The sequence below is a fragment of the Coffea eugenioides genome, chromosome 7 (genome assembly GCF_003713205.1).
Source record: "Coffea eugenioides isolate CCC68of chromosome 7, Ceug_1.0, whole genome shotgun sequence".
Lineage (NCBI taxonomy): Eukaryota > Viridiplantae > Streptophyta > Magnoliopsida > Gentianales > Rubiaceae > Coffea > Coffea eugenioides.
The window spans coordinates 35,008,296-35,079,582 of record NC_040041.1 but is presented as its reverse complement, the minus strand read 5'-3'; the positions used below and the strand labels follow the sequence as shown (position 1 = coordinate 35,079,582).

The 71,287-nt window shown below is 37.3% G+C and overlaps 5 protein-coding genes, 2 non-coding genes and 1 pseudogene across 9 annotated transcripts; 5 read left to right on the top strand and 3 right to left on the bottom strand.

Annotated features, from left to right (window-relative positions):
- The first annotated feature begins 16,644 nt into the window (after positions 1-16,644).
- On the top strand, positions 16,645-16,751 carry LOC113778943. The gene has a single exon (XR_003469406.1). It is a non-coding gene; the product is annotated as a small nucleolar RNA R71 (small nucleolar RNA).
- A 3,130-nt stretch (positions 16,752-19,881) lies between these two features.
- LOC113778682 (probable glutathione S-transferase parC) lies at positions 19,882-21,263 on the top strand. Its single transcript, XM_027324159.1, has 2 exons — positions 19,882-20,317; positions 20,570-21,263. The coding sequence occupies exons 1-2, from the start codon at positions 20,000-20,002 to the stop codon at positions 20,912-20,914; spliced, it is 663 nt and encodes a 220-aa protein (XP_027179960.1). The 5' UTR covers positions 19,882-19,999; the 3' UTR covers positions 20,915-21,263.
- A 303-nt stretch (positions 21,264-21,566) lies between these two features.
- Positions 21,567-22,480, top strand: LOC113778683 (probable glutathione S-transferase). Its single transcript, XM_027324161.1, has 2 exons — positions 21,567-21,957; positions 22,154-22,480. Exons 1-2 carry the CDS (start codon positions 21,640-21,642, stop codon positions 22,478-22,480), a joined length of 645 nt encoding a protein of 214 aa, XP_027179962.1. The 5' UTR covers positions 21,567-21,639.
- A 2,162-nt stretch (positions 22,481-24,642) lies between these two features.
- LOC113778684 lies at positions 24,643-25,600 on the top strand (annotated as a pseudogene).
- A 1,703-nt stretch (positions 25,601-27,303) lies between these two features.
- Positions 27,304-29,764, bottom strand: LOC113777292 (probable glutathione S-transferase). Its single transcript, XM_027322328.1, has 4 exons — positions 29,760-29,764; positions 28,046-28,239; positions 27,912-27,964; positions 27,304-27,830 (listed from the first exon to the last, which is right to left on the bottom strand). The coding sequence occupies exons 1-4, from the start codon at positions 29,762-29,764 to the stop codon at positions 27,483-27,485; spliced, it is 600 nt and encodes a 199-aa protein (XP_027178129.1). The 3' UTR covers positions 27,304-27,482.
- A 1,678-nt stretch (positions 29,765-31,442) lies between these two features.
- On the bottom strand, positions 31,443-33,195 carry LOC113777291 (2-methylene-furan-3-one reductase-like). The gene is made up of 5 exons (XM_027322327.1): positions 32,992-33,195; positions 32,565-32,885; positions 32,035-32,194; positions 31,597-31,937; positions 31,443-31,496 (listed from the first exon to the last, which is right to left on the bottom strand). The coding sequence occupies exons 1-5, from the start codon at positions 33,172-33,174 to the stop codon at positions 31,443-31,445; spliced, it is 1,059 nt and encodes a 352-aa protein (XP_027178128.1). The 5' UTR covers positions 33,175-33,195.
- An 873-nt stretch (positions 33,196-34,068) lies between these two features.
- On the top strand, positions 34,069-36,873 carry LOC113777409. 3 transcript variants are annotated; one of them, XM_027322465.1, is made up of 4 exons: positions 34,069-34,226; positions 34,359-34,552; positions 35,495-35,705; positions 35,867-36,873. In XM_027322465.1, the coding sequence occupies exons 2-4, from the start codon at positions 34,541-34,543 to the stop codon at positions 36,205-36,207; spliced, it is 564 nt and encodes a 187-aa protein (XP_027178266.1). In that variant the 5' UTR covers positions 34,069-34,226; positions 34,359-34,540; the 3' UTR covers positions 36,208-36,873. The 3 variants fall into 3 exon arrangements, 2 of the variants coding, with proteins under 2 accessions (XP_027178266.1, XP_027178265.1); XM_027322464.1 differs by having other exon boundaries at positions 34,341-34,552; XR_003469159.1 differs by lacking the exon at positions 35,495-35,705 and having other exon boundaries at positions 34,341-34,552.
- Positions 36,874-46,675: 9,802 nt separating this feature from the next.
- Positions 46,676-46,782, bottom strand: LOC113778928. Its single transcript, XR_003469393.1, has one exon. It is a non-coding gene; the product is annotated as a small nucleolar RNA R71 (small nucleolar RNA).
- Positions 46,783-71,287: the final 24,505 nt, after the last annotated feature.

The window sequence follows — 71,287 nt, the reverse complement described above, 5'->3', positions numbered from 1 at the left end:
GGTAGATTCTACTGATGGAGTTTTAACTACATTGGTGTTAGCACCAACTTTGATTGATAGAATTAAAAACACAGAAAGGGTAGATCATGAACTTGCGAAGGTAAATGAGAAGATTAATGTTGAACCATCCGAGATTCAAGTGAAAATCGATGGTAGCCTATGGATGAAGGGAAGGTTATGTGTATCTAAGAATGAAGAAATAAAGAAGGAAATTTTAAAGAAGACCTACAGTACAAAATTTTCTATACATCCAGGAGGAACTAAAATATATCAAGATCTAAAACAGATGTACTGGTGGAATGGGATGAAAAGAAAAATTGCTGAATATGTTGTGAGATGCTTGGTATGCCAATAGGTTAAGGCTAAACATCAAAGACCTGCTGGATTACTGCAGCCATTGGAGATCCCACAATAGAAGTGGGAGCATATTACATTGGATTTTGTGGTGGTACTACCACTGACCAAAGAAGGCCATGATACCATTTGGGTTATTGTGGACCATTTGATCAAAAGTGCACATTTCATACCCATTGCAAATGGAATTTCCATGGAAAAGTTGGTGAAGATGTACATTTCAGACATAATTTGTTTACATGAAGTATCGATAAGTATTGTGTCTGATAGAAACCCTAGGTTTACATCAAGATTTCGGTCTACATACCAAAGAATGATGGGAACAGATCTTAGATTGAGTACTGCTTTTCATCCACAAACGAATGGGCAATTTGAACAAACAATTCAAACTTTGAAGGATATGCTACGAGCATGTGCATTCGAATTTAAAGGATGTTGGAATGGAATGGTCAAATTAATGGAATTCTTCTACAACAATAGCTACCATAGTGAAATTGGAATAGCCCTATTTGAAGCATTATATGGAAGGAAGTGTAAATCCCCATTATATTAGGATGAAGTTGGAGGGAGAAATTAATTTCTGGACCAGATTTGGTTGAGAAGACTTTAGAGAAAGTTAGAATCATCAAAGACAAATTAAAGATGGCTCAGGATCATAATAAAAGTTGGGTAGACACTAAAAGGAGACCGCTAGAATTTAACCAAGGGGATAAGGTATAATTGAAAATTTTCCCTTCAAAAGGTATTATAAGGTTTGGAAAGAGTGGAAAGTTAAGTCCCAAATGCATAGGCCCTTTTGAAATACTTGAAAGAGTAGGAAATTTGGCGTATCATTTGGCACTGTCACCTGCTCAATCTAAAGTCCATAATGTCTTTCATGTGTCCCAATTGAGGAAGTATGTCTTTCATCCAAGTAATGTGTTGGAGGCTCAACCACTTGCGGTGAGAGAAAACACATCCTACGAAGAGCATCCAGTGAAGATTGTTGATCAAAAGGATCACGTGTGGCGAAGGACAATTCCGTATGACAAAGTCCATCAGAGAGAAAAGCAACATAGGAGTTGGAACAAAGTATCCGCAATTGTTTACGTTAGGTATGTCAGTTTCGAGGACGAAATTTATTTTAAGGGGAATAGAATGTAATATCCTAAAATCACGCTTTTACCATATTACTTAGGCAAAGAAATCTAGTCATACTACTTAACAGTAGTAATAAGATTCAATGAATATAGTCAGTTTTTTTCTTTAATTTTCATGGTAAGGTTTCTAATTACACTTAGTATCATTAATTACCAGTTAATCATTAATCAAGCCTATTTCCATTACTAATTAGGATACTTCTTATGGTAAGATTTAAAATACAATTAATAACATTTATGCTTGATTACTAATCAAATCTCAATCAATCCATTTAAAAAAATTTATCAACTGATAATTAGGACGTTAACTTTTTAATTGAGTCTTGACACAACACTAGTAATCTGAGGTTTATATATACCCTATACACAAGACTAAATCATCTTTTCCTTTCTCTGGCAAACTGACAAACACAAACGTGAGTTTAAGGGAGAGGGTAAGAAAGCTTTTAGAAGAGGAAAAGAGTAAGGAGAAGGAACTTCGAAATCAGATAACAACTCATGACTACAATGCAAGTAAGACTCTAAGATTTTATTTTTGTCAATTCGGATTTTAGGATTTATCATACCTATGAATTTTAGTAGAACTAATTGGATCTCAAAACTTATGGAATTTCCAGACTTCGAATATAAACCATGACTAACAAGTGTATATGATGAAACAGGTTTGCCTTTTCAAATTCATCTCAAAGTACAGATAATATCAGTTAACATCCTCACAAATAAAAGTTAACAAGATATCGAAATAGACTTGAACCACCACTGATCAGTTAACATCCCAAATTAGTGTCAAAAGTTTCGAGCATTACAAAATACAAAAGTAACAAGTCAGCTTGAACTACCACTGATCAGTCCATCAAGATATCAAAAAATGAACAACACCGCAAGACAAGCACACAAGATTCCAGTATGCATCAAGATTCAAAAGGACAAGTGCAACCACAACTTGTTTAACAAAAGAAAGGTGCTAGTCTGCTTGGCATCCCAGTACGCATCAGAGGCCAATCCAAGATTCAAAAATTGCACTCCTATCAAAAATGCAGTTGTATCAATTTAAAGGACAAAAGCAAGAAAAAAACAATTAAGAACTACAAGATTCCATAAGGACCATACTACTAAACCTGGCTATTTGAGAGACATCTTCATACTTTCGGCAACTCAACTTCTTTAATTATCTTAACTTGCTGCATATTAGAAGAAAGAGAAAGAAAACAAAACATTAAAAGTTAGAAATAATTTAGAAAATAATAAATTGAGTAAATTATGCACAAATAGTGGTCTCGAATACTAAAATATTGAATATTACCTTTATTTTCTTTTTGATTTCATGGAGATTTCTACACCAGTCTCCGGCACACAGCAATACTTGAACAGTTTCCGGGTGAAATGAAGCTCGATAGGAGTCTATTACTCGAGTCCCGGCACTAAACGTTGCCTCAGATGCCACTGTACTTACTGGAATGGCCAAGATATCACAAACCATTTGAGACAACACTGGATTGGAAATTCGGTTTATTTTCCACCATTACAAGCAATCAAATGAGTAAATTATGCACAAATAGTGGTCTCGAATACTAAAATATTGAATATTACCTTTATTTTCTTTTTGATTTCATGGAGATTTCTACACCAGTCTCCGGCACACAGCAATACTTGAACAGTTTCCGGGTGAAATGAAGCTCGATAGGAGTCTATTACTCGAGTCCCGGCACTAAACGTTGCCTCAGATGCCACTGTACTTACTGGAATGGCCAAGATATCACAAACCATTTGAGACAACACTGGATAGGAAATTCGGTTTATTTTCCACCATTACAAGCAATCAAATGCTTTCAGGTCTGCTCCAGTCTTTTGGCGAGGCTTATCTAAATAATCAACCAGTTCCGACTTAAGGGGTTCGTTTGTCTCAACTTCATCACAATAGACATCGAAATCATCCCAAGAAGAAGAAGCTGGTGCATTTTTTCGCCGCCCTTCTAAAGAACAATCTTCCATTGCTCTTCCTTCTATACTTGCCATTAAAGCAACATATTCCTCATAAAGATCAAATAGGACTTTTCGAACATTTGAAATATGCTCTTGAGCTTGGAAAGGAGGATACATTTGAGGGTATGCGAACTCTACAACTTGCATTTTCTGTCTCGGATCTAAAATGGTAGCAATTGCCATTAGCAAATTACAGTCACCCCAATATTTATCAAACTTGGATTTCATCTTTGTTACCATGGCCCGGATGAAGTCGTCTTCATTGTTGACTTGAGCATCTAAAACTTTCTTAATTTTTGCCACCTCTTGAAGGAACAAGTTGCTTGTAGGATAATCAGTCCCAGACATAATATGTGTGGCTGTCCAAAATTTCTCCAAGATAGAGCAAACCTTTTCTACTTTATCCCAATCATCAGGAGATGGGCAAAAATCATAAAGTGGCTCTCTATCTTGAAAGCGGGGAAAAACATCTCTAAATTTGATGGCACAATTCAGCATCTCGAAAGTGGCATTCCATCTAGTCCGACAATCATAAAGCAATTTTTTCCAGGTATTCGGAGCTGTTGGGCAATTTCAGCAAACAGCAAAGCACAGCAAAGCTCTTCCCTCGAAGCGATTGACAAATTCCACATTTTCCCTAATATTGTTGGTGATGTCCACTATCTTGGAAAGGCCATCTTGAACCACAAGGTTCCAGATGTGTGCACAACATCGAACATGAAAAAGTTTGCCTCCACATAGCAGCTTTTTTGATCTAGAGAAGTCATCCTTCAAAAGTCGGATAGCAACATCGTTATTGGAGGCATTATCGACTGATATAGTATGTATCTTGTGATCAATTTCCCATTCCTTCACGCACTTAAAAATTGCAGCAGCAATCTCCACCCCACGTCGAGGTAGTGGTATGTGAACAAAATTGAGAATTCTCTTCTGAAACTTCCAATTGAGTCAATCCAATGTCCAGTGATGACCATATACTCTATTTTCTGATTTTAAGATTTCTAAAGGTCGGTTGTGATGCTCACTTGTTGCACATGCTTCAACTTGTTCTTCAACTTCTTCTTTTCAACTTCATAGACTGTCACACAATCATTTTTTGCTATTCCCCGAGAGATCTTTTGCCACTCTGGCATTCCCCATCTCATCATGATGTTAAAACCTTCTTCCTCCAAGATAGTGAATGGATGCTCATGCATTAACACCCAATGTGCAGCAGCCTCTCTCATTGCCTCCATATCAAACTTACCAGTATGTAATGCCGGTAAAGTCGAAAATATCTCATCAGCTGGCTGGAAATTTAGTTTTGTTTGCTGTGCTACCATTATAAGATGCACTTTTCTAGCTGAACACGAAATCCTATGCCTTAACATGCTTGAAGTTTGCTTAGATTTGCCCCTTGAAAGTTTTTTCCTACAATGGACGCACGTGGCATAGAAAGTGCCATTTTCTTCAATTTCTTCAAAGTCATCCCAAACTTGTGATGTTTTACTTCTTTTTGGAATATGAAATTCATCATCACCTTTATCTTGCTCTCCTTCTGTTACATTTTTCTCCATAGCATTCACTTGTGTTCCTTCATTCTCAATTGGAGTTTTTTCAGTTCCTTGATCAGTCACATGTATTTCTAGATTTGCAGTTGTGTTGTGGCTAACAAAAACAGGACTATCGAACAATATTGGAAAGGATGAACCAACATTTGATAGCTGAGGGATAGAAGAAATCTCAGGTGGACTACATCCACCTTCAATTTGCCAAAAAAAAAAACCATAAACTTGATTAAGTCTTAAACTATTAGTACATTAATCTCACAGTAATCATTAAGTCTTAAACTACAAGGATTACATGTTGGTTTTTCATCAACCAAGAACATGCCAAATTACATTGCATGTCAGTTTAGCCAATTGCATAGGGGCAAGGTCCATTCAAAACCAAACAATGAGCCAAAATCTAAGCAGTCAACTTAGTCTTTTGCACAAATCTTTTGTTGGGGGCCACTAATTCAATGCCAAGAACAGCAAAATGCTTTCAGTAATTCATACGGGATATAGCAAAATGCTTTTAGGTGAAGTGTGGTCCCTCTGCTAGTAGTGCACAATCCACTATCACTAGTAAAGTAAAGCAAAATGCCAAGGACAGCAAAATGCTTTCAGGAATTCATATGGGATATAGCAAAATGCTTTTAGGTGAAATGTGGTCCCTCTGCTAGTAGTGCACAATCCACTATCACTAGTAAAGTAAAGCACACTATATAATGCTTGACAATGAAAAACAAAGATTATATCCACGGGGGAAATGAAATCAGTTTCAAGATAGCTTCTTTCCTATCTCTTCTTTTTACTCTTAGTCCCTGAGACTCGTGGAGAAAGAACAGAGACAAAGTGCAGAATGAATCAGTAGGTTACCTAGTCCCTGAGGTACAACAGCTAATCTTGAACCACCAGTAGAAGGGCCAGTGTCACTTTGCATTTTTTCTCCAAAAATTTACAATAGCTTTTACTCCCTTTTGATTCCACCTTAAATTTAAGCCGCAAATTGCTTATTTAATAGCTTCTATTCACTGTCAACAAAACCCACAATTTTTACCAAAGACCCAAAATTAGGTTTTCATATTCTGAAGCAGAATGGGAACTTAGACTCAAAAATTCACACCCAAATACCAAGGTCAGTCGTTTATTACCTCAAATGAGCTGCATTAACTGCCGACTGCAAGGTGCTTTACAATCGAGTGACATTTCGCCTCTAGTCTTGCTACAAGTGCAGAGAAGAAAATCAGTGGCTCAGCGGGACCATGTTGTGATTTGTGAAGTTGAAACCAAAAGGAGAAACAAAGCACGACGGCGATGTTGGTTTTTGCTCACCTGCGAGCTGCGATGAAGTACTAAAGCTTTGAACTTTGAAAGTGAGATTGTGAGAGTGCATTCTTGTTTAGGGTTCAGACAATAAGGTAAACGATAGTGATTTTTTTTCTTGTTTTTAGTTTTTTACATTTTAGATTTATCACATTACCATTTTGCCATCCATCACTTTTTTAACTAAACATTATTTCATGTAAATTTATTAAAACACAAACCCATAATAGTCATTCCATACTTAAAATATATATAATATATTATACGAAAACTCGATTAGGCTCGTCGAGCACTCGAGTAGTTATTTTAGGAGCTCGAACTCGACTCGTTAAATGTAACGAGTAGCTCGAGCTCGATTTTACCGAGCTCGAGTCAAGCTTTTTACCAAGCCGCTCGCGAGCTACTCGCGAGCGGCTTGACTTGACAGAACCCCTAGGTCTAGGGGTTCGAGATTTAGAAGTGGATTTTTGTTTGACCATAGTGTCTACCATGCACAATCACCAAGAGAAACAGAATTTCCACCAAATATATGAAGCAAGTAATCCAGATTTGGTAACTACATCCAATGTAACAATCAACTCAATAAGCATAGATTATTGCACAATTTATCCAACCAAAATCGCAACGAATGTCCCAAACAAATCAACACGCAGTCAATAGGTAGATTACTCCTAACAATGCAATTTAATTCAACCGATTTCAACCAGCAAATCAAGGGTCACTGGTGTCTCCCAATTCAACAGTCAAATGCAGAATTTATCCAACCACAATATTAGAAAATTCCCAAACAACGTAGCAATTCAAATGAAGAACCAGATGACTCCCAGAATCGGTATAATTCAGCAAAGCATTTCCCATTTGAGTCAAATAATTACTTCCAGAAATAATACTTCAAAATTTGATACTCCACAGAGTTAGTTGAGAGGGGAAAGAAGTGGATTACCTCTACCACGTGCTCGGTTGACGCCGACGCGTCATAAGGGTGGAAATCCTTCTTATGAAAATTTTGAGGATTGCATATTACCACGTGTCCAGGTGACGCGGGCACGTCATGAAGGCAAGAACTCTTCTAATGAAGAGTCGTTGAATTAAAACTTACTGCACGCCTTTTTGACGTAGGCGCGTCATGTCGGTCAGTCCGCTCCAAGATCGAAGGAAGAGCTCTTTAGGTGACTTGACGTAGGCATGTCATGAGGGTTGAAACCTTTCTGATGAAGCACTTGGGAGTTGCACATTACCACGCGCCCTGTTGACGTTGGCGTGTCATATCAGGGGAACACCTACTAATCATCAGAAACAAAAAATTAAACCAAAAATTTTGGAAAACTTTAAGAAAACATATTGAAGCTATCAACTAGAGTTGAACAACAACTAAAAGAAATTGGGTTGCTTCCCAATAAGTGCCTTTCTTTAACGTCTTTGGCTAGACATGGCTAGGTGTTAGCAATTAGAGCAATTTGGTGTGTCCAAATGTTTCACCTTCACTTCTCCACTTGGAAAGCTCTCGTAATAGTGTTTGAGACAATGTCCATTCACCACAAACTTTTTGGCCGTCTTAGTACTCTGGATTTCTACTACACCATAGTGAAAGGCATGAGTAACAATAAAAGGGTCAATCTATCGGGAACGCAGAGAAAAGAAACTGAGATTTGCTAGTTAAAACCACATATGATGGTTTTGAACCAAAACAAAAGAGTTTTCAAAGGAATAAAATGCATTTTTTACTTATTTACCTCCTGAAAAAGTTTCCGCTTTGAAAAAAAAACTTATCCAAGATTTGAATATGAAATTCTTGATTTTCAAGGAGAGAGCCTATCTTGAGGTGTAAGAACTGAGGGAGCTTTGAAGATGTAGAGTGATCGCATCCGAGAGCCTGAAGTTAGTGTGATCGAGGGGCAAGTGTATTAATAATTTCGTGGATAGCTTTAGGAGTTCCATAACTGCATTGACTATAGGGAAAGACAGCTAAAAGATAAAATGGAGAGGCTAAAGTTTGATAAAGTGTAATGGTGAAGGTTAGGACATGAAGGATCTCAGTGCTAGATCTAAGGCTGAACAAATTGAAGAGATTGAAATTATGAAAGTTGCCGTGGCCTTAGTGAGTAAATCCTTGGTTAGGGTTTCTATTGATGGTGATCCGATTTGAAATTTGATGCATGTCTTGAATGTGTATTGTGCTAGCACTGCAGACTTGCTTAATTTCTGATATATTTGGACTTGTTATATGTTTACTTGTACCTGTTGTGATCATATGCATCAATCTTGTGAAATCTGATAATTGCACTTTGGATTATGATTGACTAGTATTGCATCTATGATTATGTGATCCTTGCCCTTTTATACCTGTACTGCCTTAAGCTTGTGTGAGAAATAGAAACCGGAGAATGGCGTTGAGGATATAGATAGTATAGGAGTATGGTTTAAAGATATATGTTGAATACATTGGTGTCTGATCATGATATGAGTTAATCATTGTTTGGGGTGTGAAGTAACTTGATGATTCATTTTAGTCCATGGGACGAATGAATGTTAGCAATGATGACTTAGTACCTATATACATTTGAACATAATGGTATGTGTATGAAGATAATACGGGTTTAAGAGTTGTAAACTTTCACTTATGTGTTGGTGAAAGACATTTGTCCTATGATTAGTAGTTAAGGTTCAATGATCCATAAGTAAAGGGAATGTAAATTGGTTTTCGAGTTTTAGATATAAGCTAGATAGTTTATGGGAAGAAATTTAATCTATCTTTTGACAGTGGAACCTGTAATACCTGACTTTAGAAAAAAAAATCCAGTACTTCATGTTTAAAATCTCTTATTCTAGTTTTACCTGCTACGTGTGAAGTTTGACAAAAAAAAATTGATGATGAATTAAAAAATTTTCCATTTGATAATATAGCTCTTTGCCTTTCTACGCCTTTTAGATACTGATATTTAAATTTGCTATAAATGTGCTTGTAAAAGTAATTTAGAATCTTCAATCCTGTTTTTCTTGTTTAAATTATTTGGGTAATTCTCTTGTACGATATTTTCATGAAATTTGAGTTATTAAAATCGTATCGTTTATAAAAGAAAAGGTTTTAACCAAGTATTTTATGTTGTCCCCTTCTTGTCTTTCCACTTTAGAGTTAACTAAGGGAGTCTTTGCAAACAATCAAGAATTTAAGAATTTATTCTTACGAGTGTTATTTTGAAAATTTTATAGCCTTCTCCTAAAAACTTCAAATATTTTGATTTTGTTATAAAGCTATATTTTCTCTTTGTAGAGAGGAATGAACCCAAGAGCCTTATTATATTTGATGTAAGGTTTGAATTTATCGGAGTAAGTGACTAGGGGATTATGATAAGATATTATTGAATTTAAGGTTTATTCTTTAGTGTTTTGATAATTGTATACATTTGTATGGAACTAGATGTGTTTTGTTTGAAGTTATTGATTACGTGAGGTTTCTTTCTAATCATTTTGAAAGATTATTAGGGTTAAGGCCCAGTAGGATGAAATTACTGCATTGTTAAGATCTTATAGAATTTGATATACGAAGCATTAAAGTTCATTGAGAGTACTTAAGGACCACTGGGATATTGAGGTAAGGATTTCATGATTTGTTCTTGGATTGGAATCCGTAGATTGACAAATTTCTTGAGGTGCTCTTTATTACTTATGATTGGCTTATTAATGAGGTAATTGAATTTGCGGAAACGCGTGAAAAGATTAGGGATACACGACTTATGGGATATCTAGCGCGGAATAGGTTTTACAATTCTTAGGAGCGGGATGCAGAAGAGATATCTAAAATTTTCGAACTAAGGTATGAATTTTGAGAACAAAATTCTTTTAAGGGGAGAAGGATGTGAGGATCCGGATTTTTATTTTGTTTAGATTTATTCATTTATTTTACTGGTTTATCTAATTATTTATGCATTTATGCATTTATTCCAAATTAATTAATTTCATCCATTTTAATTGCATTTGCATGGAACACTATCTCATTTTATATTTTTAAAACGTTTGCTAGTAAATTTAAAATTTCTGCGGCTCGTTTAGTGAGAAATAGTGAAAACACGTTTTTCGAGATAATATTCGGTCCGAGAGTGCAGTGGTCTTGGAGAATTAAAGATGACCAATTGTAGACTAAGAAAAGCTAATTGAGAGATTAGAAGTGAGTGAGATAAATTAAGCTCGATTAAGAGCACTAATTGTCCACTATTCAATTGTTGACTTTTCGTACACAAGATAACTTTATGTCATATCACCTTTCCATCAAGTCATTTCACTCCAAAAGCTACCAAAACCCTTTCTTTCTCTCCTCTCCTTGGCCGGCCACCCTTCACCCTTCCTTGCCAAAAATTTCAGCTAGCTTTCTTCCACTTTTGCTCCAAGAACACACTCCAAACTTGCTCCTTTTCTTGGATTATCACTCAAACTTGATGGGAGACTTGAAGGAGGAAGGAACCTTGGTGGGTTAGAGCTTAAACTCTAGTGGTTTGGTCTTCATCTCTTGGAAGTAAGGTAATACTCCAAAGCTCTCATCTTTTCCTTCAACTTATGGTTAGTTTAGTTAGTTATAACTAGGTTAAACTTGGGTTGTTGATGGGTTCAAAGAACCTTGACACTAGATAGATGTCTTGAGGTGGCTTCTTAGGTAGTGGCCTTGAGGAATTGCTTGTTTAGTTGCTGTTTTGATGAGTTATGGTAACTTGGTTTTGGTTGAGAGTTGAAAAGAAAACTTGAAGAGAGAAAGAAGCATGTTGTCCGAAATTTCTGCTGGTTATTTTCTTCATTTTAATTTCAAATTTTGTTGTTATTTTGGTGCTATAATGCTTGTTATATATTGGTGCTTATGTGTGTTAAATATCTCCCAAAAAAGCATTGCATTTAGTTGAGTTAAAGTAGGGGAAAGTGAGGATTCAAATCTGTAAAATTTTCTGATCAGGAGACCAGATGAGTGTGCACGTCTTGGCCCATAACTTTTCGTCTGGAAGTTGAAATCAAGTACCATTTATGGCATCTAAAACTAGACTCCGAAGGCTTTCTAACAGTATAAAATGCACCTCCTAATTCGTTTTCTATGAGCCGTAGTGAACCGGCAAAGAGGACTGAGTTTCCTCACTATTTTCATCCGAGAAACAAGCATAGCTGCAGTTTGTAGCTCATTTTCACCTATCTTACAAAACGAATTTTAAAACAGTTCCTTCTAGTGATTTTTAGCATTTTGAATCTAGTTTTCAACGCTGCAAACCATGCTAAATTTTGCGTTGTGTAGCTTTAGTTATGACCAGATTTTAAAAATCTATCAAGTGCTTCAAAACTGGAAATTTCGTGAAACAGGTTCCAAAAATCAGCTTTCTTAAAACTATTGTATCTTGGTGTAGAAAGGTCCGAATTGAATCTGTTTGTTGAATTTGAAACTATATTTGGGGTTCTATTAGTGGTATAAATTTCAAGGGCTGATTCTATTTTTATGAATTTTTCCGAATTTCTAAAGTTTACTGAAATTGCAAGCCTGTTTTGCTCAGTTCTGTCTGGAACAGTGACTTTGAGCTAGGATTTGAATGATTTTGGATTCGAGTCTGGGAAAAGTGTCTTTTAGAGAGTTTTAGTGCATTGAGCCTAGTATCCAACGGTATAAAATTTCTAATTTTTGGACTTACAGAACTTGAGATATGATTTTTCCAAGTGGTGTCACACAAAACTGAAATTTTTTGGTTTCAAATAAAATACTCTTTTAAGAACTTTCAACTTTCCTTTGAGATTTTTGGTCCGTTTTAAGTTTAATTGACTTGACTTGTGACCTTGAGAGTGAGTAGCAAGAAGATATTTTTTTTATTAGTCTTAGTTGAATACCTAGGTAATCGTGATTGTGCATATCTCAGGTAATCACGAGAACATCGAGGAGCTTGTCTGACCTCTCGTTTTGCTCTTGTTTTACCTTGACCCTTGGTGAGTGTCAAGTGCATGTTCAATGTTACTATAATTGAAATGATAATTGTACAATTGCTATATGATATGTGAACTTGCCGAGACGAGGGAGTACTTTATCGCCCTCATCCTCTCTCTCTCTTGATCAAATGATACTTGTTACATGAATGTGTATGGCTTGCACTTGTACTCGAACGTGTTTAACTCGTGAGTACTGAGCGGCAGCATGTACCACACCTTATTTAGGTGGGAGGTGCCTCTCATCCCTACTTAGTGCTATGATCGATTCTCTGAGCGACAGCATGTATCATACCCTATTCGAGTGGGAGGTGCCTCTCATCCCGACTCAGAACCATGAACAATCTAAGTCAATTGGAGCGTTGTCTCATCGACCAATCATACTTGTAGGGACGCCCCAATCCATTGGCTAACCTCGTAATTTGAGCCGGTAAGGGTTTGATCGAGAAGTTTGGTGAACCATGAGAAATTTTATAGTTTGATCTTTTGAGATCTTACTTGGCATACTTGATTAGTATCGCCACCTCATGCTTGTTTGGTTTCGGATTCGAGTGAGTGTTATATTGGATGGAGGAAGTAAGTGGAGCACTATGGTCTTGTTGTTATTTGATTTGACGGAGAGTCAACCCTGAATGGTTTGAATCGATCGGAACGTGAAAATAGCTCCTGTATCCTTTCATGTGTGTTTATTTCTTAATTGTGCACTTAAATAAAAGTTCATGTTAAAGGTGCTTTCAAGTATGCTAATTAACTTATTGGTGCTGCTGGTTTGCTTACTTGATTTTCTTGACCTCACTGAGTATTAGCTCATCCTTTTAAGTTTGTTTTCCTTAACAAGTTTTGGGGGTGGAAGTTGGCTAGTATACTTTTGTATGATATTGGAGACTTTTAAAGTGTAAATTTTGTTACACTTTGGTATTTTGGATTGTAGTTGTAAGGGTATATTTGGGAGTTTTGGACTTGTATATTTGAAGTATTTCTTAATTAAGTTGATGGTTGACTTGTGGTTCTTTATTAAACTTGAATGAGTGCGTGAGTTCTGACGAAAGTTGGGCAGGCGTTCCGCTAATACCTTAGGGTTCGCCCTAGGTAGAGGTGGGGGCGTCACAAATTCTTGCAGGAGCAATATCCACCTTATCAGCCTTGGTTTCGCATCTTCCTTGGTCATTATGTACGTCAACGCTGCATGATCAGAAAATATGACTTGAATTTTTCTAAAGAAAAAACAACTGCTAAAACCTCCTTCTCAGTAGTAGAGTAATTCAATTGAACTCCACTCAAGGTTTGGGATGTGTAGTAGATGACGTGAGCTGCTTTTCCTATTCCCTGCCCCAACACTGCTCCCACTGCATGATCACTAGCATCACACATGATCTCAAATGGGAGATTCCAGTCAGAAGGTTGGATGATCGGTGGCAATGTCAACAGCTCTTTTAACTTGTTGAGTGCTTTCTCACACTCGACATCGAACTCAAAGGCCGCATCTTTTTGTAAGAGTTTGAACAGAGGAGCTCCAATTTTTGAAAAATTCTTGATCAACCTTCGATAAACCTACATGTCCAAGAAAAGAACGCACTTCCCGCACACTCGCGGAGTAGGGTAAGGCAGATATAATGTCTATTTTAGCTTAATCAATTTCAATACCCTTAGAGGACACTATGTGACCTAGAACTATTCCATGCTCAACCATAAAATGACATTTTTTCCAATTAAGCACGAGATTAGTTTCTATACATCTCAAGAAGATCAATTTCAAGTTATCTAGACAATTATTGAAACTATCACCATATACACTAAAGTCGTCCATGAAAATCTCAATAATTTTCTCAACATATTCTGAAAAAATGCTCACCATACATCTCTGAAATGTTGCAGGGGCATTACACAATCCAAAAGGCATTTGCCTGTATGCGAAAGTTCCAAACGGGCACGTAAAGGTGGTCTTCTCTTGATCCTCCGGTGCGATTGCAATTTAAAAATACCCTGAAAATTCATCTAAAAAATAATAGTAAGCTCAACAAACTAATCGTTCAATCATTTGGTCAATAAAAGGAAATGAAAAATGGTCTTTTTTCATGACAGCATTTAATTTCCGGTAGTCGATACAATGCCGCCATCTAGTGGATTTGTGTACTGGCATGAACTCACCCTTCTGGTTGGCCTCCACTGTTACTCCTGCCTTCTTTGGAACTACCTGTATCGGACTCACCCATGGGCTGTCTGATATTGCGTATACGATCCCCACATCCAGCAACTTTAGTATTTCGTTCTTCACCACTTCCATCATAAGGGGATTGAGCCTCCTTTGAACTTGCCGTACAGGTTTGGCATCTTTTTCGAACCTTATTCGGTGTATACACCCAGAGAGGCTGATTCCCTTAATGTCGGCGATAGTGCATCCTATTGCTTGCTTGTGATTTCTAAGAATTCGGATTAGTTTTTCTTCTTAGATTTCCGACAGTCGTGCCGAAATAATCACCAGAAACGTTTCCTTCTTGCGCAAATAAGCATATTTTAAGTGCTTTGGTAGAAGTTTTAATTCAAGTACAGGTGCCTGCACCACAAACGGTAATACCCTTTGGTGAGATTTGTGCACGAAAATAGGTGCGAGCTCATACCTTGTCGTCTTGACTGGTAACGATTGCAACGCCCCAATCATATTCTTCAGATCTTCACTCAATTCTACCTCATGAGTTGTGTCTAACTCGAGGTGCTTAGTTAAATCAACTTCTAACTCATCCTTGCTAATAATTTCAAACACTTCCTGCACCGCTGGGTCAATAGTACTTATAGAAAAAATAGAGGTAAAATTAGAGTTTGAGGGTTATTTCATGGTCTCAAAGATATTGAAATGAACAATTTCTTTATCAAATTTCATGGATAAGGCACCCTTATTAACATCAATTTTAGATTGGGTTGTGAACGAAAAGGATCTACCTAATAGCAAAGGCAAGGGGTCGAGAGAATTATCATTATCCATGTCAAGTACATAAAAATCAGTTAGAAATTTTAACCAACACATCATCGACCAACCCATCAGGATAAGCATTTGTTCGACCAACTAATTGGATTATTATCATAATTTTTTTTAACAGACCTAGGTTCAAAGAAACATAGATAGATTTAGACATTACATTGATTGATGCTCCTAGGTCTAACATGACATTTCTAATCAAAGTATTACCTATCCTACAGGGGATAATGAATATACCGGGATCCCCACACTTCGATGGGAGTTTCCTCTGTAGAACCACTGACACGTCTCCTCCATAATAACTTTTTCGTCTCCTCTCAGCCTTCTTCGGTTGACGCACAAATCCTTCAAAAACTTTACATACTTCGGCACTTGTTTGATTGCATTTAGTAGAGGGATGTTGATCTCTACCTTACGGAATACCTCCAAGATCTCTTTCTCCTTGTCCTGCTTCTTCAGTTTCTCCAACCTGCTAGGAAAGGGAGGCAGATTAGCTTTAACTTCAATGATTGGGTCAAGAAGTACCACTGGATTTATGTTGTTTATGTCCTCTACCTCAAGCTCTTTCTCGATCTTTTCTTCATCCTTGTCCTTTGGAGTCACGAGTTCGGATCCCTGAATTTCCTTTCCACTCTTTAAGGTCATTGTACTTACGTTCTTCGGGTTCAATTCAGGTAAAGACGGAAATTTTCCGTGAACCTGAGACTCTAGACGGTTGATTGATATTACCATCTGACTTATCTAACTTTGTATCGCTTGCATCTGACCCATTTGATTCCTTATATTTTATAGGTCAGATTTCATCTTTTGTTGACTAACAATTAATTGTTTCATCATTTCTTCCAAAGACGGGTCTGAGTTTGGAGGAGGTGGTGGCTGCCGAGATTAGTATTACTGTTGATACCCTTACTGTCTATTCGGTGCAAAATTTGATTGTCTATTTTCCCCATAACTGAGGTTAGGGTGATCTCTCCAACCCGAATTGTACATGTTAGGGTACGGATCATATGACTTTCTTGGCGCGGACGCGTGACCAGCCATGTTTACTTTCTCCACACTCTCTTCTTGAATCATTGGGCACATCTCTGTAGAATGACCCATGATAGTGCAAATCCCACACACCTTGGCTTGTGGTGCATTTCCTACAGCCAATTGTCTAACAAAAGATGTTAACTCGGATAACTGTTGTTGGATAGAGGATGTTTCTGTCTCATTCACTTTGCGTATCGAGACATCCTCCCTTGTACCGAGCTGTTGCGAGTTCTTGGCCATTCCTTCAATCAACTCCCACGCTTCTCGAGGAGTCTTGTTCACCAACGTCCCTCCACTTGCAGCATCAATAATACTCCTGTCTTTGAAAAGTAGCCCCTCGTAAAAGTATTGGATGAGCAACTGCACACTTATTTGATGTTGAGGACATTTGATACATAACTTCTTGAATCTCTCCCAGTAATCATTGAGCGACTCTCCTGGATGTTGCTTGATACCGCATATTTTCTTCCTCAGACTTGCAGCTCGAGTTGCAGGAAAATACTTTTCCAGAAATTTTTTCTTCAGCTGCTCCCAAGTGGTAATACCACCTGGAGGTAGTAGTACAACCAGCCTTTTGCCGTGTCTTTAAGAGAGAAGGGAAATGCCCTCATTTTTATCTGTTCTTCCATGTTTTCCGAGGGTTTCATACTGTTGCAAACAACATCGAACTCTAGCAAGTGCTTATGAGACTTCTCACCTGGTAAACCATGAAAAGATGACAAAAGATGGATTAGACCAGATTTTAACTCAAACGGGGTGTTATCATTTAAATTCGGAAAAGTAATGCATAAGGGCTGTTGATTTAAATTAGGAGCAACCAACTCCCTTAGTGTTCATGCATTAGCCATAGTAATTTCTTTCGATCCGAATCACTCGAAGTATCACCAACCGAACTTGTTGCTTCAACTTTCGGATCAAGTCTCTGAGATGCAACACTAGATTGCTCTTCTCTGAGCTGTCTGGTCTCTTTTCGCGTTCGACGTGCAGTTTTCTCTACTTTATGATCGAAAATTAATTCATCTGTACGAAAAGAACGAGATATAAACTAGAAAAGTATCAGAAAATTAAAACGAAAATGAACTTAAAAAGAAATAAATTTAACTAACGCCAGTCCCCGGCAACGACATAAAAAATTGACAGGTTGTCGAGCCCGTGCAATAACAAATGTTTGCTCAAACAAAATATAATTTTTATAGATAGTAATAAGTAGGGTCGAATCCGCAGGGACTAGGGATATTTGTCTCTTTTGAAGTTCAAACTAACAATGGGGGGTGTTTTTTTTATAGAAATTAACAATAAGCTATGCTAATCGAATATTGCAATTAAATAAAAATTAGATGGAAAATTGAAAAAACTCAAATAGTATTGGACGAGTTCTAGTCAAGAAGCAACTTCGAAAATAGTTCTCCTAATTGATTATCAATGCAAGAATAATTCTACATATAAACTGATAAACAAGTTATAATTGTCAAACAAGTGATGACAATCAATTTCTCCTTAATTATCGATAGCTAAAGTATGACTGTTAGCTATTCTCCTAATTGTAAAATAACCCTAGATACGACTGTAGAATTCAATTTCGCAATTGCTTTAAGATTTAGAGAAACCTTGTTCTAACTAAACAACACGCTACGAGGGTTGTTTACAAATTAGCCTGTATATTTCCCTGACATAACTCCGATTATATCAGTTGCTACTAATTTTGAACAATTAAACAATTACGGATTTAATTACTCTAATTGGTTTTAGGTTATTGAATTAATCTAACATCCGAGCCCATGATACTTGAATAATACAATAACCATAAAAAAATAAAGCAGAAAATATACGAATACCAGAAAATAATAGGAAAAAGTAAAATTAGTTAGATCTCACAATGTTGAACCAAATCCTCCGTTGTTCCTTGACTAGAAATAAAAGTTTAGTTCATCTCTGTCGAGGGGATCCTACGCAAAATTGCCGAAGTAAATGGTGAAGGCATTCTTCCTCCAATTGAATATAATGAAAAAATGATGGAATAGTCCCCCAAAAACAATGAATAGTCAACCCCCAGGAGAACTAGCCGACAAAGTATGAAAACAAAAGAAAGAAAAATCAAAGTTGTCTGACCACCTCTTCCTACCTAATTTTCCTTCCTATCCGGCTACTAAGAGGAATAAAAGGGAAGACTCCTAGTCTCTGTTAACCTCCCTCTTCTTTTGAAAACTATCAAAAGAAGAAAAATGAGAGTCCCCCAAAATTGCTCCTCGTCTGTCGCAGTTGATCACGGGATAAGGAATACCATCTCCGTTTAGACTCTTGTTTTCTTTTACTACTCCAACTCTTCTGCTGACTATCGTCAAAATTAATTTGACTAACCCGAAGGTGTACAACTTGACAAATTTGCACTTTTTTATGATATTTTGTTCCAACTCCTTGCAATAAGTACAAATACCAAAAATGAATAAAATCTGCTAATTAATGCACATTCGGTAAGGTAATAGGAGGAAATTAATTATAAAATAAATAACAAAATTGCGACCAATCATACCCCTATTTAGAAACTAAAGTGGTTGATATGACTAAAATATATATACATAATATGCATGACACTTTAATCCCGTATGGTTTATGTTTTACCATACATCTCTCTTATAGTTTAGTATTTTACCATATAATCCCCTTATGATTTTTAAAATATATACATAACTCAACCTTTTGATACATTAACATAATTTTGACCTTTACGATCAAGTTACTTTTGTCCCTATAGAAGGGATAGAGCTACGGCTTTTGAGCATATATAGAATTAATTTTTTACGTGCTAACAGTGTAAATTTAAATTTAAATTTATATAATGTGATATGATGTAAATTTGTTGATGTAAAAACAATTATATACTGGCGGTATATAAAAAAATTAATTCTAGAACCCATTGTCCGGACCAATTTAGACATAAGATGTGGTGGGGTACTCTTTTCTTGTTTTTGTGGTTTAGTTGAATTGTCTATGTTCATAGTTTTTCTTATTGAACTTAAATAATGTGCAAACCAGGAACAGAAAAAGGAGCGAGAGAGAGGGAAAGACAAAAGCTTGAATGTGATTACTTAAGGAGTGACGTCAAATTCCTTAAGACTCTGCGTAAGCACTTAGCTAAAAGCTTGGGAACCTAATAATTAGGGACCAGCCGCAGCAGCCACTAAGTATACAATCAAGGAAAAGAGACCATAACCTTTTCCCTGGACGCAAGTTTCTGTTCCTTAATTTCTTAGTTAGTGTTTTAATATTTAGCAGTTTAATTTCCACCAGGCCGCTGATTTGGTTTGAAATAACTTGTAATGGGAATTGTGACTACAAAAATTGTCGCGTAATTTTGTGTGATTAGGAACAAGAAAGCAAGACAAGCATCCTAGAACAAGTTCTAGACAACGAATATTCTAGCACAAATAAATAATATTTATCTGTTGAGTTCTACAATCCTCTACCACCTGCATTTTGACTTGTGGCCTAAATTGCTGAAGGGCAGAGGACCCAAGTGTCCTGGTAAAATCTACCACTTACCAACCATTCCATCATGCTGCCATCACCAGCCTCTCATTCACTATAAAATGCAAGACCCCGGTTCTCATACCTGCTAGTTGCTAACAAATTGCTACTATTGCCCATAATTCTTCTTTCTTTTCATCGCCTCTAGCGAAAAAATCCTTTCTTTTTTTTTTTGTTTTGCTCGAATATCATCTGAAAATATGGCCGGTGACAAGGTCGTTGTGTTGGGTACATATGTGAGCATGTTTAGCATGAGAGTCCAAGTTGCTCTGGCCGAAAAAGGCATCGAGTATGAAAACAAAGAAGAAGACTTGGCTAACAAGAGCCCACTTCTTCTTGAGATGAACCCTGTTCACAAGAAAATCCCAGTTCTGATTCATAATGGAAAGCCTGTTTGCGACTCCCTTATCATTGTTCAGTACATAGATGAAGTGTGGCATGACAAGAATCCCTTGCTGCGATCTGATCCTTACCAGAGAGCTCAAGCAAGGTTCTGGGCTGACTTCGTTGACAAAAAGGTAACATTTTTTTCTTATGGAAACTCTAATTTTGTCAACTGCTGTTCAATCAGTTATTCGGGCAAGTATTTCTACTGTCTTTACCCAGATCGTCTAGTCGTGGAACTAAGCATTTCTTAACCTATTTTCACTAGATTATTTTAGGCAAACAACATAAGCAAGCAGGACAAGTTAGATATGGGATAAAAATATTATGTTAAGGAGCGATTTTTCTGTTCAATTTTTTTCTGAGAAAATTAAGGTGAAATGCAGGTTTATGATTGTGGAAGGAGGATCTGGGCCACAAAGGGAGAAGAAAAGGAGGCAGCCAAGAAGGAATTCATAGGGATTATGAAAACATTGGAAGGAGAACTTGGAAATAAGCCTTACTTTGGAGGGGAAGACTTTGGATATGTGGATGTGGCTTTGATTCCTTTCTACTGTTGGTTCCATGCCTATGAGAACTTTGGGAATTTCAAGACAGAAACGGAGTGTCCAAAGCTGGTGGAATGGGCCAAAAGATGCATGCAGAGGGAGAGCGTTTCCAAGTCCCTTGCTGATCCTCACAAGATTTACGAATTTGTTGTGTCCTTGAAGAAGAAGCTTGGGATCGAATAAAGTCTCTTTCAACTTTTTGCCTAAATGGAGGATCGAATAAAGTCTACGCATGAATATGTATTTGGGATTGCTTTGCTTTTTTTGGGCTTCGTAGATCTGTCTTAGAATCCTTTAGTTTTGTTTGCTTGGCTTGGGAGAATAAAAGAGATTTAGCGTCGTCTTCCTGATATCCTGGACTGGTAGTAAATGATGTTTACTACCACTACTACTAGGATTTCATGGATAGGCTGTTTATATGTATAATTTCTTCCACAAATTTATAGGACAATTGTCTCTGTCTTTAGTTAAGCAGAGTGTTCGTACAATGTCCAAATTATGTTATTGTGATACTACTTTCTTTTCCAGGATTGTCCCATATATTGCATATCATCTCCTTAGATAAATTTTTTTTTCAACTCTCTCCCTTCCTTTTATTCCTTAGTTATTGACTTGTGAAATATGTGCACTTCATTTACAAAAAAAATGTTCTGTAAATCTCTAGACCAACTCATAAAAATAGCTCACTGACTTGGGGCGTGGAGCTCGAAGGTTCCAGGAATGATCCGGTACCATTTCATGGTACTAGTTCAACTTAAATAATAAAATCCATGACGACTAAATGTACTACTATTAAAAAAAACAGGAATCTGTACACACTTCTTTTGTGGTCAACCATCAATTTTCTTAAAAAAAACTAGCAAACCAGAGAAAACTCCTCCTCCTGCTTCATACCATCCTCTGAGAAAATGGCTGGTGAAGAGGTGATTTTGTTGAGTGTCTATCCGAACATGTTCAGTATGAGGGTCAGAATAGCACTAGCTGAGAAGGGTGTCAAGTATGAACTCAAGGAAGAGGACTTGACGAACAAGAGCCTGCTTCTTCTTGAGATGAATCCTGTTCACAAGAAAGTTCCAGTTTTGATTCATAATGGAAAGCCAATACTTGAGTCCCTTATAATTGTCCAGTACATAGATGAGGTATGGCATGACAAGAATCCATTGGAACCATCTGATCCTTATGAGAGGGCTCAAGCAAGGTTCTGGGCTGACTTTATTGACAAGAAGGTACCCTGCAAGATTTCTGTGTGAATTTTATATTTTTCATTTTTTTTCCGGAGAAGTCTTCTTTTTGGAGTTAGATTCTGCATGAATTAAAAGAAAATTTTTTTGACTAACTAATGTCAGGTGTGAAATGGAATATAACTAAAAGTTACATTATGCAAGAAGAAACAAATTTGACTAACTAATGGAGAAAATGCAGGTTTTTGATCCAGCAAGAGGGATCTGGGCAACAAAGGGTGAAGAGCAGGAGGCAGCCAAGAAGGAATTCATAGAGATTCTGAAAATATTGGAAGGAGAACTTGGGGAAAAACCTTATTTTGGAGGTGAAACTTTTGGGCTCGTGGATGTGGCTCTTATTCCTCTATACAGTTGGTTTTATGCCTTTGAGACCTGTGGAAACTTCAAGATTGAGAGCCAATGTCCAAAGCTTGTGGCTTGGGCCAAATTTTGTATGCAGAAGTCCCTTTCTGATCCTCACACTGTTTATGATACTGTCCTTTTTCTGAAGATGTTTGGGATCGAATAGATTACCACACAATGTTCCATTTTCTTACTGTAGATTATTCACCAAAATAATTTGGGAGACCAAAGATGTGATGGTTTTGTAGTCGAGATGCACTTGTACTGAACTTTCAATTGGGCTTTCTTGTGGCCTTTCATTTATCTTCTATATGATTCACAACTCGGTCCAAGGTAAAGTTCAGAACTCAAAACTAACTTCGTGGATTTTAATTTAGGCTCTTTTGTTTTTTTGGTGGGAAGGGGAAGGGGCTGGAATTGCAGGGAGGAGGAGGGATTCAAGCATAGTTTCTTGGACTCGATCGGTTTGTCAGCTGTTTGAAGAGTTTAAGGAAGATAATTGAAATGCATCACCCATATCTTGACCAAGTATTAGTTTGGTACAGCTCTAACTCTCTGGCTTCTCGTACTGTATTCCATAGTTTATGCACATATAAGGACAAGGCGGAGTTCCAACTTCTAACCATAGAGATAGAGAATTGCCTAGTCAAAATGTTGCACAGTAGTTGAAATATAGTTTAAGTACTCAGATGCCATTATTCTGTCTCTTTTTTTTTATTTTACTTAAATTACACTAGATAACAACCCTTTCAAATTTCAACGAATTAAAAAAATTAATCCATCAAGTAATGCTCTAATCACCTATAAAATTGACATATGAGTACTAAAATTTATACAGTTGACAAATTATGCAAGTGTTCATACCAAATCAATCCTGTAACTTCTCTTATTTTGATGCAAATCATCTGAAAAAATGGCTGGTGGAGTTGTCTTACCGGATGACTATCCCAGTATGTTTGGCAGGAGGGTCAGAAGAGCACTAGATGAGAAGGGTGTGCAGTACGAATACAGAGGAGAAGACTTCAACAACAGAAGAATCCTGTTCACAAGAAAATACCAGTTCTGATCGATGATGGAAAGCCCGTTTCTGAATCTCTTAGTACAATTGTTCAGTATATGGTATAGCTCACTGATTTTTTTTTTTTTTTTTCTCAAATAGATAGCAAATGTTCCTAAGCTTTTACTGTTTGACTGATACGATGCCCTTCTTTTTTACAACACCAAATTTGAGGTGTTTAAAGCTACTTTGATCTCTGATAGGTAATGTTGTGTTCACAATGATTTACATCTATTACCATTTAGTAGTGTTGTTCTTAAATTCACATTTGCCCAGGTTTATACTGTAGGGATAAACATTAGAGTTTTCTTTTTTTAAGGCAAAAACTTGAGCTTATTAGTAGTGTTGTTCTCAGATTCATATTTGCCCAGGTTTATAATGTAGGAAGAATAACTTGGGCTACAAAGGGAGAGGAGCAGGAGGCAGCCAAGAAGGAATTCATATAGAGATCTACAAAATTTTGGAAGGAAAACTTGGAGATAAGCCTTATACTTAGATGTGGCTCAAATACCTCTCTATATTTGGTTTCATGCCTACAGACTCTTGGAAATTTTAAGATAGAGACTGAGTTCCCCAAGATTGTGACATGGGCTAAAAGGTGCATGAAAAGGGATAATGTGTCAGAAGTCCCTCGCTGATCCTTGCAAGGTTTATCAGTATGTTTTCACATTGAAGAAGAAGTATGGGATTGATTAAGAAACAAAAGTACCAATTCTTGTTGGTTTTTGTTACTCTTGACTAAAAATCCCTTGTGTAGTTTACGTTTCAAATAAGTCCAGAAGCAAATATTCTGTTTACTACTGGCAAAAAACTCGAATCATTTGTACATGCTTCAACTGGGGAATGAAAATTGCCGGGGATTTGCCTTGCTGTGGGAGTGTAACTGCATAAAATTACAATTATGAAACTAGTGACAACATGATTAAGTCAATCCAATGTTGAGACACATGCTAAGATTTATGATCACACATGATATTGGAAAACAAAGCCTAAACAGTAAACTATTCAGTTTCCTTATCCGTCGAATATTGTTTCAGAACAATTCATTCAATTAGAAGAAGAAAATTATATCCATTAAAAAACTGTGCATATTATTTCATGGCTTACGAAATCACAACCTGGACCTACAAACCATATGCTTTAGCTCCAACTCAGGCAACTTATATTATATATACGAGTCAGTAAATGTGACACTAGCCCCAATCAATTCCGTTGCTTCTATCACTCTCTCGCGTCCAAAGTCTCTGTCATTGTTGCTTCAGGTCGTTGCTGAAAAAATGGATGGTGAAGTGATTCTGTTGGATGCATATATTAGTATGTTTGGCATGAGGCTAAGAATAGCTTTAGCTGAGAAGGGTGTCAAGTATGAGTTCAGGTAAGAGAACTTGCCCAATAAGACCCCATTTCTTTTCCAAATGAATCCCATTCACAAGAAAGTCCCTGTTTTAATTCACAATGGTAAACCAATTTGTGAGTCTCTCATCTCATAGCCCTTCAATATATTAATGAGGTTTGGCATGATAAGAACCCATTGTTGCCATCTGACCCTTTTACAAGAGAGCTCAAGCTAGATTCTGAGCCGACTTTGTTGACCAAAAGGTACTAGGATTAGCATATGGCTTGTCTCTGTGTTTTTTTTTTTTTTTTTTTTTTTTTTGGTGTTGTGTGGCTGCACGTTAAAATGAGATGGTAGACAGGCAACTTTGTTAACCAACCATACTCATTTAGATTTTTGAAATGAATTTGTTAAGAATTGGGCAATAAAAATTGCATGCTATGGTCAATTATATTTCCATACGTATTTATTGACATCTGCAGTTGTGCAATGCAGGTCCATACTTTAGGAAGAAAAACCTGGGCTGCTAAAGGGGAAGAACTGGAGGCAGCCAAGAAGGAATTCATAGAGGCTCTCAAGGTACTAGAAGGGGAACTTGGAGATAAGCCTTACTTTGGTGGTCAAGAGTTTGGATATGTAGATGTGGCTTTGATTCCTTTCTACAGTTGGTTCCATGCCTATGAGACTTGTGGAAACTTCAAAATTGGGGCACAATGCCCAAAGTTTGTGGCTTGGGCTAAAAGGTGCATGCAGAGGGAGAGCGTGTCCAAGTCCCTTGCTGATCCTGAAAAGGTTTATGACTTTGTTCTGATACTGAAGAAGTATTGTGGGGTTGAATAAAGAAACACATATAGAGCACTCACTGGATTGCAAATCTTTTTTATTATTTACCTGTTTGATTTCTATTGCCTAAATTCCCTTGATTGCATCAGATCACAGGCAGGGACGGAGCCAGAAATTTATTTTTGGGGGGGCTGAAGTGTATTAAAAAAATTTTTTTGTGACGAAATAAATATATTTAATAAGTAAAATTTAGAATCAATAATTATAAAAATAATAAAAACATATAATTATACATACCCAAAAATTTGTTATTGATTAACACTTGAAGTATTGGTAGTTGTTGCACTCGAATAACGAAGAGGAGGCAATTGCATTCTGCGAGTCTTCATCCGTTGAAAACGCTGCAATATTTGCTCATTTTCAATTGTTGCAAAAATATCCTTCTCGATGTATACAACCAGACAGTCATTCAACTTGCGTGTTGTATTACAATGGATCAAGAAAAGTACTACTCATTCAACCGTCGCCACAAACAATTGCTTGTTCATTTGTTCCTTCAGATTTTATTTTTAGCACGTTACCATCAAGTCCAAGAATTCAACTAGAAAATATTTGGGCCTGCAAGTGAAGCTGGTGGATCAATAATAATATGTATATTGCACAAACCCAATGGAAAAGCTACAAGAAGCAAAGTCAAAAGTTGCTACGAAGCTAAGTCCCATCATGCCCAAATTGATTCCTGCTGCTTCTGCTAAGATCCGGGTCGTGCCCCGGGACATAAGTTTTTGCGTTAGAAGATCGTAACAGAGAAGGATATCTTTTTTGTCTCGTTCATAAGGCGAAATGGTTAAAAATCTAGGAGTGTGCAGCAAAAGATTCTTCTGACGGGTTTGCGCAACATATAGAGCCTATCCAATCCAAAACCATCCGCTGATTTTTGAAGGAGGTTTACAGAGAGCAAAGCTGGCCTGGGGCTCCATTCTAAATTAATGGGGCCCGGCGGCCTTCAATGCTGTAACTAATTGTTTAGAGTTCAATGTTGATGGTCCAGAGGTACAGCGCTCTCTCTGGGACTGGGACTGGGACTGGGAGATCGAGGGTTACCAATCCAGAGGCTTCTTCAAAATGAAACTGGACTTCCTCTGTGTCATCTGTGATTCTTTTGGGTCTGACTGATGAATAGGCTCCAAAAGTACCACATCCCCGTGCTTTGACGCATATGTTCTTTCCATAACCCACTTCTTTGACCGCTCCACCTGAATTGAACATCCTGATGAGGCCTATAGGAGCGAATCGAGAACCATTTGATGTTTCCTTGACAGGAACAACCGTGAAAACCTCGTACTCCCGTGCCATCAGTGTAATTGGCAGAGCAGCATTGCTTGGAAGGTAGACTAGATGTAGGGGTTTTTCCGGCGGCTTGGGGGGGGCTTAAGCCCCCACCAGCCCCCCCTTAAATCCGTGGCTGATCACAGGTTAGGTTACTTCTTAACTTTGTCATCAAGATCAGTAGTAAACAAGCTGTCTGCTACTAGGCCATTTGCATTCAAGAAGAGCTATGAAGAAATAATTGAAGCTAAAACTTGGTTTTGCTGGTATGGCAACGAGTTTCTGACCTGAAAGAATCTTTCATTATGCCTATTTTATGCATCAGTTGACCTGTTAACCATCTGAGCTTTTCTTTGAGATCTAGAATTTTAATCTTCTAAATTTGAAGCCAGTATGAACATCAAAGTTTGTCTGATCTACGAGCTACAATTGAATTAAGAACTACTTGGAACGCGAAAGCATTGATTATTGTGGCACAAGGGTTATTACATCCTAATCCACTTGTAATGCAAACTGTAAATACACAAAATTCTCCAAATAATCACACTTAACGAGGTATTATCCTCCAAATCTATCTATCTATCTACTCTAGTTTCAAATGGATCATGAAATATAGTCCGACATAAATCCCCATAACAACGTAATTAAGCTAGCTTCTCCATGTTACTCCTGTCCACGAATCTTTTGCCACAGCAACACAGATTCATAGACCTTTATGGGGTCAGCAAGAGACTTGGAAACACTGTCCCTTTCCATACACCTCTTTCCCCAAGCTATCAGCTTGGGGCAATCAGCTTCTATACTGAATTTACCAAATTTCTCATAGGTATAGAACCAGTTATAGTTTCCAAGAAGAGCCACATCAAGAGACCCAAAATTGTCACCTCCAAAATAAGGCTTGTCTCCTAATGCTCCTTCCTCCAGCGGCTTTGGGCAATTTATGAAGCCAATCTTTGCTGCCTGCTGCTCTCCTCCTTTTGTCGACCATATTTTACGAGCAAAACCGTCTAGCTGCAATAGGTAACATGACACTCATGAAATCATGAACTTACATACACGTATTCCAGCAAACAGAAAATCATAATTTGTTACCTTTTTGTCAATGAAATCAGCCCAGAATCTAGCTTGAGCTCTGTCATAAGGATGAGAGGGCAAGAGGGAAGCTTTGCCCTTTTATACCTCGTCAATATACTCAACTATAAGTAGGGACTCACAAAAAGGTCTTCCATTGTGGATCAAAACTGGAATTTTCTTGTTTATGGGATTCATCTTTAACAACAACGGACTTTTCTGTAAATTCATTAGATCTTCTTCCGTGGATTCACACTTGACTTCTTTCTCTGCTAGAGCAATTCTGACTCTGGTAGCGACAATGGTAGTCAAGAAGTCCAAGAGAATCACCTTCTCACCCGTTCTTCCACTATGATGGCAAAGGTGACAGACATGATTAAGATATAGTAGTTACCCTCCGCATATTGATTTTTTGGTTGACAAAAATGTGGTTTTGGTATTTAAATTTTGACATATGAGCGGTTTTAGTTCTCAAACTTTTGACAAAAGCAAATTTGATATCCAAATTTTCAACTTTTGAATACATTTAGTATTTTTGATGGTTTTTATCCAAATTGCAACTAAAAGAGCATAATAGTCACATGTTCGCCAACTATTGTATTAAAAATGTAAAAAAAGAAAAAGAAAAATATCAGACATGAAGTTCAAGGACTAAATTTTACATTTTTTGGCATTTTATTATACAATAATTGGTGGATATATGAGTATCACATGATTTTTCTCGTAGCAATTTGGAAAAAATCGATTAAAGGTATTAAATGTAAAATGTGTTCAAAAGTTAAAAGATTAGATACCATATTTGCTTTTATCTAAAGTTTGGGAACAAAAGCCATTCATGTGTCAAAATTTGAATATCAAAACATTTTTCTCTCTGTTTTTTTTTTGGTTTGACAAAATTATTTTACTTACACTTTGAAAAATTTTCATACATCTTGAATAATCTACCAAGTACTTTTGGACTAAGGACGTAAGCGTCAGAAGTCACCATCAAAATAGGTCATTGCTCCCGTCATATAAAACCTCACCGAAACTAATTTTTAAGGGATAATTTCAGAAACCTCCCCGAGGTTTCTGACAGTCTCACTCACCTCCCCTGAACTTTATAAAATATCAGATACCTCCCCTAAACTTATAGTTGGAGTAACAAGATCAGTCCATGTCAGAAAAATGAGCATTAAAAAAATATTTTTAGGAGTGAGATGATATTTGTGTTCCACACATGCCCTTTTTGCTTATCCACAACTTGAGCTAAAGCAAAAGCAAAAAAAAGAAGTAATAAGTTGAACCAGATAGAGACAAATGCAGATGGTTTCTTCAAACAATGTTACAATGCTATTTATATTTTTTTGTTTTAGCTATTAGACATTTATTTAGCTAATATGATCTTTCAATTAATTGAAACATACTTCTAGTGATATAAAAAAATGTATAGTTTTATAATTTGAGTAATTAAAAGTATAAATTTTTATTAGTTAAGTCATAAAAAAATATTATTTGAGTGATTAAAAGTATAAATTTTTACTAGTTAAGTCACAAAAAAATTTTCACTATTTGGTTAATTGAGTGAATGGCAATTGCAGTTAAATAAATAGTGTAACGATCAAATAACCAAATTCTCAATAGTTGAAGAACTCTTTTGCGATTTTCTCTGTGGAAAATGAAATGAAGTAGCAAGATACTTCATTTCATTTAGTGCTAGATACTTTAGTTGAGAATTTTTTTTAAAAAATTAATTCACACTGTAGTTAGTCGAATTTATTCAACAAGTTTCGTTTGAATACCAGAACTTAGGTAGATCTGATTTTCAAAAAATTCAATAACCCAAATTGTGTCGCATCACTTTATGAGATGATGTAATATACAATTTACGTCATTGAATTTTTGAAAACCAAATTTACCCAAATATAAGTAATGAGTTACATAAGATAATTGTCTTACAAAAAAAAAACATGAAATACATGACTTTAGAGAAAGGTAATACTAGTGCTAAACTATTCATTGGTGATTGTACTACGAATAAAAAGTGTAAAGTGGAATAGAAATTATATCAAAAGTTATATCTCTATTACTCATTTAACTAATTCTGTCAAAATAGCTTCAAAATATATCATAAGTTATGAGGGTATATCTGTCAATTCATCATCAATGATATCACAAATAGGGCCCAATAATCTGACAAGGGAGGTATATGATATTTTGCAAAGTTCAGGGGAGGTGAGTGAGACTGTCAGAAACCTCAGGGGAGGTTTATGAAATTATCCCAATTTTTAATACATTTTTAGAATTACCTTTTCTCACTAAAACTAATATTTTTCTGTATTAACTTATCTGGTCAGAAACTAAGTTAATGTTTGGTTTTACACTACACTTTTAATTACAATTTTACTCTTTTTTTTCAAGCCTTTGCAATTTTACTTCGTGTTCCTCTGCCTTTTTATTGAATCTCATTTTAATTTATTGATGATAAAGGGGGATAAATGTAAATACTGGAATCAAGTTTAATGCTAAAAGTATGATAGAAATTAAATCTCTCAACCTCTTCAACTTTAAAAATTCTTCTTTCTTCACGATTGTTTTACTCAATTAATCATTCCATTGAATGGATTTAGGATGTTTATCCAATATAACCTTTTTAAAATTAAAACAACATGTCTTTACATTGTGTTTCTCTATCAAGGTCTGACTATTATTGCTGGTGCTCGGATTCCAGCAGCCATAGCAATTATTGAAATTTTATTATGTATAGCAGAAGTGAAGATTGTCATTTGGTTGATGCCACCAAATTAATATATACACCAATAATTACAATTTAGCATTTAATCCTTCATTATGTGCTTTGTTATAGTTGACCAGACAGTACTCCCCATTAATGACATCTCAATGTGTTAAAAGTTGCTTTTTTAATGTATGGTAGTTTTAAGATAACATAGGAGAAGCTGACGCTGAACATCCCCTTACTCCATTAAAAGGGAGGTTTTTTTTTTTTTTTTTTGGGTGATGGATAACAAAATGAAGTAGTAAAAGAAAAAAGTTCGAGAGCTGCATATGGATATATGGTACACCTCAAATGGAGGGATGCCTTTTCAGGCAGTCAGAGACAAACTGAAGAAGATGATGAGAAGTTTTCGCGCTTTGTTACGAAATATAAAAAGAAATAGGACTAGCAAGCTTTGTACATACTTAATAGAACTAGCAATTACATTTATTATTATTAGCAATTACATTTACTGTTATTAGCAATCCAGAATTCTTTCCAGTAAAAGGATATGATGCATCCAGGGATTGGAGATAGCAATGATTCGAATCTTGATCATGGAACTGGATATATGGAACTGGATATATTTGAAGATAGGAAAATGCCAATGAGATCTTCTGTCTAATATATCTGTCCATTTTTTTTTATTCAATGCAAAATTACATAATTCCACTAACTAATATTGTTGATGTCGCACGTAACATTGAATGCATATTTAGAGAGTATTTGATAAATGAGTTTCAAATTCAATTTTAGCATGGATGGCCTACTTTCTGAATCAACATGATTACACGTAACTACAACTCTGACAAATTTAAGGATCTCATCCGCAAATGCTTGCCTAATCTCATCTGAATCATGCAGTGTAGAATTCCAAAGTAGAAAACTATGGATACAATTAGGCATAAACAAACATCATTTGTGGATATTATTGAATTTGAAACCGTTTACCAAACACTCCCTAAATATGCATTCAATGTTATGTGTCATATCAATAGTATTAACAATTGAAACTACGTAGTCTTGTATTGGACAAGAAAAATGGACAGATATATTGGACAGAGGATCCGTCTCGGAAAATGCTTCAATGGTTTTAGAGAATGGGAACGGACCTTTAGTGTGAATCACCGGCTTCAGTTTCCCCTCCTCTGTGAAAGGTTTGAGTTTGTTTAAGACACAGCCAGTTGAAGTGACCACAAACATGAAAACAGGAGGAACCTCCGATCCGTCCCCCGCGATTGTCACCACCCTTACGCCTTCTTTTAAAGCCTTGATACCCCTATCACTCTCACCTGCTCATTTTCGCACATTGCAAAATTAATTTCTAGCAGCAGAACCTTTTATCTACTGCCCAAAATAGAGAGAAAGGGATTCGTTCTTAGTTCTTACCAACGGTATCATATACCACGTCAAATTTCTCTGGCAAATCTTCATACTTGTTGTTTTTGTAGTCGATTGCCAAATCAGCTCCTACGGTTTTAAGTAACTCCAGTTTCCCAGCGCTACAAGTTGCTGCCACTTCGGATGCACCAAACACATTCTTTGCCAGCTGCCTCAGATCAAGAAATCATTTCAGTCATGCATGAATTTAGGTAGTAAAATGATTTATCGTCGGGTTCTAATCAAAGGTTAACCTTCAGAACTGCTTTTCAATTTGTCTAGTAATTAAAAAGCCAAACCTAAAATTTCTGCGAAGGTTTAGCCAAATATGAAATTTTGATTGATACAAAAAGCTACAAACATTTCTTTGTCTCTGCCAAGAATGGCTTAGCACACTACTGCTACCAGTAGTTGTTTATTGATCCTCAATAATTATCACTAATTCTTTGGAAATGACCAACTACATCTGATTTTTCTAGGGTGTTTCAAAGTATTGGAAATTAAGGGTAATTAAGGGTAAAAATAAACACATGAAATACCTGAATGATAAAAGATCCAACTCCACCAGCACCACCCAGAACAAGAAGTGATTTACCAGCTGAAAGGCCAGCGCTTTCAAGGCCCCCATACGCTGTTTCAACAGCAACAGGAAGGCTTGCTGCCTTTGCAAAACTCAAATTCTTTGGCTTCAAAGCTAGTACCTTCTCCTCCACTGCAGTGTACTCCGCCAGTGACCCACATCCCTTTGGGTACAAAGCGTGCTCGTGAATGTCTCCGTATACTTCATCCCCGACCTCGACTTCCTTCACTTTGCTTCCAACTCTAACTACCACGGCCGCAACATCATATCCAGCAACAGTCTACCAGATTGAAAAAAAAAAAGAACAGTAAATCTACACAAGGACTACCTAGTAAATAAAACAAACAACAATTTTTCCGCTGAAAAAAAAGGAAAAAGGTATTTACTAGGGGAGGAGAATCAATGGCCTTGAAATAACCATGCATGTGTTTGAAGTCGATTGGATTCAGTGATGCAGCAACTACTTTGATCAAAACCTGGTCATCATTTACGTCAGGAACATCAACCTCGGATTTCAATTTAAGGACATCTTCGGGCTTCCCATATTGGCCATAGACCCAGGCCTTCATTTTAGAGGGGATGTTAACTGGAGTACTGGTTCCCATGGCCTGTAGGGCACTAAGTGCAGTGCGTGTATATATGCTGTAGGTCCTGTGTTTATTGCAAGCAAAAAGAAGGATTACAGGTGACGAGGGTTTTCACTCCCCAATCTCCATTACTACTATTTTTCCATTTGTATGTAACAATTCTTTCTTTTTCTTCTAATTGGGAACTCAGTAAATATCAAGTTGTAACTGTTGCCTTGGCCAGTGGGTGGGATGAATATTGTGTATGACTGAAGAAATCTTCAAATACAATGTTTCAACTTTCAACAACACCGATGCGACCGCTTAAATAAAAATATAATGACGATGGTGTTTCTTTGTGACCTAACAGTATCTAGTGTATATTTTCTATTCATGTATAGAAGCACATGTGAAAGTATAAACATTATATAGCTTAAATTAACCATTGGTAGTGCATTAAGTCTATGGCAACTTGGTAAGGAAGGAGTAACCAAAAAAAAAAAAGACTAATTCTATTTTTTGTATCCTAAAATTCTAATTTGCGGTATAAATTTTAATTTTAATTACTTTGCATCCTAATGTCTCATATTTCTTCGATTTAAATTCAATCAGGGTTCGTTTGGTTCCCCATAGAATTGGGGTTTAGAATTGGAATTGGGGTCCCAATTCCAATTCTTCAGTTTGGACACCGGCAATGCCAGAGAATTAGAATTCAATTTGAATTCTACGAAGCCATCAATTCCACAAATTCAATTCTTTGGTAAGACCTAAGAATTACAATTCCAATTCCATAATTTCACCTCCTATTCGGGTTAGTACGCGGATCCTAATGGGTAAAAAATTAAAATCGGGTCAACTATGTGAGCAGCCCTCTCTCGCGATCTAATTAGTCACTTTTCCTCAACCGCAAGTGCTTCTTCTGTGCGTCATCCCCTTCACCGCCACCCTAACATTTTGTCTCTTCCACCACCGTCTCCGGCATCGCTCTGCCACGCATCTACCCATCACTTCAGCAATCGCAAGACTGCTCCGAACTGGGTTCTTCAGTCCGGAAGGTAACAACTAAAAGCTCTCCTTTGCCTTCGATTTTTAACTTTGCAGCATTGAATATTGAATTCTGAATTTCTTTGACTCTAACGGCTATGCCCCTTTCGTGCTCTGATGGCCAGTGATTTGATGTCTCTCAGATCTTACCAGTGAATCGGCCCTCTCACCTTACTTCAGTACTTACTACCTGCTTTGGTAATTTGGATGGGGTGGAAGTCCCTGGGATGGCATTTTTGTTTTTGATGGCCTTGCATGATTTCAATGGCTCGAGTCTTGCCTTGATGTTTGCCTCTGCCATTCATAAAGTTTAGTTTATTAGTGCATGGTTTCGGTGGTAAGTTTGCCCTTCGCTAGGTTTTTCATAACTTACTTGGATGCACAGAGTGTAAGGGAGGCCTACCTCATCGAAAATTTTGTTGAGAACTTCTTATGTTACATGGTCACATATATAAACTTAAAAACTTACATCGAACCAAATGCTTTGGGTCCAAAATGGAAGATAGGAAGACGGTGTGGAAAATACAAAAAATCAGATTCAGTTTACCATGTACTTTTAGGAATTGGCATTAGGTTACTGAAATTTTGTCATTACTCCCTCAACCATTTAAACATTAAAGGAAAGAAATTGGAACCGGAGGCTCCACAATGTTGTCAAATTTGGTGCCCAATTTGACAAAGCCGGTACATCTACATGTTGGTAAACAGAGGAAGGATCATGGATGGTTTGGACTCAGAATTCTATATTGATACTCGTCCAAGCATGAGTGATGCTGAGGACGCATAGATTACTGTTATCGTTTATTGTACATGTTAGATAATGTAGTGAATTTGGAGAACCTTGGCTTCCAGTCAATAGATAAGTCCTGTGTATGTACGTTGTCGCAGTTATTCAACTAGAGTTTGATATATAGATGTATGCTAAAATAGTTTTACCAGCAATTACCAAGGTCTTTTATGTTTTAACTGGTGCTTGAGACTTCTTTGAAGTTGTTAATTCACATATGCATGAAGGTCATTAAGTAAAAATTTGATTTTTGCCTACAGCTTGGATGTTTGGCATGCTTTGAGCACTTAAATCCACTTTCTACTGACTTATCCTTTGTCTTCTGCATTTTGAGTGATTTAGTAATCTCTCTTTCTGTCAATGTTCACTTGAGCTCTTTGATATATATGGTCTCTTTTTGGGGGAAAATGAACGACATCATATTACTGCTTGAATGGATATGGAATTCAAAATACAGAGGTCATTACTGACTTCCAGTTTGATTGGTGACAGAAATTGGAACCGGAGGCTCCACAATGTAGTCTTGTTTCTAGAAAGAAAGCTTTGTCGGGACTTTTCTGTTTCTTTCTTTTGTTGCAGTGTGCTGGAAAATCCTTACCAGTAGAAGCTTTAAGTCACCAGAATAAGTTTAGGACATCTCCAAACTATTTTGTGCACATAAGTGATGATCTTAGCAACATCTCCAAATTGCTTTTGCAAAAAGGTTCCGTCCAAATAAGTCATCATAAGTTCTTCATTTAACATATGTATGGATTTTTCTGGTGCATATTTGCCTCTCACTTTTAGTTCTATAATGCAGTGGCTGTTGAATCTATTCTTAAGAACATGACATTGTGATGTTTTTCTGGTGCATATTTGCCTTAGATATGGCATCTGAAGCAACATCTCAGTCAAAAGGGAAAGGCAAAGGGTATTTCACTTGGACTCCTGAAATGGATCGTGTAATGGGCACCTGTTTTATTGACCAAATGAACCAAGGAAACAAATTGGATGGTAAATGTGCATGGAAGACAGCAGCCTACACCGTAGTAATGAATGCTTTATTCGATAAGCTCAATATATCTGTGACAAAGGCTAATATTTTATCTCGTTTCAAGACATGGGAGAAACACTATGACATCCTATACCCACTGCTCCAGTCATGTAACTCTGGGTCTGCGATAATATGGGACTACTCTAGAGGTAGAATTGTTGAAGGGTATTGACTTACTTATGAATGACAGGACAAAGTATGACACTTTTTCTGATCTCGGAGATGACTTAAAAAAGGATTGGCTATTGATGCACATTGGTAATTGATTTTTTTTTGGGTAATCTCCAGTTGAAGTTGTTTTTGTAGAAGAAGTTGAGCTGATTGCTGGAAGCCCAAGTAGAGCAAGTAAAAGTTGTTACTACTCCATCGTGTATCCATGACTTTTTAAATTCTGATGAGTTCTTTTGTCATTTTCTTGTCATTTATTTTTAAGAAAATGAAGAACATATGGAACAAATAGGAAAAGTTCTTGATTGATTTTCGCCGTCCTGCTTAGTTGAATTCATAAACTCTGCTAAGAATGTCTGAGATCTTTATTTGTGAGTCAGTCCTGTGCCTTTGGAAGAATAAACCTACTTGTGTGAGACGTAGCTTGCTGTTGAGATGCTGAAATTTGTTTGCATTATCCATGGTATTCACCAATATCTGATGTTCTTCATATCTAGGTACTTAAGGTATTGACTTATGGACCAGCATTCTAAGTGCTGGATGTGTCATACCATGGAGCTTGCTGTAGGGTCTTTAGTTGGGGAGCAGAGCTGTATGCTTTGGGGTCTTCCTTTTTTGTTGCTTCTGGAAAGTAATTGAGATTGTTTCCTTTGTCTGTCAAGTAAACTGAATTTATTTGTTGAGAATGTTAATTAAATTGTTTTACAAACGTACTATTTGAGTTAATTAGTGACTAATTCACTGTCCAATATTCTACCATGTTTTAAGAAATATGCTAGTGTCATTGGGGATTTACTTTTAAGGGGGTGAGGTCCAATTTTGGTTGGATGCCAATATCTATACCATCTGGAAATGTTCACCAAAGAAATTGATATGAGAGTGGGAAAAAATAAATTATTAAAGGCACAAATTGGTTCTTTCTTTTAAATCTTTAGTAAAAATTAGCTAAATGTAAGAAAAAAAGAAATTATTATATAAAAAAGAAAAAAAAAGAAAAATTTTATGTAAGCAAATGTTTCATGAAAACAATTCTAATTCCTAATGAATTCTTCTCTCATACAAACAAAGAATTTGGAATTTCAAATACATTCCGTATCAATTCTATACATTTCCCAAACGAAAGAATTGAAATGATTTGGAATTCCAATTCATAGAATTCCAATTCTATAGAATTTCAATTCTAATTCAATTCTAATTCTGTAGAACCAAACGTAGCCTCAGTAATATCGTTAGTAAAATTAATGGAATTGAGGACCATGCAAATCAATAAAATGTCATTATTTTATTTCAGTTGCGAACCCTTTTCTCTTTTAACTACTTTCAGCACAGTCGTTGAATTGCACAATCTTTTATTCCATTAGTTCCGGAGTTGACGATGTTATCAATTGCACTTGAGTGAGATAATAGAAAGACACTTTTTAACTATTAAATCCATAGGCCATAGCTAATAATAATTAGGGATATTTTCAAAAACCTCTCCCGAACTGTCTAATATTTTGACAGTTTCACTGGTGATCCCTAAAGTGTCTAATGTTTTGAAAACCTCAAAGAAAGGCGATAAAACAATAAAAATTACATATCGATATAACAATAAAAATTTGTACCTCCACATGCATAAAGGGTGTCAAGATTCTTCTGAAGTACAATAGTTGTATATTGCTCTAAGAACTCTCTTGAGAGGGACTCACCGATCAGCCCAGCCTGAGGAAAGGAAACATATAAAATTTGCTATACAGAAACAACTGAAAGTGTTTTCCTATAAAAACAAACATCATATTTTCCAGATTAAACAGAAGATGAAACAAATTTCCACCTGAAATATCTGATGCAGCAAAGTACCAACCAGTGCTGCAGTTGCATATTCATTAGATTTTAGCCTTTCATCCAGGACTGTGCGCCTTGAACAAGAAAAACTGGCAGCTACCTAGTAGTATAGATTGAATAACAACAATTAGGGAAAAAGATGCGCTGAATTTGATATGGGAAGTTTTCAGATATGGGAGACAAGCGTATGTCATCTAAGATAGAACTGATATAATTTGAAAAGCACAATTTAGACAAGTCTAAACGGATTCTTCATAATACCCAAGTTCCAGACACCAAAATATCAGGATAAACAATTAAAAATTCTTCTCATGATTGACATCACACTTTTCCTCGTAATCAAATTTACCAATGATGTGAACGGTATCTCCAGGTGCAACAACACTATAAAACCTGAAAAAAATAGAATAGATATAACAACTAAATAACACAAAGATTTCACTCACAGATATTCGCCATTTGGAATCCAATACCAAAGGAGCAAATAGGGAGTGGTTCAAAATATTTGATGAACAAGACCACTGGATGAGAAATACAAGTAACAGAATTGATTTTATATGGAAACTACATTAATGTGATCAGCAATTCTAATTCAAAATCAAAAAGCGCATCCGATTTTCACTGCTTCCAGATTGAAAAAAGATGGAGTTGAACTTCTTATATTAACAGTAAAGTTCACCTTGCAACTATTGAAGATTAAGAATGTATGTTGCTAGAGATACGAAAAATATGGTGCTACTCAGGAGAATACTCCTCATGTAGCAGTTTGTTCATTTTACTTCCTATTGACCAGTCAAAAAATTTTATGGACACCTATACCAGTCATGAGTGGGATAAATGATTATAAGTATGAAAGCCTAAACTTATTGAGACTAGCCAATAGTCTACCAGAACTTGTTACTATCTCATAAAGGCTAAGACTCTAATAGCAAAGGCACTTTGCCCGAACAAGACATATGTAAGCTCAAGAGTTTCCAACTCCATCTTTTGAGATGGAACTGGATAAGTCATGATGTGCTGAAAATTATTATTATTATTTTTTAAAAATAAATATTTTATTTATTTCAAGAAAATTTTTGACAGAGTTTCCCCTTATAAATGGACGAAACTCCCTGCCAACAAACCCAAATTCAAGAAAAATAACACATGCCACTTGCTATATTCTAACTCTACGAAAATTTGGAAATCCCAATTGATGAAGAGCAAAGTCACCTCTCACCTGGTGCGGCAGTTCACAAAATGATTCATAAATTGAGGTAATTCGCGATTCCACTCCAATGTTTGCAAGACGGTCAGCAGGTTCCCATGATTGATCATCAAAACCTTTCGTGTTCCAGGACCTTCATACTATCAAGCAACTAGTACGAGTGCACCATCTCCTGTATCTGAAGCAGTAAATCTATCTGTTACTTCTTTCTAAAGAATCCCAAATTAGCCAACCTCCTAGGTTAACCTACTTTCCTCCACCTGAGGGAAGGCATGTCTAACCTGTCTATGCGAATTTCCCCTCTCGTCTGTCTTGGAATTGCATTGAACTCATCATAAATGGTGACATTCTGGTTATTGTTGGATGCACTCACCTTTGCCAGACTATCCGCCAACCTATTTGCTTCTCTGTAGCAATGAGACAATCGCGCCACATCGGTAATCATGCCTTGGTCTACCTCCCGTCGTATTACCCACGGGCACTGGAGCCGCCGTTGAAGAATCCCAACGAGAACTAGAGAATCAATGATAAGTGACTAATTTACGTAATAATTGTATGACATTTTATATTATTTTTAGTCACTTTGGTTATATTATTGGAAGAATATGAATCATTTTGGCTATAATTGGTGAAAAATGCTTTTAAGTGATTAAATGAGGTTTTTATCACTTTTTACTTGGATTTTGTGTATTTTGACAGTTTTGACACATTTTCGTATTTCGGCTATAACTTGAGTTACAATGATCGGATTGGGATGATTCTTGAACCCATTTGAAGATAAGAGATAGATCTACAACTTTGGTGAAGACATCTAAATCCAGTTTGAAGGTTTTCCAGGTCAAAATGCCGAATTACAATAGCAAATTTCTACTGGTCGAAGCTGGAACAGGGCAATGAGCAGGCAAGGGTATTTCAGTCATATCTCAGCCTACACAGATCCAAATGAGGTGATTCTTGATGCATTAGAAAGATAACTCAAAAGGCTACAACTTTCGTGTTTTAGACATGAGCTGGTTCAGCCTCTAACATCAAGAAAAGATTGGTTGAAGTTGGGCCAAAAACAGAGCAAGTGATCCACACTCGGATCCACTATTCATCCGAACCCTCGGTTGTTTCTGGGTTAGTGGATCCGAGGTACTGTAGCAGCTCGGATCACAGGTCAGAAAAGGCTGCTCTGTACGCGTAAAACTCAATTTCACCTCCACCAACTCACATTGGATGCTATACATGTGAGAAACATTCCCAGCTGTAAAAGGGAGATGTAATCCTCATTTCTTGACCACCTTTCATCATAAAATAGCCAAATGCATTGCAAAAATAGGAGATGGGGAGTTCATAGCAGAAAATATAGAGAGTGAGCTACGGGAGAAGCTTGGAAACTGCAGAAATGTAGCTCTTTCATCTCCCTAGTGTTAGTTTAGCTTAGTATAGAGTAGTGTAGCTTTTCCATTCTTGTTTATTATCTAGATTAGGATGAAGATGGAGGATGAAGAAGGCAAGGAAGAAAGCTCATGTGACAAGGGTTGTATTTCTTCCAAATTCTTTATCTTTTGTATTTGATTCCAAGTTTAGTTAATATACAAGTTCTGGATTTTGTGTTCATTATGTGTTTCTAAAGTTTATACCTTGGGTTTGGTTGAACTTTCTATAATTGTTAGTGTTTATTATTTGGTTATTTGACTGCTATGATTTGAGCAAGTTATTTAGCACTTTGGCTTCTTAAATCATGATTAATCTGGTACCATTGATTGTGATTATCTAAGGTGTTGTTTCTGCAATGAAAATTGAGATTTAACACTAGTTCAAGAAGTGCTAAACATAGGGAGTACACTCACGAAAGTAGAGGTGCACTTATGTGGTTTTTAGTGATTCATTTCATGTAATTTCATTGAAGAAATGAACTTGTAGCTAATTTCATAACCATGAAAATAGGTATGGATTAGTTATGAGTATAATTGATTCACTACGAAAGTAGGATTCAAATGCATAAGGAAATTACACCATAATTAGCCTAGATGTAGTACTCAATGATCCAAATATAGCACTTGCATGAGTAGTTGGGGATACCACAACCTAAGGAGCTTTTATTTGCTATCTTGTATAATTTCAGTAGGCTTTAATTTGTTATAATTCATTGATTGTCTAAATAATAGAGAAGCTTTAGTAGTACCGGTAATTGCAATCTTCCTTGTGGGATCGACCCTTAATACCCTATACTTGCTCACGATTCGTATACTTGCGATAAATCGCGTGTGGGGTATTTAGGAATTTATAAATGTAAAACTTGATTGGGATGAGCTTAATATTATATGTATACCCCGCGCACGTCAATCAACTTGAATACTTACATTGGTAAACCCCTTTTGAACGCACAAACGAATCCCCATTGCCAAGGCTAATGCCGCTGCGCACAAACTCGAAAGTTCCCCAAAGTAAGCTGAGAACGCAAATAATGGCAATCTCGATGAGTCACGAAGTATTCCCCCACCACCACTCACTCCTGGATTTCCCTTGGAGCATCCATCCATATTTAGTGCGAGGACCCGAAAAATTTCTTATTTTTATCAAATATTAACCGTTTAATTAAGTATTTAACCACATGTTTCTCCCAAATAATTTATTACGACCATTTTAAATCCATTCGTATGGAATAATGTCTTCATTATGTTTTTGAAATGTCCCGTTAACAACTTCAATTTTCGGAAGGATTGTTTAAGTGAGAAATAATGAACACGAGTGTTTCAAGGTGATATTGTATTCGAGAGTATGATTATCCTGGGGAAATTAAGAACGGACAATAGCAGATTAAGAAAAGTTAATCGAGAATCAAAGGTGAATAAGTTCTAGGTGAGCATATATTACTCACGCGTGGATAGTTTTCCAAAAGACGCATGGATACAAATTTATTGGAGATTTGCGGAGTTAATACTCGACTCATGTAAAGACTCGTAAAACTCCTATTAAAACCCTAATTTGAGCTTATTTAATTATTTACTTGTTCATTTATTCCGAGTATTATTTTCTAGACCTATTGAACCTAAATACATGGTAATATAACTTCGTTATATTTTTAAAATGATTCGTTTCGAAAATTAATTTCCTAGAGCGCGTTTAGTAAAAATAGTGAATAGTACTTGGAGATTTTATCCGCGTAGTAGCACAATAAGCTTGGAATATTGGAGACTTGTACTATGGTCCTAAAATAGGTAATCTTATGAATAAATATTCAAGTGATAGTTAATAGTGCAATCGTTATAAGAATTTCTCGGAAGTTTCGCGTTATAACGTTTAATTTGACGGTACGAGTTTTCACGCGCGACTTCAATTGAGGGACCTTAGACCCTTATTTCGGGACAATTAAGAGTGAATAATATTTAAATGAATATATATGCCTTGGAGGTTTAGTGCACTAGTGAACCAAACGCGCGAGGAAATCAAGCCGTAATCGCACCAAACGGCCCCTAATGAGAGTTGACTTTTGGGTGAATTACCACCACTTATTTCACCTTCTCTTGGAAGCTAAAGGAAGTCAGATTTCCCTCCATTTTCTCTCTCCTCACAGCATTCCAAACACCCTCCTCTCTCTAACACATTTGCTTCAAAATTTCTGCTCACTAATCTCACTCAAAACCACCCCAAATCATCTCCAAATTTAACCAACTTGCACCATACCTAGCTTGACACTTGAGGATCATTTTGAGCTGCAAACAAGGGCTGGAAATCACGGTTTTTCTGGGGTAATAGAGGGCCGAAATTTCTGATTGAACACCAACCCAAAGTAAGTGATGATCCACTCTTGGAAACTTGAAGTTTGGAAGCTATCTTACCTTGTTAAGTTCATGCATGTATTTGGTTAGCTTGTATATGGTGTAAAAATGTGATTGTGGGCTCTTTGAATTCCCACACTTGGGTTTTTGTTGCTGATTTGATGAGTGATGGTGATTATATTGTTGGTTTAGTGGTTATAATGATGCATTAGTGGTGGGTAATTAGTAGAAACTTCATTGGGTGTAAGAAGCAAAAACTTCCGATTTTGCCCCTGCCATGTTCGGCCATTTTAAGGCCAGTTTTTAATGAACTAATGGCTTGAATTGGATGCCTATATGATGTATTAGAGGTGTGGAAAATTTCATTGGAAAATATTGAGGTTTGATTGAGCAAATGAATTTTTTTGAGAAACCAGCAAATCTGGAAAACTGATTCGCGTATGTCTCTGACCAGCAGTAGTATTTTGGCTATAACTCTGTCCTCGGATGTCGAAATCATGTGCCGTCGGTGGTGTTTGAAACTAGACATTCCTAGCTTTAATTTGGTATATAATGCACGTTCTGATTCTTTGTGAGCAAGCCGAACCAAATGTTTTAAATTCGCTGTCCTGTTGCTCTGTTCATCTGGAATGAAGTGTTCAGGCAGCAACTTGATGCCCGATTTTGAACCAGATGGGTGCCGAATTTGGAAACGATTTCTTCTGTGATATTTTAACTCTATGAATGGATTTTCCAACGGCATAAGCCATGCTCGATTTCGAGCTATATTGACTGAGTGGTGACTGAAACAAGTGGACTGCTCTGTTTTGGAAAACCCTAATGTTTGGACTGGTTTGGAACAAAATCTTGGAGTGAACTTGTTAGTTGATGTTCTTGATATTAAACACTTACCAAAGGTATTATGGATGTTTCTTAGGCCTTTATTTCACAAATGAACCATGGTTGGATAACTTTCTTGGTTAAACGATTGGAAATTTGGAAAATGAAAGTCAAAGGCAGATTGCCTTAGGATTTTTCTTGAACTTTGGTTGGCTAATTAACTACCTTGCCGAAGGTATTTGATAAGAGTTTATTTTACGTATTTTTAAGTGCATTTTATTAGTTAATTTTGAGTTGATTATTTAGTTTTATAATTAAAATAAAGAGGTTTTTGGTAAAATTATATATTTTTGGTAAAAGTGGATAATATTGCATTTCTATTGATTTTAATGGTAAAAACTTCATTTTTATGCAGGAATGATGATTCAATCACCAAAGGATGTCAAATGAGGTAAAAAATAGAGATTTGGTGATAAATTCAAGTGGCAACAAGAAGAATGAAGTGAAAAACGTTCAAGTGAGGAAATGCAATACAAGTCAGTTTTGACACTCTTCAGTATTTTGACCATATCTGGAGCTACACTTATCGGATTGAGGTGATCTTTATACCATTTTAAAGCTAAGAAAGAGACCTACAATTCGTATGAATACATCGAAATCCATTTCTGCCATCTTCATGGGCAAAACGTTGGAATACAGAAGCTGCATTCTGTGGTCGGAAGTTAAAACAGAGGTTTGAACAGGTGACAGTATTTCGATCATATCTCAGGTTACAATGCTCCGATTTGGATGATTCTTGAAGCATTGGAAAGCTAACTCAAAGGGCTACAACTTTTGTGTTTTGCACAAAAGCTAGTTTGGCCTTTATCATGGAGAAAATCGCAGTTGAAATAAGGCCAGAGTGAAAACGCGAGTAGACAAAACGCGAGTTTATACCGCGTTTTGTGTAGGCGCGTTTTATAGCCGAAATTCTGCAATTTGACTCAGTCAATTCTCTTGTGTGCATACCACTTTCCAGCTATAAGATGCAAGGGAATTCGGTGCACATGCTTCTGCAATAAAAGAGAAGACCAAATGAGTGTGGACAAAAGGAAACATCATATCTTTGACTTCTTTTTACAAAATCTGAGTGGAGGAAATTATGAAGTGAGAGGAATGGAATTTCTACCACCTTTTATGCAGAAATACAGGGGAGAAGCCAGGAGACCAGACGTAGCTAGTTTTCCTTCTTGCAACAAGTTTTCTCTCTAGTTAAGAGTTCTTAGAGAAGCATTTAGAGTTTTCACTTGTAATCATATTGTGCAAGAACATAGCAGGAATTGGAGAGCTTCACCTTCAATTGGCTAAGCTTTCTTTTATCTTTCTTATACTTGTACTTTATGATGTTTTGCAGTAATAAACTTGTGAATTTGATTGTTAAATCATTCATGAGTAGCTAAACTCCTTCATCTAGGGAGTAGATGAAACTTATGGCTAAATAATACTAATTGAATGTGATTTACACTTGTTATATCTTGAGTTAACTTGTCTACTTGTGTAGCTGTGATTTCTTGTTATTGATTGATCACCAATAGCATGTTTATAGTGTTATTATTCAATGAGAATTGGTAATAACAATTGAAACACATGAGTAGTGCTTGAGTTGTATGTTCATGAAAATAGAGATACACTTAGGTGGATTATTGAGCATTTCATGAAATAAAACGGAGTAGTAGTAGTATTTCACCATGAAAATAGGGAAATCTATATTGCTCTAAGCCATTTCATCATGAAAATGAGACTTGGTAATCTTGGAAATAAATCTCTGGTTAAGCAAGAATAATAGCAAGAAGTAAATCCATTCATTTGTGTAGTTTATGCCATAAGTGGAATCTACATTCCTAGAATCTTCATTAAGTGAAATTTCTCTATTTGCATTCAGCATTTGTTAAACTAGATTTGTATATCAGATTTGTAGATTACAGCATTAGACTTTCTCTGCTCAAAAATTAATTGTAAGTCTAAATAATAGAGAGAACAGGGGCTTAGTAATTGTTTAAATTGCTCCTCGTGGGATCGACCCGATACGCATCTTGTACTAAAATTGCGACCTGTATACTTGCAGTCCAACGGGTGTAAAATCGGAATTAAACTTGCACTTAAAGTAAAAACCCGTCAAGTTTTTGGCGCCGTTGCCGGGGAGCGGCAATATTAGAGCCTAATCATCTTTATTAATTTAGACAGCTTTATTTTTTTTAGATTATATTTAATCTTATATTATAATCAGTTTTTTTTTACCATTGAAGTTGCATAATATCCCTTATTTCTGTTTGTAATGTATGCACCGGGAGTCTCGAGAAGTCGCACCTTTCGATCCAGAAATTGAGAGGACACTACGTAGACAAAGGAGGCACACACAACAGCAAGAGGAACAAGAGATTTGGCAACCAATAGAGGAAATTTTGATAGAACTACCATTTGAAGAAGAAATGGCCGAAAACGAAGCAAATAGGCGAGTTCTACGAGATTTTGCTCTACCGGGAACACAAGGATCTCAAACAAGTATAGTAAGGCCTACGGTAAATGCTAACAATTTCGAGATTAAACCATCACTTATCCAGATGGTTCAACAATCTCAATTTGCAGGTAATGCAGTAGAAGATCCTAATACACACTTAGCTACATTCTTGGAAATTTGTGATACAATTAAAATGAATGGAGTTAGTGATGATGCCATAAGGCTAAGATTGTTCCCATTTTCATTGAGAGATAAGGCCAAACTTTGGCTACACTCTCATGCTCCTAATACTTTCACTGGATGGGATGAACTATCAAGAGCATTCTTAAATAAGTATTTTCCACCAGGTAAGACTGCTAAGTTTAGAATGGATATCACTAGTTTTAGCCAATTGGAAGGTGAATCATTATATGAGGCATGGGAAAGGTTTAGAGATTTGCTTCGGAAATGTCCACATCATGGACTGCCGGAATGGTTAATCATACAAACCTTCTATAATGGTTTAGTTTTTTCTACTAAAACTATGATCGATGCAGCCGCAGGTGGAGCTTTAATGGGTAAATCACCCCAAGAAGCTCATAATTTGATAGAAGAAATGGCAGCAAATAACTACCAATGGGCCAATGAGAGAGGTAATACAAGACGTCACGCAGGTATGATAGAAATGGACACTCTCAATATGTTGAGTGCTCAAATGAATAATGTGATGAAGTTGCTAAGTAGACAAGGTGGAGTTGGTCCAAGTTCATCTAATGCACATGTAGCATGTTGTTCTATATGTGGAGGTGAACATGATATAATGAGTGTGTTGATTCTGAGCAGGTACAATTTGTCAATAATTACAACCGAAATGCTCCAAATAATCCCTACTCGAATACTTACAATCCGGGGTGGAGAAATCATCCAAACTTTGGATGGAAAGATCAAGGCAATCAACAAAGGCCAACCAATCCGCCGGGATTTCAACCAAGGCAACCACAGGCTGAAACTAAACCTGGTTGGGAAATGGCAGTGGAAAAGCTCGCCAAAGTTACTTCAGACAGATTTGAGCGAGTAGAAGGAAGATTGGACCAACTCACTACAATGTACAGGAATGTAGAGGTCCAAATTGGTCAAATTGCTAGTTCTTTGAATAATCGTAATCAAGGAGAATTACCTAGTAAAACGGAGGTAAATCCTAAGGAGCATGTCAAAGCCATTACTCTTCGTAGTGGTAAGCAATTAGAAGATCCTCCAATGATGGAAGTTGAGAAAGATGAGAATGAAAAACAAGAAGAAAAGCAGAGGAACCAAGAGGCTATAGTGGAAGAAAATAGCCGGGAGAAATCAAGAGAAAATCAACCATCATCTTCCGCTAACATTCCAATACCCCCTGCAGTTCCATTTCCACAAAGATTAAAGCAAAATAAGTTTGATAAAGATTTTGAAAAATTTGTTAAACTTTTCAAACAATTGCACATTAACATTCCTTTTGCCGATGCTATTTTGCAGATTCCGTCTTATGCGAAATTTCTCAAGGAAATCATGACTAGAAAGAGGAAGTTGGAAGACTGCGAGACAATTGCATTAACGGAGGAATGTAGTGCAATTATTCAAAATAAGCTACCACCGAAGTTGAAGGATCCGGGAAGTTTTTCTATTCCTTGCACTATTGGTCAATTGCATTTTTCTAATGCTTTATGTGATTTAGGTGCAAGTGTGTCACTTATGCCGTTATCGGTTGCCCGGAGATTGGGACTTCAAGAGCTAAAAGCTACCAATATTACATTGCAATTGGCGGATCGGTCAATCACACGTCCCACGGGTATTTTGGAAAATGTGCTCATAAAGGTAAGACAATCTATAATACCTGTGGATTTTGTTGTCTTAGATATTGAAGAAGATGTGAGAATGCCAATTATTCTAGGACGACCGTTTTTAGCCACTGCACGAACTATGATTGATGTAGAAAAAGGTAAGCTTATATTACGGGTTAATGGTGAGGAATTGGAATTCAATTTGGATAATAAAGAAGGGAATATAGAGCCTACTGCTCTTGTTTCTAATATGCCATATGATGAAAAGGTTAACCAAGAAAGGACCGAAGAAGTTAAATTTATAAATGTCCTTGGTACTAACTTTCATGGTGTAGGAACAAAGGAGGAGAAGATAAGGATGGAAGTTGGCTTAATAAATTCGCCATTCCATGAAGAAAATGGTGAAAAGTTGAGCCAATTCAGAAAAGACAAGCAAAATCCACTCCAAGGTGAAGTTGAGCCTCTCTATGACAAGTCTAATATCCCTCCTTGGCATTTGAGGAAATTGGACTATGAAGATCAATGCATGGTTCACCACATGGTGGATTGGTTCGGGAGTTTCGACCCATGGGGAGAAAATCTCTCTCTAATGCTCTAAAGTGATTCAACTTTTTCAGTCGAGCCAACGACTATAAACAAAAGCGCTAATTGGGAGGCAACCCAATATTTAGGTTATATTTGTTAACTTGGTGTGATTTTGTGGTTTGAATCAATGTTTTAGCTAAATTGTTGTTTTTGTAATGTAGGGTTGGCAATTGAAGGCAAGGATGACCAATTGAGTACAAAAAAGGCGAACTTTGATCAAACAACTCAACCCCTCGATTTGCGTTAAAGGTGTTTTTGATTCATTATAAAGGGGTAAAATGCATGTTTTTAATGTTTTACATTTGTTCCAGTCATTAAAATTGGCAAACAAATGATCTATGATGCATTTTGAGTCATTGGGGTACCTTTTGTAATTTTTCAAAAGTTGAAATTCTGCTAAAAATCGAAGGCGAAAACGCGTTTTCAAAGAAAACGCGACTACAAGTCGCGTTTCTCGGAATCGCGTTTTCAATTCTGCACCTGCAGAACAGAAAACGCGCCTTCAAAACGCGACCAAAAGTCGCGTTTTAATGGAAGTCGCGTTTTCAAGCCTGGATCAAGACTCAAACACGCGACTTCAGAAACGCGACTCGAAGTCGCGTTTTCCATCACAGTCGCGTTTTCATTCCTGCAAGATTTGTGCAGGAAACGCGACTTAAAAAACGCGAGTTGAAGGCGCGTTTTTAGTCGCGTTTTCCGTGTCTGAATATAGCATTCAGAAACGCGATTTCAGCCTTTCTTCTTCACTTCTCCAATTTTTCCAGCCGCGTTTTTCCCTCTTCCTTCTACCCAACTCACAAATTTTCATTTATACTCCATAATCTTGCTAGAAATCATCACCCCAACACCTTTTGAGCTTCATACAACCTTTTTAACCGATTAAAATCCAAGAAAAACACCTAAAATCAGGTTTTTGAGGGATTGAAGGTTAGGGTTCTTAAACTCTAATTTCTTCAATTGGAGGTCAATTGGAGGTTGTTTCATAGGGCTTTTTGCATTTTTAGCATCACCAAACATCCTTCTATGTGATTGAGGTAAGTTTCTTCATCAAATCTTTTGATTTTAGAAGTTCATATTTGTTATCCTGAGCTATCTGACATCTTTTAATTTCGAAAATTTGATGAGGTTCATGGCTATTTTTGATTTTATTCATGATTATTATGATTGTTTAAGCATGTTTAAATGTTTAAATGTAGCAATTTATTGGTTTTCAAGTACTTTAAAATTCACAATTGCTATATTTAGATGAAATTGGAAAAAAGAACTAGGATGTTTTCGAGCCATTGGTGATGTTAAATTATGGTTAAAAATGGTTAGTTGATGATGTTTAAGCATGTGCATTGTGTATAGTGAGTAATTTGGTTGATTTGGTGAGTTAGTTAGTTTAATTTTTGCCTAAACATGATTATAGCTAAAAGCATATTATTATTGTTAATTCTAAATAGTTATAATCATAATTGCTCCTATTTTCACTAATTGAATTATAATTGATACATATCTTGTGTAATTTGGTGATTTTGGGCAACTTTAGGCAGAAAATATGTCTTGTACGATCATTGAATGATTAGAACTTAAGCAATTGTATTTGAGGTTATTTGGATTAATGCTGAACTTTTGTTGCCAAAAAAATGAGTTGTAGTACATGTGAATAATTGAAATATTTTTTAGGTACTATGCCAAGAGGAAGAAGAGCGGTACTTTCATCCTCTAGTAGTGAGGAGAGGGAGGTTAATGAAGAGATGGAGGTGACTGAAGAGGAGAATTCACCTTCTCCTCCACCAATTAACCGTCGACCTGGTGAGGGCACCTCCCGTGGAGCGGGAAGATCGGTATTTGACAGTGCTAGGTTCAACACTCGCAGGAATCAGGAGTGGCATGAGGCGCGTGCTAATTTGGAGTTTTTGTTTGAGATGCACGTCAGTCCACCAGTTGAGATGATGTACAACATCTCAGAAGCTTTTGCTCAGCTAGGATGGGCTCCGATTCTCACCCTTCCAAACCATTACTACCCAGACCTGGTGCGCGAGTTTTACGCCAACATTGAAAGTAAGGCGCGCCATAGTGGAGAAATAATTGAGTCCTGGGTGCGTGGAAGACGAATCACCTTGTCACGGCAAGATTTGGCTGCTATTTTGGGGTGTATGGATGACGGACGTCCAGTAGACTTGAAGAAGGAGTTTGTTCCCCCGAATAGGAGGTGGGATCCATCATTGGCCATGGCTAGGTTTGGTCTCGAGTACCAACCTTTTCGCTCTACCAGAAAGGAGACTATATTGGCAAATGTATTCGAACCTCGTCATCGGCTTATCATTTACATGATGGCTCACAATGTCATCCCAAAGAAGACGGGGCACACGGAGGTTCGCAAGAGCGATATTTACTTCCTTGATTACATGTTCCACAACCGAACTTCCCCGTATGCTCGAATTTCATTGCCGAACATCATCATCAGCCACATTAGGTCTACGGCGAGGCGTAAGACAATTTCTTTCAAACTTTCATTTCCTCGTCTACTGACTTTAATCTTCCCCCGTTTTGAAGTTCCCTTGGAAGGCATGCGGCGGGAGTATGTTCCACCACGTGCTGAGATGACTATCACTACTCTTCGCCGCCTTGGTATTGGTACGGGAGACATTCCACGCCCTGTTCAGGAGCGGAGACAAAAGGCTAGACATGGTCGCGATGGAGCTGGACCATCTACTGCAGCACCACCTCCTCCTCCGCCACAGACCAACTGGCAGCGGCTTTTCGGTCGCTTGGATGACATCGACCATTATTTAGCCAGAATGGATACTCGCCTGGACCGAATTGAAGATCATTTAGGCACACGCCCACCTCCCATCGATGATGATGAAGATGACGATGAAGAGGATGATTGAGGCTGCCCTTTGGCTGGCTTTTCTTTTGTTTGCTTGTTATTTTTATCTTTTGTTTGAAAAATGTTAACTTACATTCCTTATTTTGAATATTGGAACTTGTGGCAGTAACTAGTAGATCGTTGTCTGTGGCTGGTTGAGCGGTCGATGACTCATGATTCAAGGCTTCACTGGACTGCAGTCATCTCACTTGGGGAGTCACTTGTTCCTTTCTTTTGTTTCTTTTCTTTTCTTTCCCTACACATTGAGGACAATGTGTATTCTAAGTGTGGGGGAAGAAATGTGTGGTACTTGTCATTTTAGTTGTGTTTGATATAATTCTTGTGCTTAAATGGTGTTTCTTGTGGTTGCTGGCAGGGAGATTTAGTCCACTTTTAAGGGGAGACTCTGTCAAAATTTTTCCAAAACCTTATACATATATATGTTATTAACTATAATAAATAAATAAAATTTTGTCACTTATCCTTTTGAAATAAATATATGCGGTTTTGATACTTCTTTTCTCATGAAATTTGGAAATGATTTTTATGTGATTATAATTTTTACATCTATAGGAAAGTATATCTAGTAAAGTGGAGAAAATTATGCCTACATTTTGTATATTTGATGAAAATTCTTCTTTTTATCTAATTTTATAAGATAAGAAATTAATATGGTTAATAAGTGTCATACTCTTCTCATGATTACTCTTAGAGGGAATTTTATTATATATTGTTAAAAAAAATAAAAATAAAAAAAATGGTTATTCTACTCCAATGATTCTCGTACCGAGTAACCGGGGGTTGGCATCTACAAATGTCGACATTCGCGTAAAAAGGTACTTGAATTAAGAGTATGCAAAGCAACTTGAGTATGTGAAATGTTGAGTAACCGGGGATCTGCATCTAAAAATGTTGATCTTCGCGTCAAAAGGCATTTTTCACAACTTAAGTAATATTTAACCCTTAAAATAAATAAATAAAAAATAAATAAATTAAAAGTAAATTAAATCCCTCTTTAAGAAAAATAAGAAGTTGATCATGAGATTAGTTAGCATCTTTATTGACTATAGGAGTTGCTTGCTTGCGAAATTAGATAAAAATAAGAAGTTGAGTTGAATTGGTAAAATTATGGTATACTTGGCTCTTCTTTGCTTGATATTATGAGTACTTGAACTTAATGGAAAGATCACATAAGGGTTATTTACCTTGATTCAAGGAAATGGAGTTGAAATACTACATATGTTTATTTTCAATTTTTGGATCATTGATGGTTGGAATTTTATATTGCTTGAGGACAAGCAATGATTCAAGTGTGGGGGTATTTGATAAGAGTTTATTTTACGTATTTTTAAGTGCATTTTATTAGTTAATTTTGAGTTGATTATTTAGTTTTATAATTAAAATAAAGAGGTTTTTGGTAAAATTATATATTTTTGGTAAAAGTGGATAATATTGCATTTCTATTGATTTTAATGGTAAAAACTTCATTTTTATGCAGGAATGATGATTCAATCACCAAAGGATGTCAAATGAGGTAAAAAATAGAGATTTGGTGATAAATTCAAGTGGCAACAAGAAGAATGAAGTGAAAAACGTTCAAGTGAGGAAATGCAATACAAGTCAGTTTTGACACTCTTCAGTATTTTGACCATATCTGGAGCTACACTTATCGGATTGAGGTGATCTTTATACCATTTTAAAGCTAAGAAAGAGACCTACAATTCGTATGAATACATCGAAATCCATTTCTGCCATCTTCATGGGCAAAACGTTGGAATACAGAAGCTGCATTCTGTGGTCGGAAGTTAAAACAGAGGTTTGAACAGGTGACAGTATTTCGATCATATCTCAGGTTACAATGCTCCGATTTGGATGATTCTTGAAGCATTGGAAAGCTAACTCAAAGGGCTACAACTTTTGTGTTTTGCACAAAAGCTAGTTTGGCCTTTATCATGGAGAAAATCGCAGTTGAAATAAGGCCAGAGTGAAAACGCGAGTAGACAAAACGCGAGTTTATACCGCGTTTTGTGTAGGCGCGTTTTATAGCCGAAATTCTGCAATTTGACTCAGTCAATTCTCTTGTGTGCATACCACTTTCCAGCTATAAGATGCAAGGGAATTCGGTGCACATGCTTCTGCAATAAAAGAGAAGACCAAATGAGTGTGGACAAAAGGAAACATCATATCTTTGACTTCTTTTTACAAAATCTGAGTGGAGGAAATTATGAAGTGAGAGGAATGGAATTTCTACCACCTTTTATGCAGAAATACAGGGGAGAAGCCAGGAGGACCAGACGTAGCTAGTTTTCCTTCTTGCAACAAGTTTTCTCTCTAGTTAAGAGTTCTTAGAGAAGCATTTAGAGTTTTCACTTGTAATCATATTGTGCAAGAACATAGCAGGAATTGGAGAGCTTCACCTTCAATTGGCTAAGCTTTCTTTTATCTTTCTTATACTTGTACTTTATGATGTTTTGCAGTAATAAACTTGTGAATTTGATTGTTAAATCATTCATGAGTAGCTAAACTCCTTCATCTAGGGAGTAGATGAAACTTATGGCTAAATAATACTAATTGAATGTGATTTACACTTGTTATATCTTGAGTTAACTTGTCTACTTGTGTAGCTGTGATTTCTTGTTATTGATTGATCACCAATAGCATGTTTATAGTGTTATTATTCAATGAGAATTGGTAATAACAATTGAAACACATGAGTAGTGCTTGAGTTGTATGTTCATGAAAATAGAGATACACTTAGGTGGATTATTGAGCATTTCATGAAATAAAACGGAGTAGTAGTAGTATTTCACCATGAAAATAGGGAAATCTATATTGCTCTAAGCCATTTCATCATGAAAATGAGACTTGGTAATCTTGGAAATAAATCTCTGGTTAAGCAAGAATAATAGCAAGAAGTAAATCCATTCATTTGTGTAGTTTATGCCATAAGTGGAATCTACATTCCTAGAATCTTCATTAAGTGAAATTTCTCTATTTGCATTCAGCATTTGTTAAACTAGATTTGTATATCAGATTTGTAGATTACAGCATTAGACTTTCTCTGCTCAAAAATTAATTGTAAGTCTAAATAATAGAGAGAACAGGGGCTTAGTAATTGTTTAAATTGCTCCTCGTGGGATCGACCCGATACGCATCTTGTACTAAAATTGCGACCTGTATACTTGCAGTCCAACGGGTGTAAAATCGGAATTAAACTTGCACTTAAAGTAAAAACCCGTCAGTATTTTTCCCCAAAATTCAATAGAGAGATACTTTCCATATAGTATTGAAATACTGCCAATTTTTGTGCGAATTCAAGTTCGTTTCGATACCCAATTGAATTACTTAAGTTAGAGGTTCAAATCTGGAAAATTCTCATCCAGTCTTGAATTTGCTCAACTTCGGGCTACCGTATCTCGGTACTCGAAACTCCGATTCTTGATCCGCTTGTTTTATTATAAACTTCACTTGCAACACTAATTGAGCTACGAAATTCAGAGGCCGGTTTGCAACGTGTGAATCGTGCCGAATTTCCAAAGTTGGCCGAAATCCAACTTAATTCTGCCATGAAAACCCACCCTGCGTCTTCAAGCTCATTTTTGACCACTTTTCACTTCGATTCATGGAAAAGTGTCTTCTAGGAACTTATAGTACTCTCTAAGAGGTTTCCAACGGTATAAAGTTTTCCAATTCTCGACTTATACCGAGCGAGTTACGATTTTTCAAGGATTCATCATAAAACTGAAAAATTTTCCAATTTCAAAGAAATAGAGTTTTTCAAGAACTCTTTATTCTTTTGATATTCTTAAAACTTTTGCTTACGATTTTCATGATAAAAACTCAAATAATATTGTACATAATAAAAGGCAAGTTGAACCTCGATTTACGTGTAATTGAGGTTCCTTTTTGCGAAATAATCCTTAGATTGTACTAGTGTACAATCTTCTTGATAAGTGGGTTAATTGTGTGATTATCCACTGTTAATTGCCAGGCGCACAAGGAGACCTTCAAGAGGATCTCACCGTGGACACTTGAACTCCCAGAAAATAATTCTTATTGAATTGCTCGGTGAGTGTCAAGTGTGTGAATTTTGATACTTGTTTATTTGTGGTATTTGTTGAAAGTTTTAAAAATAAGGGCGGGTGCGTACTTTATCGCACTCATTCTAATTTCAAATGAATGAATGAAATGTATTGAATGAATGAATGAAATGCAATGTTATGTCATGAATGCTTATGTCGTTGGAGTGAACCTCCTCGACTTTCAAATGAATGGGGGACGCCCAAACTCATAGGCCGTCCTTAGACTCGAGCCAGCAATGGGCTTGGTCGGGGATTTGGGCGAGCCATGAGATACATATAAGCTCGACCTAATAAGAGGTCTTGCTTGGCATACTCGTTGAGTATCGCCCAATAATGGACATTGTGGGCCCTTGGGGTGTACGGTGGACGGAGGAAAGAAAGTGGTGATCTACGGAAATGGAAATACCGACCCGGTTGATAGGAGGGTCAATGCGGGAAAGTATACGAATGACATCGACAGAGCGAGTGGAACTTAGCTCCTGAGAGCTACTATATCCTTGAATTGTTTCTGATTTACTTTTCCTGCTCGAATGATTGATTAATGAAATATCCTGTTTTATTTAATGAATTTGGGATTGCTATTTGAACAAAGTGCTTGCATGTGTGTTCTTGGCCTCACGAGTGTTTTGCTCACCCTATAGATTTGTTTTCCTTAACAGGATTGGACTTGGAGAAATGTTGGAGAAACCCCTCTTGGCGTACTCTTGTTTTAGGGTTTCCGTTACACTTTTGGGCTAGACTTGTGATTGATGTATATTTTGAATATTGATGTATTTCGAGATTTCGATGTAATGATTGGGCAGATGTTGAATATTGATAAGCTTGAAAGCTTACGCACTGATTGTATTTATGGTATTTAATCGTAACGTCTAGTGTTGTATTAAGCTTGGACGGAAATTGCTTGAGTCCTGGCGAGAGCTGGGCAGGCGTCCCGCGGATACCCTTTGGTTCGCCTTAGGGAGAAGTGGGGGCGTCACAGTTGGTATCAGAGCTTAGGCTTTAGATCTCTGTAGTGTATCCTAGGCTTAAATGTTTAGGATGCCGGACTGTGGAACTGGTTGGAAAGTTAAGTGACTGCTCGTGGGAACGAAAACTAGAACTTAGGTTTGGATTAGTGGATGATAAGGAGTCTTAATCTTGTGTGATACATGTGGGATAATATGGGGTGATCAAATCCAGTTTATTCAGTGTATTTGGTCCCATTTAAGCTTTTAATCTTAGTTGTAAGTTACGGAAAGTAATGGTGGCATTGCACCGTCTTGGAGACGCGTTATGGTAACCATGGCCGTGAAGGGCCTAGGGAAGGGCTCGTTGGAAGTGATACATGTGGAAGGGCTCGTTGGAAGGGCTCGTTTGGATTAGTGGATGATAAGGAGTCTTAATCTTGTGTGATACATGTGGGATAATATGGGGTGATCAAATCCAGTTTATTCAGTGTATTTGGTCCCATTTAAGCTTTTAATCTTAGTTGTAAGTTACGGAAAGTAATGGTGGCATTGCACCGTCTTGGAGACGCGTTATGGTAACCATGGCCGTGAAGGGCCTAGGGAAGGGCTCGTTGGAAGTGTGATCCAACTCGCCGAACTAGTATGATATGTTATTTCCAAAGGACTTACTCGTGCCCAAGTAATGGAGTGTTTATAGTGGCCGATCATCGGAAGTGGCTATTTGAGGAAAATAGGGTGATTCAAGGGGATAATCGAGAACCGAGGGCGATTGTGGATGTCTAGACTACTAGAATTCCTGAAGTGGAGATTGAGATATTTAAGGAGCGAGGAAGACAAAAGCTCCTTGTGAGAAGCTTTAAAAAGCTAAGAATCGACTTGTGGGGTAGTGTCCGAAATTAAAGACATGATGGATAAGTCGATGGCTGGGTGTATTATCTTGGTTGAACAAGTGGAGAATGACAAGATATTCGATAAGGGACATGAGATTTAAAACTCCTAGTGCTGGAAATGGAAATGATCCTACGGAGGTAATTAAGACTTTTGGCTCCGCCAATCACTAAGTTAGTGATTTAAACTATTTTAATAGTTTTGCCAAAGATAGAAGGGGTGGCACTCGCTTAAAGGCCTTTGCATTTTGTATCTTGTTTCACAATGTTTCCTACCTTTTGAGGCAATTAAACGTTACTCATGGCATGATTGACTTTACTGTTTCATGATTTCAAATCCATGATTGGGTTGTACCCATTTGCGATTATTTTGGTATCTTCCCTTTTTATTCTTGTATTTGTTGGCGTGATAAAGGTATCACTTTTCAAACTCCGTTTATATGCACTCACTTTATGTCATGCCTTTAAATATGTTAAATTTATGGGTGACCAAAAGAGTGAAAAGGAGTGAGGGTGAGGGATTAAGCAACCCCAAGCTCAAGGAGACGATTATAGAGTGACTGCTGGACTGGATCAAAACCCTAGAAATGAATGAAAATAATCGTGTAGTTATTGCTATTAATCAGACGATTGATGCCCTAGCATGATTAGTGGAGCACTAAAACCCTAAACCAATCAACCAACCTAAGAACCAAGTAAGGTTGAGGAGTTGAGCAATTCTTGAAGTTCGCTCCATCTAAGTTTCACGGAGAATCTAATCTCGAAATAGTAGGATCGATTTAAGGGAATCAAATAAGGTACTAGTGAAAACAAGATATTAGAGTTTCTTCTCGAGTAACTTATAAGTAAGTATTGGAGAGTGAGCTAAGACTTGAAAATTTTATATTAAGGAATATGGTCCCTGCATCTGGTTATGTTTGTAAGTAATGATAACAATCTCTTGGAGACTTAAGAACTCGCCGTATTAAGCAGAGGATAGTTAAGATTGGTATCTCGGGGTAACTTATAAGCAAAAGAATGAAAGAGTACCATGACTCGAGCTTCCATTATGAATAGTTACTTATTTTGATCCTCTGATCTACCTGGAAGGCTAGCATTTGACTTAAACCAACCGGCAAGATGACAACTTTGGAGGAAATGCTTAAGGAAATGGATATTCTTCGAAATGAGGTAGAATTTCAAAGAAAACTAGCTGAGTACTGGGAAGGACGGTGGAAACAAGAATATGCAGAGAAAATTGAATTACTACGCCAGAATGTAGAATTAGAGAAGAAATGCAAAGAAAATCCTCGAACTGGCCAAGCCGCCACTTCTCATGCACATTGTGGATACTGCGGCAAGGTTAACCACGTTGAGGCCGAGTGCTGGAGAAAGCAAGAAAAATGTTTTAAGTGCGGTAGTACCGAGCATAAGTTTTCGAATTGCCCTAGTAATCCTATCAAAAAGAGAAAATACTCAACAGTCAGCTAGGCCGCTATAAAGCAATCAAGTGCCAGATGGAAGTAATTAGTACTAATGTTTATGAAGGGGGTTCTAGTAGTGAAAGTTTTACGAGTGAGGATGTTTTGACTACACTCGAGGGATAGGGGTTGTAGTACCCTAGACTAGACTAGCACTTTTGGAAATTTAACCTTGTGGAAAAGGGAAAGGTCTTTTGTTTTGTATCTTGGCAATTTGGCACGTTTTGCTACGATCTTATTGTTTCCCTTTTTCCTTTTGAAATGATTTGATAAATCTATTCCAACTTGATGTACCTATTATGATCATTATGACATATGAAACTTTACTCCGCTTTTGATTTGTTTTACGACTTACATGTATATTCAAAATCTTGCTCACACTTTTAGACTTATCATAAGACACGAACGGTATTAGACATGGTCGAGGTTGTGCTTGAGAATATAGACCACCCTAAGGTCTGGAGGCGACTAGGGACCGTGACCAAATCGGGAGCTTGGTGTTGAAGTTGGAATCCAATGTTTGGTTACCAATTTGATATATTAATACTGTGAGACTTGGGTTAGTGAAAGAAAATCTTTGGTAGATTTCCGAGCATAATGATTGAGGAGTCAGATATCACATTTGGAATGGAAACTTGAGGGTATATATATATATATATACAATAACGAGACTTGAACGATGTGTCCACTAAGAGCAAATGCTCCATTGTCTCACGTAGTCGGAAAATTTCGACCAATGGCAAGGAGCCGTGATATTATTCAAGTTGAATTTAAAGTAGAGCTATTACCAGTTGAGGACTCTAGAGACTGATGTGTTAAAATCACCTCCAATTCAAGAAAGAGACACTTTGAACTTTCAATTACGCCATTGGGTTGACCAATGCACTAGTAGCAACTATGACCTGAATGCATTGGGGTTTTAGATCGTAATTGGATTAATCTGTGGTAGCATTATTGATGATATATCGGTATACTCTAAGGTTTGAGAAGATCATGAAAGGTACTTGGAGATGTTTTACAAACCCCAAGAATGCACAAACTTTCGTTAAGTTCGGCAAATGCGAGTTCGACTGGAAGGAAATAGCCTTTCTAGGTTATACAATATCTAAGGAAGGAATTATTGTTGACTCAACTACAGTAGAAGTTGTTTAAGAGGAAACGACTAGAAAATCCTACCGAAATTTGGAGTTCTTGATGGTAGTCGAACCTTTCCTTTGGTTTGATCAAGGAATTTTCTAAGAGTGCAAGACTTGGCAAGTTATGTGGGATTTTAAATGTGAGAAGGAATTTTGAAAGTGGAAAAAAAAAATGTTTAATCGATGCACTTGTGTTAGCCTTACCAAGCTGAGGAGGCAGTATTGTGATTTATATAGATGTTTCAAATGATAGTTTACAATGTATACTACTGATGCATGACGAGGTGATTGTGCATACTTCTGGAAAGTTAAGATATCACGAGAGAAAGTAGCCAACTCATGATTTGGAGTTAGTGGCTGTGATATTCGCATTAAAGAAGTACAAACATTTCCTATATGAGGTAGACAGGAAGCCACTTAAGCTACTATCCGATTGGGAAGTTAAATTGCATTTTGGTGATCAAAAACTTGATTGTTAATTGGGCGGATAGAAACTATGAGATAAGAATTGGAAAGTGTAAGTTATTGACTAACTTGATAAGCATGACTATTGAGGGATGTGATATTTTTCTAAGTTTGAATTTCGAGGACGAAATTCCTTTTAAGGAGGGGAGGATGTGAGGACCCGAAAAATTTCTTATTTTTATCAAATATTAACCGTTTAATTAAGTATTTAACCACCTGTTTCTCCCAAATAATTTATTACGACCATTTTAAATCCATTCGTATGGAATAATGTCTTCATTATGTTTTTGAAATGTCCCGTTAACAACTTCAATTTTCGGAAGGATTGTTTAAGTGAGAAATAATGAACACGAGTGTTTCAAGGTGATATTGTATTCGAAAGTATGATTATCCTGGGGAAATTAAGAACGGACAATAGCAGATTAAGAAAAGTTAATCGAGAATCAAATGTGAATAAGTTCTAGGTGAGCATATATTACTCACGCGTGGATAGTTTTCCAAAAGACGCATGGATACAAATTTATTGGAGATTTGCGGAGTTAATACTCGACTCATGTAAAGACTCGTAAAACTCCTATTAAAACCCTAATTTGAGCTTATTTAATTATTTACTTGTTCATTTATTCCGAGTATTATTTTCTAGACCTATTGAACCTAAATACATGGTAATATAACTTCGTTATATTTTTAAAATGATTCGTTTCGAAAATTAATTTCCTAGAGCGCGTTTAGTAAAAATAGTGAATAGTACTTGGAGATTTTATCCGCGTAGTAGCACAATAAGCTTGGAATATTGGAGACTTGTACTATGGTCCCAAAATAGGTAATCTTATGAATAAATATTCAAGTGATAGTTAATAGTGCAATCGTTATAAGAATTTCTCGGAAGTTTCGCGTTATAACGTTTAATTTGACGGTACGCGTTTTCACGCGCGACTTCAATTGAGGGACCTTAGACCCTTATTTCGGGACAATTAAGAGTGAATAATATTTACATGAATATATATGCCTTGGAGGTTTAGTGCACTAGTGAACCAAACGCGCGAGGAAATCAAGCCGTAATCGCACCAAACGGCCCCTAACGAGAGTTGACTTTTGGGTGAATTACCACCACTTATTTCACCTTCTCTTGGAAGCTAAAGGAAGTCAGATTTCCCTCCATTTTCTCTCTCCTCACAGCATTCCAAACACCCTCCTCTCTCTAACACATTTGCTTCAAAATTTCTGCTCACTAATCTCACTCAAAACCACCCCAAATCATCTCCAAATTTAACCAACTTGCACCATACCTAGCTTGACACTTGAGGATCATTTTGAGCTGCAAACAAGGGCTGGAAATCACGGTTTTTCTGGGGTAATAGAGGGCCGAAATTTCTGATTGAACACCAACCCAAAGTAAGTGATGATCCACTCTTGGAAACTTGAAGTTTGGAAGCTATCTTACCTTGTTAAGTTCATGCATGTATTTGGTTAGCTTGTATATGGTGTAAAAATGTGATTGTGGGCTCTTTGAATTCCCACACTTGGGTTTTTGTTGCTGATTTGATGAGTGATGGTGATTATATTGTTGGTTTAGTGGTTATAATGATGCATTAGTGGTGGGTAATTAGTAGAAACTTCATTGGGTGTAAGAAGCAAAAACTTCCGATTTTGCCCCTGCCATGTTCGGCCATTTTAAGGCCAGTTTTTAATGAACTAATGGCTTGAATTGGATGCCTATATGATGTATTAGAGGTGTGGAAAATTTCATTGGAAAATATTGAGGTTTGATTGAGCAAATGAATTTTTTTGAGAAACCAGCAAATCTGGAAAACTGATTCGCGTATGTCTCTGACCAGCAGTAGTATTTTGGCTATAACTCTGTCCTCGGATGTCGAAATCATGTGCCGTCGGTGGTGTTTGAAACTAGACATTCCTAGCTTTAATTTGGTATATAATGCACGTTCTGATTCTTTGTGAGCAAGCCGAACCAAATGTTTTAAATTCGCTGTCCTGTTGCTCTGTTCATCTGGAATGAAGTGTTCAGGCAGCAACTTGATGCCCGATTTTGAACCAGATGGGTGCCGAATTTGGGAACGATTTCTTCTGTGATATTTTAACTCTATGAATGTATTTTCCAACGGCATAAGCCATGCTCGATTTCGAGCTATATTGACTGAGTTGTGACTGAAACAAGTGGACTGCTCTGTTTTGGAAAACCCTAATGTTTGGACTGGTTTGGAACAAAATCTTGGAGTGAACTTGTTAGTTGATGTTCTTGATATTAAACACTTACCAAAGGTATTATGGATGTTTCTTAGGCCTTTATTTCACAAATGAACCATGGTTGGATAACTTTCTTGGTTAAACGATTGGAAATTTGGAAAATGAAAGTCAAAGGCAGATTGCCTTAGGATTTTTCTTGAACTTTGGTTGGCTAATTAACTACCTTGCCGAAGGTATTTTTCCCCAAAATTCAATAGAGAGATACTTTCCATATAGTATTGAAATACTACCAATTTTTGTGCGAATTCAAGTTCGTTTCGATACCCAATTGAATTACTTAAGTTAGAGGTTCAAATCTGGAAAATTCTCATCCAGTCTTGAATTTGCTCAACTTCGGGCTACCGTATCTCGGTACTCGAAACTCCGATTCTTGATCCGCTTGTTTTATTATAAACTTCACTTGCAACAATAATTGAGCTACGAAATTCAGAGGCCGGTTTGCAACGTGTGAATCGTGCCGAATTTCCAAAGTTGGCCGAAATCCAACTTAATTCTGCCATGAAAACCCACCCTGCGTCTTCAAGCTCATTTTTGACCACTTTTCACTTCGATTCATGGAAAAGTGTCTTCTAGGAACTTATAGTACTCTCTAAGAGGTTTCCAACGGTATAAAGTTTTCCAATTCTCGACTTATACCGAGCGAGTTACGATTTTTCAAGGATTCATCATAAAACTGAAAAATTTTCCAATTTCAAAGAAATAGAGTTTTTCAAGAACTCTTTATTCTTTTGATATTCTTAAAACTTTTGCTTACGATTTTCATGATAAAAACTCAAATAATATTGTACATAATAAAAGGCAAGTTGAACCTCGATTTACGTGTAATTGAGGTTCCTTTTTGTGAAATAATCCTTAGATTGTACTAGTGTACAATCTTCTTGATAAGTGGGTTAATTGTGTGATTATCCACTGTTAATTGCCAGGCGCACAAGGAGACCTTCAAGAGGATCTCACCGTGGACACTTGAACTCCCAGAAAATAATTCTTATTGAATTGCTCGGTGAGTGTCAAGTGTGTGAATTTTGATACTTGTTTATTTGTGGTATTTGTTGAAAGTTTTAAAAATAAGGGCGGGTGCGTACTTTATCGCACTCATTCTAATTTCAAATGAATGAATGAAATGTATTGAATGAATGAATGAAATGCAATGTTATGTCATGAATGCTTATGTCGTTGGAGTGAACCTCCTCGACTTTCAAATGAATGGGGGACGCCCAAACTCATAGGCCGTCCTTAGACTCGAGCCAGCAATGGGCTTGGTCGGGGATTTGGGCGAGCCATGAGATACATATAAGCTCGACCTAATAAGAGGTCTTGCTTGGCATACTCGTTGAGTATCGCCCAATAATGGACATTGTGGGCCCTTGGGGTGTACGGTGGACGGAGGAAAGAAAGTGGTGATCTACGGAAATGGAAATACCGACCCGGTTGATAGGAGGGTCAATGCGGGAAAGTATACGAATGATATCGACAGAGCGAGTGGAACTTAGCTCCTGAGAGCTACTATATCCTTGAATTGTTTCTGATTTACTTTTCCTGCTCGAATGATTGATTAATGAAATATCCTGTTTTATTTAATGAATTTGGGATTGCTATTTGAACAAAGTGCTTGCATGTGTGTTCTTGGCCTCACGAGCGTTTTGCTCACCCTATAGATTTGTTTTCCTTAACAGGATTGGACTTGGAGAAATGTTGGAGAAACCCCTCTTGGCGTACTCTTGTTTTAGGGTTTCCGTTACACTTTGGGGCTAGACTTGTGATTGATGTATATTTTGAATATTGATGTATTTCGAGATTTCGATGTAATGATTGGGCAGATGTTGAATATTGATAAGCTTGAAAGCTTACGCACTGATTGTATTTATGGTATTTAATCGTAACGTCTAGTGTTGTATTAAGCTTGGACGGAAATTGCTTGAGTCCTGGCGAGAGCTGGGCAGGCGTCCCGCGGATACCCTTTGGTTCGCCTTAGGAAGAAGTGGGGGCGTCACATTTAGTGTTAGCAATCCCGCCTCCTTCGCCTTCCACCATACCAAGTGAAAACTATAACGCGATGGTTGTTGAGTTGTCCACTCATATAGCTGAAGAAACGTGTGCACCCCAAGCCTCTGGTTAAATTGAATCTCAACCACCCCTATCATGTCTAACAAAATGGCATTACAAATCCTCGCCACTGACATTTGCCTTCTTTCGTAGTATGCAACGTTCCGAGCCTTCTAAATATGCCAACATATAAAACTGGGAAGAACCGAGAAGAGGAACCGTCTTACCGCATGCCGAGGGGAGAACAGCCACCAAGCTGTTAGCCAAGACCGTAGTGACGAGCAAAGTTGTGTTACCCCACAAATCCTGCCAAAATAACTCCAGACACCCTTTGTAACCTGGCCCCAATCCTCGAATTCCATGGCATCCTCGAATTCCATTGAAAGTTGTGTTAGTGTGTAATAAAAATCAGCTTGCCGAATTATGGATTTAACGTTGAGATTTTGGTTAATAGTTGGACCATTTGCTGATAAATGTTGTACATTATTCCTTTTTCTTAGATTCGTTAACCTGAAATTGGAAGAGTTTATGGTTTAGAAGCTAACCGGAGTGGTTTTTCTTGGATCTTAATTGTGATGCTTGATATATGTTTTTCTGGGTATCTTGGCAATATGATAGTTAGAGCAATAGCCATTGTCAAATTTTGGTGTTCAATTGCTGTTCTTATGCTTGAGGGCAAGCATGATTTAGGTGTGGGGGGAATTGATAGGGTGTTAATTGTTGGTTATTTTATTGTTAATTTCCCCTTTGTCCTTGCCAAATACTGTTTTAATTAGTAATATTTACTTATATTTGGTATCTGGACTTAATTTCAGGGAATGAAACAGAAACTACAAAAAAGGAGGGATTTTCTGAGCAAATTACTGCACATATGGGAGTCTTCTGCAAGGCTCCCTCAACGTGGCCCACAAGAGATCAAACAAACGGCTTCCCTTTTGAGCTGATGAAGAGAAGGCTGGTACAAGGAGTCCTAGGAACATTAGGAAACAAGGAGTAATTCGGCAGGATTTTCTTTTGAGTTTGTTTGACTCTCAATCTCGGCGGGGACCACGGGATAAGAGCATTTGGAGTCATCATTCCTTTTAGACTTTAAAATGAGAAAGAAACGTACAAGGCTTGTGAAATGGAATTGGACTCTCAATTTAGTGGGGACCACTAGAGATAGCATTAGACTTTCTTTTGGCTTTAAAAAGGGAGAAACGTAGAGGAGGTGAAATCAATCAATAGTTTCTAGTTTAGGCTTTTAGCATAGTTTTAGTTTTCTTCTCTTAGCTCTTTCGCATGGTTGTTCTCCATTAATGGAGGACTAACCTCCTACTGCTAGTCAAGGGGACAACTAAAGATTTGGTTCAACAATTACTGTGAGATCTAATTTATTTTAATTGCTTCCTTAATTTATTGGTATTTATATATTTCCTGCTTTTAATTGCTATAGCTCGTGTGAGTGATTGAATAGATGCGCAATATTTAATTATTCATATGGGCTATTTTGCTAAATATGGGTAATTGAATCCGTAATTGTTCGTTATCCCTATCTCAGTAGCAACTGGCGTAATTGGGTTTATGACAGGGGAACATACGATCTAACTTAAACAAACCCTCGTAGCGTGTTTGTTAGTTAGGATTGGGCCTTTCTAATTATTAATGCAATCTAGAAATTAAATCCTACGGTCGTACCTAGGGTTGTTTTTGGGTTAGAGAAATAGTTAACGGTCGTACCTTAGCTATCGAGAAATTAAGGAAGGGTTGGTTGTTTATCGCGTGCATGACAACTATAACTAATCTATTAATAAATGTGGAATTATCTGTGAATCAATGATCAGTGCCTGAACCATTTCTGAAGTGTACCCTTGGCTAGAGTTTCTCCAATAATTATTTCTTTTATTTATTTTCTGCATTTAATTTATTTAGTTAGCATTTAATCCAAAACCCCCCATACCTTGGACTCTAGAAGAAACGAATTATCCCCAGTCCCTGTGGATTCGACCCTACTCACCGCTATATACAAAATCTGTATTTTTCTCGAGTAGGTACTTATTATTGCACAGGTTCGGCACCTGTCAATTTTTGGCGCCGTTGCCGGGGACTGGTGTCAGATTAATTTGTTTTCTTTTGAGTTCATTTTGTTTTCATTTTTTTATTTATTTTTTCTCTTATTTTTTTTGATATAGTTTATGGCTTCTAACACTCCGTATTTTGGTGATGTATTGGATTTTATTTCCGGGCAAGGCGATGAGATTTGTTTCTTTCCTGAGTTTGCATATGCAGAGGCACTAAAATCTATTAGAAAAAGAATGGCTGCTGCAACCTGTAAAATTTGTTATGCCAGGGATCATTCAACCGGTATGTGCCCCGAATATCAGGATAATCTGAGTGTCCCACTCAAAAATTATGAAGATTTTTCACCCTGGTCTCAAACGTGGTATAACCCTAATCCAAACGGGTATGATCAAGGATGGTGGGATAACTCCAGTTATGATTATACAACAGGGCCAATGGATTTTCAACATCAAGAGTCTAAACAACCATCGTCCATGTCAGGTATGTCTTTTCAGGAATTGGGTGAATTATTTATTAATACATACAAATTCCAACAGGAGACACAAATGAGGAATGAGATGACGAAAGATGCAATGAGTTATCTGGCAGATCAACTATGTCTATTGACATCCAGAATGAATCGATTGGCTTCTCAAATGGAAGAATTGCCCTCGGAAACCATTGTTGATCTAGAAGAAAATGAGAGTGCAATTATCCGGCCAAATGACATGGCACTGCAAGAGTTTCAAGGAAACGGATTTAAAGATGCAGTTGAAAAGGAAGTTGAAGTGCAAAAAATGAGACTCCAGGATCAACTCATTCAAGTGAATGAATCCAGTGAACAATCTCCAAATGCGGTGACATCCCCTCCACTCCTTCATCACTATTCTCCTGACTCTTACTCTTCAATTCCTGTTAATGAAATTGACTTTATTATACCAGACAATTTTGAATTTCATGACAGGAATAAATTAAGAGTGGCGATGGCAAGATATCTTGTACCAATAAATGCAAGTGAGGGAGGAGTGAATGGAGAATGCAAATTATCATCGACTCGTTTGGCGCCATTCACTAGTCCATGGAAGCCCGTAGCTCGTATGCTCAAGGATTATTCTATTTACGAGGGTTATCAGGACTATATAGAGGATGAAGCAGTAAGACGAGCCACAAGATTTTATCCTCCATGAGCAAAACATGATAATGTCTAGCCAAAGACATTAAAGAAAGGCGCTCCTTGGGAGGCAACCCAATTGTTCCTTTTAATTGTTTGTTCATTTTCGTGTGGTAGTTTAGATGTGCTCTCCTTGAATTCGACTGATTTTGGGTTTCAGTTTTCGTTTTTGCTGATTTATAGGTGCCCTTCAGTCATGACGCGCCCGCGTGGTGACGTGCATGAAGCTCACGATCAGAAACTTCTGGGAGCTCTCTTGCCCTCATGACGCGCCCGCGTGGTGATGTGCAGGAAGCTCACGACCAGAAACTTCTGGGAGCTCTCTTGCTCTCTTGACGTGCCCGCATCACGTTCGCGGGAAAGGTAAGTATTCAAAGAAACTCAAGAACGATTATTGATTTCCTGTTAATCACTACTTTTGAATTTCAAAAATAAATTTTGCCAATAATAAAAAAAAAAGAGATGATATATGAAAAAAATTTTCCACCAAAAAAAAAAAAAAAGTGGAGTCTTTCCCTGATTTAAAAAAAAAAAAAAAAAATTTCTTTTTCCTTCTTTTTCTTTTCTTTCTTTTCTTTCTTTTTTTCTTTCTTTCTTCTTCTTCTTTCTTCCTCTTTTCTTTCTTGCTCCCCCGCTGCCCTCCTTTCTCTCTGGGCACGCCGCATCTGTCAGCCGCCCGTACTCCACCGCCTTCTCCAGCTCCACCGCGCGCCACCCTCCTCCTCAATCTCACCACCGCACGCCGCTGCTGCCCGAAGCTCGCAGCAGTCCACAGCCGCCACCTCCACCCGAGCTCTGCCTCGCGCGCAACCCAGCTGCTCTGCGCACGAAGCTCCACCAACCGTCACTAGCCCGCGCGCCGCCTCTCACCACTGCCACAAGAGCCGCGCGCCGCCGCCTTTTCCCCTGCCCGCACCATTCTCTCTCTGTCCGCCGCTGCCCAGTCCACCAGCTCCACCATACGCCGAACTCTACATCGTCACTCTAGCAATCACGCCGCCGCAGCCTCCCCACGCAGCTCCCTCCTCACGCGGCCACAAGCCCACAGGCGCGGCAGCAGCCTCTGTCCCGCTGCCCAAGCGCGACGCACGCCTGCCACTTGCCCGCGTGACCGCCGCTGCTTTCCACCACCACCTTGCGTGAGCTCTCCTCTTCTTCTCCAGCTCATCCGCCGCCAGCCGCACGTCCTTTCCCTGGCGTTGCGCTCTCTCTCTTCTATACCAGGTGGAGGTATTCACCCCTAGAACACTTCTACCCAATTGCTTACAGCACTATTTCTTGGATTTATTTGCTGGGCTGAATTGGAGAACTCTGTGGCTGCGTTATCTGCTTAAATTAATTGACATTGTTTGGTGGAGTTCCCGGCTATTGGGGTTGTTGTTGATTACCCGTTTGAGAAACCACAGGGCTTATTGGGTTGAGTGTGACATTCTTAATTGGTTTCTTTGCTTTCGAATACTATGCCGGTCGATGTCAATTGCTCAACTCCTTGAGCTTTCTGTTGGGACTTTGAGTTAATCATTCATCCTTTTATTTGTTGGATTGGGAGCCTGTGCTGCTTAACTAGCTTGTTGGGGGTGATAGCATTTCGTTTAATTGTTGGGGACATCTTGGTGATTGGTTAATATTGCTATTCTGAAGACCATTGTCTGTGACTTCAGTGGCCGGGATTCCCACCTGGTGGTTTAAGTACATACTTGGGGCTATTGCTTTACCACTGCTTTGATCTGCTATAGCATTTGTTGAAATCTCTGGGGGCATTTGTTGAGTCTTTAGGTGCTGTTATTGGAATATTTTATCTGGAACTTGTTAACTCTAGTTGGTTGGTTATTTGATCAACTGCCAAGACCGTGTGACTGTGTTGCTATTGCTAATTTTCTACACTTCTATTGCTGCATTTAGCATATGATCGGGGGCAATTATTATGGTTTGACTGGTAGGGGCATTCGTTAAAATTTTAGAGTGCATTTGCTGAGATCGTGGGCGGCCCGAGTTTGTTTGTTTACTGACTGATTTGGGTAGCCCCTGTGCTTATTGACATGACCTTGCTAGTTTCTAGTTGTTGATAATAGTTGCTGGTTGTTAGTTTTGGAGTGCAACTGTTGCTTTGTTGACCATATTTGGGCTTGAGTGGCCCGTGTTTGCTTTTAATTGTTGAGTTGGGGAACACCAGTGACTATGAATGTGCATTTGTGATTGCTATCTTGTTGGATATTCTGTCTTTTGTTGTCTGGGGTGATAATTGGCGTCAATGGTGAGTGGCGCCACTTACAAGCACAGGTTCACAACGTAGATGAGCGAATGACGAATATCACCCGCCACGTGGCAAGGATGTCTCAGAACTCGGCTTCCCTCCACTGTTCCCTCCTATCCCTTAGCTGTTCAACAGGGAAGTTTCATTGTTCTCTTCGCTTTCATTACTTTATTACCTCCATTGAGGACAATGTAGGATTTAGGTGTGGGGGGAGCAGTTATGATGCGTCTTTCATTCATTTTCTTTTTCTTCTTTTTAGTGATTAGCTCGTATGTGATGCCAAGTTTGATGTTGGATTGTTGCCTCTATTTCTGCTATTGCCAAGTTTTAGTAATGGAAGTGTATCAAGTGGATGTGGTTGAATCCAAAAACATTTTTTTGGTGAATATCGATGATTGTTTTACTCTTATAATTTTTGGTTAACTTTCCTAGGCATAGGGAATGATTATTGGCATTTTCATGTGAATTGGTCCGGTTATTAACTTTAGTTCTCCATGTTTGAAAATGAGGCTAGCTGATGCAAGTTTTCTTTTGGTTCTTGTGTTATATTGAGTTTTTGTGATTTTTAGCTATGAATAAACTTGACTGTACTCCGCTATTAGTTACTACTGAGTAACCGGGGATCTGCACCTAAAAGTGTTGATTCTCGCGTCAAAAGGTAGTAATTCCTATGAGTACGTGGTCACGTGGCGATAGAAGCTGAGTAACCGGGCTCCTTCATCTTGCCAATGTTGGAGTTCGCGTCAAAAGGCTCTAATGGCTAGCGACTAAGTCTTTTGTTACTATTGAAAAAAAAAAGAGAAAAGTAGGAAAAAAAATGTGAAAAAAAGTGAAGGTTGTGTTAGTGTGTAATAAAAATCAGCTTGCCGAATTATGGATTTAATGTTGAGATTTTGGTTAATAATTGGACCATTTGCTGATAAATGTTGTACATTATTCCTTTTTCTTAGATTCGTTAACCTGAAATTGGAAGAGTTTATGG

Excerpts from the sequence above, each read along its gene's own strand:
- LOC113778682 (XM_027324159.1), top strand. The coding sequence starts at position 20,000 with ATGGCCGGTGACAAGGTCGTTGTGTTGGGTACATATGTGAGCATGTTT. Across the intron at positions 20,318-20,569 it reads CTGACTTCGTTGACAAAAAG|GTTTATGATTGTGGAAGGAG; the intron begins GTAACATTTTTT and ends GGTGAAATGCAG.
- LOC113778683 (XM_027324161.1), top strand. The coding sequence starts at position 21,640 with ATGGCTGGTGAAGAGGTGATTTTGTTGAGTGTCTATCCGAACATGTTC. Across the intron at positions 21,958-22,153 it reads CTGACTTTATTGACAAGAAG|GTTTTTGATCCAGCAAGAGG; the intron begins GTACCCTGCAAG and ends GAGAAAATGCAG.
- LOC113777292 (XM_027322328.1), bottom strand. Across the intron at positions 27,965-28,045 it reads TCCAGTTTTGATCCACAATG|ATCCTTATGACAGAGCTCAA; the intron begins GAAGACCTTTTT and ends TCTTGCCCTCTC. Across the intron at positions 27,831-27,911 it reads CTGATTTCATTGACAAAAAG|CTAGACGGTTTTGCTCGTAA; the intron begins GTAACAAATTAT and ends TACCTATTGCAG.
- LOC113777291 (XM_027322327.1), bottom strand. The coding sequence starts at position 33,174 with ATGAAGGCCTGGGTCTATGGCCAATATGGGAAGCCCGAAGATGTCCTT. Across the intron at positions 32,195-32,564 it reads TTGGATCTTTTATCATTCAG|CTGGCAAAGAATGTGTTTGG; the intron begins GTATTTCATGTG and ends GATCTGAGGCAG. Across the intron at positions 31,497-31,596 it reads GCATATTTAGGGAGTGTTTG|ATGAGATTAGGCAAGCATTT; the intron begins GTAAACGGTTTC and ends TGCATGATTCAG.
- LOC113777409 (XM_027322465.1), top strand. Across the intron at positions 35,706-35,866 it reads CAAATTGCTTTTGCAAAAAG|ATATGGCATCTGAAGCAACA; the intron begins GTTCCGTCCAAA and ends TATTTGCCTTAG.